Here is a 72,089-nt window from a genome sequence, read left to right as displayed (position 1 = left end):
TTTCAGAATGGAAAGAGCAGTTTTTTCTCCAGGCCAGTGGAGGAATTCCCTCTATCTGTGCAAAAGGAGATTTTTCAGCATTTGCAGACTGAACAGCATATCAATGAGTGGAGATGACTAGTGAGCTACAGATGCAGCATTGTAAGTTTGCCCTGCCCAGGAATCTGAACAACGGTCTAGAGCAGGGGTTGGCAACGTTCGGCACGCGGCTCGCCAGGGTAAGCACCCTAGCGGGCCGGGCCAGTTTTATTTACCTGCTGATGCGACAGGTTCGGCCGATCGCGGCCCCCACTGGCCGTGGTTCACCATCCTGGGCCAATGGGGGCAGCAAGAAGCGGCGCGGGTGAGCGATGTGCTGACTGCAGCTTCTCGCCGGCCCCATTGGCCCGGGACGGCGAACCGCGGACAGTGCGTGCCACGATCAGCCGAAACTGCCGCGTCAGCAGGTAAATAAAACTGGCCCGGCCCGGCCTGCCAGGGTGCTTACCCTGGCGAGCCGCGTGCCAAACGTTGCCGACCCCTGGTCTAGAGTTTCTCCTTCATGAAAAGTTTTAAAGCATCACCACTCAGAAGGGGAAAATTTGAGGGAACATTAACAAGATGCTGAACTAGGATGCAGAGGCTTGCTAGAAGTAGAACAGAGTGCCCCTCCCCCACCCCCCGCCATCACCTTCATCCCCTCCAGATTGGATAACGTGAATAGACAGGGGGCCAGGACACTGCTGTCCCTAAGAAGCTTTTCCATTCTATTACAGGCACTTATAATCCAGACTGCTGCAATGCTAACAGTGACCTAACTCTATACCAGCACACTGGGAGTAGAATATGATGAAAGATGCACTCATGCTTGCTAATCTTATAATTCTGGTTCATTTTTTCTATCAGTAAGAGTACAATTAGTAAAAATTACTTGTTTCTTTAAATCCCCCTCTACGCACACACCTATACCCACACCCATGGATCCATCTTGGATCCATGTATTGGTGGTGAAGGAATGGTAGGGCTTCTGTCCTCAACAGAACCCCCTGCATATAATATCCTTCATAACAAAAATTGTATTGGTTATAGCCTCAAAATCCCTCCCACTTATGCTGCAATTTCCAACATAATAATAAAGATGGCAGATGCCATTCACCAGGCTCTAAATTCTGCTGTGGTACTGCTTCCATTTCTGGATACTCCAAGTGCCCACCCCTAAACAGATATTTGGATCCCCTACCTGATCCAGCCATATGGCTTGGTGTGAGGCCAATTCCAGCACGATGCTCTATTCCAGCTCCTAGTCTTGCAACTCTGGCCCCTCTGCGTTCAGGCTGTCCACTGGAACTGTCCCCATCCCATCAGCCTCCTGTCTGAAAAATATATTGACCCAGCTCAAGAAATGGTCATGGAGAACTGTGGGCTTTGTTTTGGGGGTAGTGGAGAGTGCCCAGCTGAATTCTTCATAGTACAGTCATATAGTTGCCAGACTAGCCAGTCCCAACCTTTGCCTTGCAGTAGGCAGACTGGAGGTAGGACTGCACTGCATGGTATCTGATTTATCCCCAGCACCACGAGTCTTTTGAAGATCTTTTCATATAAGTGCAGGTTTATGGTGCTTCTTTCAAAATCAGCCCCTGCAGTTCTCACTAGAGGTTAATCAGAACCCTGGTGTGTTCCTCTGGCTAGCTGGCAGAATGCAGGGTGGATATTTTTTGTTTGGCTGAGCTGGGTTTAGCTGTGTTGAAAACGGAGCAGGCCATGTGCAATGAAGGGTTAAATGCTGACCAGCTGTACATAAATCAATAGGCAGTTTGCAGTGCATAGGAGGCCAGTGGGAAGTTAGTACATAGAAGGCAGGAAGATATAGGTTGTGGAAATTGTGGGATAGCAGTGACGGGCTATCCAAACACTCTCAGCTTTAGCTGAATCCTCGCTGCAAAATGGAAGGGCTGGAATGCATGCTGAAGAACCATGCACACTTTATCCTGAACTCTAGGTGAGCACACCAGTCCATTTTCCTCTTGGGCCTAGGCACACATTTTAGTACTTTATGTGTGGGTGATTGGGAAGGTTGGGCTAAAAACCCATGTCAGGACATACAGCAAACTTGCAGTGTAGACATAACCAAAGTTACTGATATTAAATAAACTCTGCTGTGTATTTTTTCATGTTAGTTTGCCTTTCATTGAGTAAATATTAAGTCATGTAGGTGGTAGGCTGGTTACTGAGCCAGAGCGTAACTGTGATGGGATTTTGCAGGTCAGCTGCTGTGTACAATACATCACTATACTGTACACCTAGTGAAATACAGAGGGAAGTGAAAAGTATTTCTACTCTTTGTGTGTGGTAGATTCTTATGTTTGTCAAAAAATGTGGCTCAAAAGGCAGATCTGAGTGTTGTAAAGGCTGTAAAACTTGCCCCCTTATACTGCTCTTTCTACTTTGGCAGATCTTCCTATAAAGATCTGGCTGCTAATGGGGTTTCCATCCATGCCTACCATGTTTTCCATATCATTGCATGTATCTCAGTGAAAGGCATATACCAATCTTGCTCTTTAGCTTTGACATGCCACCTAGGCTATGGCATTCCTCAATCAAAGCACAGAGTGACATGCCTTTCTCTCGCTGCCAGGCATGCTACGTGCTACATACCACAAACTGTTGCAGTCCCTCTCATATTTTATATAATCAATTTCCATGCAGTTCTCTTTTCTCACAGGCTATTAAATAAAATGAAGATTATTTTATATTTATATTTGCAATTATATAGAAAATAATTATGTTTTGATTTATAAGGATATTGGGTGGTCTTCTGCACTGTGGTGTAGCCACTTTGCACCACGTTTCCAGTGCCATCACCAGCCTTATGCTGGAACCTTGCTCACCAGGCTTCAAGTCATGCCCATTGTGTAAGAAAGTTGTTCTCCTCATGGTTGGACACAATATTAATCAGTTTTGTTCAAGGAAGACTCACATTCCCTCAAGAGCCAAGCAGTATAGATTTTGACTAGCAGTTCTACAGCAATATATTACATAAACAGGCAAGGGGGAGCAAGATCAGACCTCCTTTGTAAAGAGGCCATTTTACTGTGGGAATAGCATATTCTTCACCATATAAACTCAATTGATTTATATCTTCCAAGGGAATCAAACACCCTTGTTGAGCAATTAAGCAGAAGGAATTCAACTTCTCACAAATGGTCTCTAAAAGATGCTATACTAACAGGTATTCAGAACATGTGTCTTTCCAACAGAAAGCTCTCCCACTTCTCTAGACATAATGTCTCAGGATTCCAGGCCATGCTCCATCCAAACCCAGTACCTCTTCAGCATGGAGACTCTCTGGTTAATGTCAATAGATAGTGTTCTGTTGAAGTCCAGAGGATCAATTAAAGGTCACCTACCTACAATTCTGGCCTTTTAGCCTCCTGTTCAGGGTTCCTCAGTGTTTTTCCCCTTGGACGTCAAAAAGTTTCTCAAGGGGCTATTGCAGATGTTTCCACTGATAAGAGAAATACCACCTTTGTGGAATTTGAACTTAGGTCCTGGTTTTACAGTGTTGCAATGCCTAACTGATTTAGGAGACTAAATTTCATTTTCAAAAGGAGTGCCTAAATCCCATTGACTGTCATCACAAACAAAGTCCAAATCAAACTTGTGGAAAGGTCTATGCAGACAGTAAAGAACCTTATGAAAAAGACTTTTGACAGTTGTGGGTGATTTGTATAAGGTGTTACTGGTTTACCAAAGTATGCCCCTGGAGAATGGCTTTTCTCCTGCTCAGCTGTTAATGGGAAGAAGGATCATATCTAATTTATCAATTACTGGTAGCTGACACATTGGGTTTATGGAAATCTACTACATGGGTTGAGAATTTAATGTGTGTGTTGTTAGATAGTTGTTAGCTGTTTATATATATGTATGTATATACGAGTTAATTTGTATTTCTTTAAGAGGGAAGATGTAGAGCTATATTTGTAGAAGATTATAATTCAGAGACACTCCCTCATAAGGGACAGTATTATGAACATAGGAATGTGTCCTGGAGGCAGGGGTTGGGAACATTGTGTGCAGCAACTCACTACAGAAGCTCTCCAGTTTGTTTTATTAAAGTTTTATTCCTTTCTCATTCACTGGTTTGTTATTAATGAACCCCAAGATGGTTACAGATTCCACGACCTACCCTCCATCCCTGCAGCTCAGAAACTCTTCATGGGACTCTAGGCAATAAAGGAACTGAGCAGTGGGTAGTCACTCTGCTGTTTATGACTTTGGAAGGAAATGAGTGGGCCTGAAAGGCTCCTGTGCAACCTCTACTGGACTCTGCTGATAAAACTTCCAAATTCCTGTACGGGGGGTGTGAGTGGGATCCACATGCACAGAACTTCTTGAAGAACAGTTACTATAAGGTAAGCAACTGCTTTTTTCCCTGTGTCATGTCACCTGTATTTTGAATATTTTACTGAATTAAGACTTTTAACTAAAAATTGGGGTGCACATTTATTGACTTGTTAACTTGTTTTCATTTTATCATCAATATACTGACTATTCTGCAGTAATTATGCAAAGATGGGTTATAAGAAATGAAATATTCCATTTATTCAGCATACACTTTATCTGGCTGTGGTCAGCTGACACTGTTCTTGTTTGTTTTGTTTCTTTGTTTTGTTAACCTCACCGACATTCTTTAGACATAATCAGTAACAATGCTGCTGAAATTTGTTAAATTGCTCTATTTGATTACTTCGAGTATTTCCTCTCCTAGTTCCACTTTCCTGCTTCCTGTCCAATTTTGTCATCTTAGCAAATTTGCTCTTTCTAATGAAACAGATGTTTATCTGTTATCAACATCCATCTGTTACAATGCTATCACTCAGTATTGCTGCATAAATTGTTGGGCAAAAGTCAACATGGTTTCTGTAAAGGGAAATCATGTCTTACTAATCTATTAGAGTACTTTGAAGGGGTCAACAAACATGTGGACAAAGGGGATCATGTGGACATAGTGGACTTAGATTCCAGAAAGCCCTTGACAAGGTCCCTCACCAAAGGCTCTTGTGTAAATTAAGTTGTCATGGGATAAGAGGGAAGATCCTTTCATGGATTGAGAACTGGTTAAAAGACAGGGAACAAAGGGTAGGAATAAATGGTAAATTTTCAGAATAGAAAGGGGTAACTAGTGATGTTCCCCAAGGGTCATTCCTAGGACCAATCCTATTCAACTTATTCATAAATGATCTGGAGAAAGGGGTAAACAGTGAGGTAGCAAAGTTTGGAGACGATACTAAACTGCTCAAGATAGTTAAGACCAAAGCAGACTGTGAAGAACTTCAAAAAGATCTCCCAAAACTAAGTGATTGGGCAACAAAATGGCAAAAGAAATTTAATGTGGATAAATGTAAAGTAATGCACATTGGAAAAAGTAACCCTGACTATACATACAATATGACAGGGTCTAATTTAGCTACAACTAATCAGGGAAGAGATCTTGGAGTCATCGTGGAGAGTCCTCTGAAGACATCCACGCAGTGTGCAGCGACAGTCAAAAAAGCGAACAGGATGTTAGGAATAATTAAAAAAGGGATTAGAGAATAAGACGGAGAATATTTTATTGCCCTTATATAAATCCATGGTATGCCCACATCTGGAAGACTGCATATAGATGTGGTCTCCTCATCTCAAAAAAGATATACTGGCATTAGAAAAGGTTCAGAGAAGGGCAACTAAAATGATTAGGGGTTTGGAATGGGTCCCATATGAGGAGAAATTAAAGAGACTAAGACTTTTCAGCTTTGAAAAGAGGAGACTAATGAGGGATATGATAGAGGTATATAAAATCATGAGTGATGTGGAGAAAGTGGATAAGGAAAAGTTATTTACTTGTTCCCATAATATAAGAACTAGGGGCCACCAAATGAAATTAATGGGCAGCAGGTTTAAAACAAATAAAAGGAAGTTCTTCTTCACACAACGCACAGTCAACCTGTGGAACTCCTTGCCTGAGGAGGTTGTGAGGGCTAGGACTATAACAGGGTTTAAAAGAGAACTAGATAAATTCATGGAGGTTAAGTCCATAAATGGCTATTAGCCAGGATGGGTAAGGAATGGTGTCCCTAGCCTCTGTTTGTCAGAGGGTGGAGATGGATGGCAGGAGAGAGATCACTTGATCATTACCTGTTAGGTTCACTCCCTCTGGGGCACCTAGCATTGGCCACTGTCGGAGGACAGGATACTGGGGTGGATGGACCTTTGGTCTGACCCAGTATGGCCATTCTTATGTTCTTATGAATGCAGATATTCTCTTAGGGGACTGAGCATAACTTTCTGATTCAGGCACTGGCCCTAGACTCAGGAGATCTGAGGTGCTAGAACAATTTGTTTAGTGGGGGTGCTGAGAGCCATTGAACCAAACTGTAAACCCAGTATTTAATGGAAACCACTTCAAGCCAGGGGTGCAGCAGCACCCCACACACTCCTAGTTCCAGCACCTATGGGGAATGGTTCCCATTCTCACACAGACTTCCTGTGTAACCATGGGTAAATCATGGAGAGTGGGATTTTTGAAAGCACGTAAATCCCATTAGGCACTTCTGAAAATCCCACCCTTAAACTTTCTGGGATAGACTCCCAAAGACCTCAGGTGTGGCGATGCTCAGCATTGACATGCCTAACTTTTTAGTGCCAATAACAATATCACTGGGATTCACAAAACCGGAGTTAGGCACTTAGGCTCCCTATACAGTGAACTGGAAGAGATAGACATTGATGGTTGAGATGGGCTCAGATATTGCAATATAGTGTGGGGGGAAGAGGTTCATATATGCAAATACTTAGAAGTTCTTAAGTCACTGGACAGTGAACCAAACTGAGTTTGTTATGCTCTGATTTTCGCAATTTTATCTTTTCTGAGAACTGCCCTGTTGGATAGTGCATTGAATTAAACATTGGAGAGATTTAACATAATAAATAAATTGCTTCAGCACAGCTGTAAATTGTTAGGTATTTATCTTCTGCTTAAGCTTTCAAGTTTGGTCATTTCTTAAGTTACTCCAGCAGCTATTACTGATAGTTTAATTTCACGACTTGCAGCAAATGTTTGCCCCAAGAAAAAGTGGAGGTAGACATGTTAGGTCTTGGGTCAACAAATCAGCATTTACAAGTTTCTGGATTGAGAAGGTCTTTTACTGACAACATTTGAAGAAGGGATTTTAGGAATACAGCCAAAAACATTTTATGACTATTTGTCAGTCCAATTAAAGGTACTGAATCCTTTACTTTGCCCATGTAATTTCATGATGAAAGGGAAAGGCAACAGACTATTTAAAAAGAAGAGCCATGCAGTGTAAGACAACTTGCTGATTGTGACTGATTCCACTTAATATTTTTACTGATCCAACATTTGTCACTTAGCTGTGAACCTATTTTATTTGTGCAATAGAATCGGGTAAAGTTCACTGAAAAGTTAAAATCTCAAAGGTTTTCCTGTGGTTTGTAGGAATTCTTAATGGAATAGATTGCTCAAATCTTAATTAAAAAAAAATGTAATGAAAGAAAAATCAATAAAAGAGAATTTTTTCCTTGCAGTAAAAAAAAAAGTATCTTTTCTTCCATAAATGGCTTTAGTAAGTGTTCTTTTTCTGTATGAAGTAAATTATATGTACCTTTGAGCTTCTGCTAAGCAAGACTGCCAGAGCTGTCTGTTTATAATGATTAAAAAACTATGAGCTGCTCCAAATGGAATTTGATGATCTCATAAATGTTGCTGTCTCTCAGTACATGAGGAAGAAACTATTTCTGAGAGATTAATGTCTGTGCTAAGATTTACGAATTAAAATTGCAATGGGTCAATTTTATATGGAAGTGCTAAAAACAAAAGTGAGATTAAATTATGGCATGTAATAAAGGGTAAGATGATACGAGTGATTCCTCTTTGAAACCTCTGTTTTAGTGCTGAGTTTTCTAAATCATTGCCTAATTTTTTCTTAATCTTATTCTGCTAAAGGAACGCAGGGGAACTGAGATTCCTTAGAAGACACTCTGACAGTGAGTGGATCTTTCTAGTTCAATGGTGACAAGAGCTGAGGCTTCCTAATGTCCCTAAATCATGTGACATTTTCATAATAGGAATCACCAAAGCAATATGAATTCTCAGCAAACAACCAAACCCCAGTAATGTGAAATGTACTAAGTCATGGTAACAATTCATTTATATCAGAAAGGCACCTATCCCTTACTTTTCAGTAAAAGATTATATGAGGACCCCAAGATTTTTGTTGTGCATAATCTGAGTGAGATATTGGGATGAATTTATTCAGCCATACTATCTCATGTTAAAAATCTTTTACAGGCTGCAATCTGACCCTCAAACCTGGCTGAACAATGTTTTTATAGCCTCTTACTCATGGTCTCAGTCAAATATTTGGTGTGGGAAGCTTCTGAGGCCAGAGATGAAAGGGTCTGAGCAACTGTTCTGCTAGGGCTCATTTCTGATCCCCATGAAGAAGAGTGAGTAACTTGGACTATTAAACAGATCTTTGTGCTCTATAAGTTCAACATAACTTACATATGCTCCTTTGTTTGTTTTGGCAGATGTGTGCACAGATCTGAATATGAATAGGGGTTCCGTGTCTGTGCTACTGCCAAATACAATCATTATTAAACCCATACCTCTGAACATACATAGATTTTGAAGTAAGCATTTTTATATCTACCCTGTATCTTGCTCTGGCTGACAAATCCAGGATGAGCTTCTTGGCTCTTTTCTTCACTGGCTCTAGCACAGTCCTCAGACTAACAGTAATTAGCATTACATGAGAAAGATACCTCTCCCGAGTCTAAACAGCATATGTGTGAGAGGGAAATACACCCTTCCAATGTTGATTTCCTAGATGACAATATGCCTTGCCCTCTTGCATTGTAATTGTTATTGTACTTGTCCAAATTAGACTGCTGGCTCTTGGGTTAGGGACCTTGTCTTTCATGTGTCTGTAAAGTGGGGTGTTATTTATGATGATGATGTTAGGATATTTACATTATGAAGGAGAGAGAGAAAATATAGAAGTGATAGTCTGCTAATCAATCAATAACTTAGTGCTAATTCCTGGTTACCAGAACAAACTCTGAGTTAAGGGATTTATCCAGAGGAGCTATGTAAGAGCTGATAGGAATGGAATCCTCCTCCACTGTCTGGTTGTGGGCTGTGAAACATGAGCACACCCACTAGAGGCCATATGCATTATAGCAATCCCCAGACCCACTGATCATCACCAATAACAACAACACAGAAGTTCTGGCCAGTGGATGTGGATTCCCTCTGAGTAGCAGCTTCGCAGCTTGTCCCTTCACTCCCTATTCAGCAGAACCATGGCAGTTCTCATACTTTTTGGTCACTGTGCACCTACAAAAGATAGGGACGGAGCAGGATTTGGTCCGTAGAACTGAAAGTACATAGATTAAAATATATATTTGCATATAAACATCTATTTCCCACAATCCATTCTAATAAAGAGGTGCCATACCTAGGATGATCAGGCACGCTCACCATGACCAAAGTGAGTATTTTAAGAGAGATCAAAATAGATTGTGAGTTGGGACATTTATTAAGATTTGTGAAGGGAGATTTTTTTCATTAGTTTCAGCTTTTGCATATGTGTGCTTTGTACTCAGCCTTAGTATTTGGTGCTAATGAGTAGTAAAAAATATTGGTCTTTACTACATCATCTGAAGTCTTTTCCAAACTGTTCAGGTCCCCTGTAGTTTTCTGTCCCCAGATGAGTGAATATTCACCTTACACTGTACAATTCAAGGTCAGCATGAGACTTCAAGCTGTACCCTAGTAGAGAAGAGGTGCCAATCTGTTGGAATTTCAGAGCAGACACGTCCAGTGTTTATAAAAGCAAACAGCTTATGTCAGATTTTCATTCTTGGATTATGCTAAATCAGTCTGTGCCAAAGTGAAAATCTGAGCTATCTGCTTTTATACATTCTTGAATTGAGATTGGGATTTCGGAGTGCGTGTCATGTAACGGAATCCCAATGACAAAACTGTAACAGTCATCTAGTTAGATTAGGGGGTTGTCTGTGTTAAATTTCCATGTTGTTGTTTTTAAGGACCAAAATTGGCCTGTAATGTTTTTTGAACTGCTCCTATGATTGCTTGAACTTAAATCTGCTAAATGAAATACTTTAATTTAAACTTCAAATACCTAACCCAATGTTTTGTATTTGTCTTCCACTCCTCAATTTTTGCTACTACCTATAGTAGAAAGACAGAGCAGAGGAGAGTGTTTATAGCAAAAGGCTAGGAATGACCAAACAAGACTGGAACAATTCTCCTAACCTGTCTATCCCATCAGGAAATTGAGATAATAATAGTACCTACTTTTGTAATGCTCTTTGGAGAGGCAGTTTGGTCCAGTGGTACCGGGGTGGTAAACAGGAGACCTGGATTGTATTCCCAGCTATATCAATGAATATCTAATTTTGGGCAAGTCTTGTGCCTTTGTTTCTCCTCCCATTCTTTGTCAATCTTGTCTATTTAGAATGTGAAGTCTTTGAGGAAGGACTGTCTCTTAGTACGTGTGTGTCTAGCATAACAGGGTCTGGTTTTATTTGGAGCCTTTAGGTCAGGGGTGACCTTTTACAGTTAAAGTGCGGCTCTTTTACAGTTAAAGTGCGGTTCACGGAGGCCCCCCCCCTTCTCTACCAGATCGGGGAGGGGTAGTTCTGGGCTTCTGCCCTGTGTCAGGGTGGCCGACTAGTGCCTGCTGAGACGGGGGGAACAAAAGCAGCGGCTCTCCCTGCAGCTCTCAGCTGTTTGCCACTGCCTCTCCCCATTGCTGCAGGTCCCAGCTTGCTAGCTCCAGCAGCTGCTGTGCAAGGAAGAGGCCCAGCCAGCAAACCCTGGCAAAAATCGGGAGTGGGGAGGTGGTACATGACTCTGTGCTCCACCATGCGTTACCTCTGGTCTGTCCAGTGCGGGGGGGGGGGTGACTCAGGGCTTCAGCCCCACAGGATGCACCTGCTGGGACTTGGGGCCTCAGTAGGAGTGGGGCTGAAGCCCTGAACCCCAGCAGGCACACCCCAGCTCTCAAACTTCTGAAGATTGTCATATGCCGCTCGGAGGGCCAGTAAGTTTGCTGCTTTAGGTCCTACAGCAATACACAAAATAAATAATTCTGGAATGAAACATGCCATGTAAATATAAGATGTTGATATTTTGTTTTATAAAAATAAATAATTCTTTAATCAAATGTATTCTCATACAATAGGGCCCTTAGATGTGATCCATATTGTGTAGCTCATTGAGCTAAGATGAATTGATTTAAATCAAGGCAATTTAAATCAGCGATTTAAAATCAACTTTTCCATTTGTACTTCAGTTGTTTTCTAAAGAAAGGTGCCTTCTCATTGGTTGATATAGCTATTAAAACATGCGTCCAAATTTGAAAGGGAGCAAAATCATAGGCCAGCATCCTTCTCCACCACCTCCTCCTTGCCTTACCCAGAGGCATCAACCCCTCGCAGCAGCATTCTGCAGCCCAGAACCACAACCCTAATCCTGGCCTGGTGTCAAAGGGAGGCCCTGGGGGCCAAATCTGAGTGGCACTATGACTGCTTGCACCAGATTGCCACAGGAGTGGGGATCCGGGCCCATTCCCAAGGGGCAGGAGCTGCCACTATGGGGTGAATGTGGGTTCAGCTCACTCTTCTACCCCACTCCAGGGGCCTCCCCACTGCACTAGGTCCATGACCCATCTAGAACCTTCCCACAACCTGCGGATGGGTCATAACCCACTGATTGGAAAACACTGTTCTAGGTCACTTAGATGATCTTGAAAAATTTACCTGTTGTCTCTTTCTGTTCTCAGCTCTGTACCTTATTTCTTGCTACACCTTATGCTTGGGGCAGCTTCCTAATTATTGCATGTCATGGTCCCTGCCTCTCCCTTGACAAATGGGAAACTTCACCTGGGCTGTGAAGCATTCTGGCTGTAAAGACCATCCACCACTTTCTATTTTGTCCCCTTTTGTGTTAGTGTGTTTAGAATGGAAAATCTTTGAGGAAGGGTTCTGATCATTGAGTAGCATCATTCACCTGTTATAAAACATTGTGGACATGCTCTCCATTAGGCATCTTTTTTTGAAAAATATGCATAACTCTTACTAATTCTTAGACATACACATGTATTCGATGGAAAGTATACTTTGCCAAATATGTAACTATATGCAAAATAAAAATTGTTATATGCAGGGTTTGCAGTTATGTTCAATGGCTTTCAACACCCCTACAAATTGTTCCAGCACCACTGCCCCTCTGAGTCACCTGCAGGATGATGCAAGCTAACAAGTATGCTTGGAGTTTACATGCAGTTTGGTGCATGACTCCCTGCTTATTAACTTAGAATGAGCAAAACAAAACCTGCACTTGAGTGTGGATAAAAAACAATATTTTTGAAAAGATTAAGGGTGTTTGGTGTAATAAAATAAATATTATATGCTGTTTGTATTTAATTGAATTTCAGTTACTATCCTAATGCAACTTGACACTAACCATGAGCAAAAAGTAAATTGTCTAGTAAATAAGCAATATATCATTCCCCTTTTTCTAACATACTAAAATATACAATTAATAAGAATCTAAAAATATTAATCTATATAATTGCTCAAATAAATGTATATAATTATAGTGTGCCTTGCCAGGTAGCAAAAAGATGTACCATATCTAGTGTAAAGGCTCTACATAGTTGTAAATCAACATGTTGTAATGGTTCTATCCACCAATGTGAATGCATCTTTTTTTAGAAAATAACTGAAGTACAAATGGAAAAGCTGATTAAATTCCACGATTTCAATTGAGACTTTCTACTGATGATTTAAATCAATCCACCCTGGCTGATAGCAAGGGTTTTCTTACTGGGAGCTGTCAGATTTTGCAGTTTAATAAGAATGTCCTAAACAGTAAGTAGCATCTTTAAAAGATCCAGGAATTTGGAAATTCACCACCCTCTGCTGACTTTGTGCTGTCAGGCTCTTTGTGAAGCCAGTAGGAGTGCACCTGCTGAAATTGAGCTGTACATGTGGGAAATTGATGTGATGGGGAACAATGTGAATTTATGATGTATAGTTACATAACTAAAGTCAGTGAGCCAAACTATCCTTGACAGAACTCCAAACCCAAAGTTATACTGAACATAAGGTGGAAAAAGGTATTGCTGAATCCATGTCTCCTTGAGGTATTGTGCCAGTCTGACTCACTCCTACTGTTTGCCATGAAATCTGGCTCTCCAGGAGCCATCACCATACTCTATCTAGCTATTTGTCTTAGAATCGTAGAAGATTAGGGTTAGAAGAGACCTCAGGAGGTCATCTAGTCTAACCCCTGCTCAAAGCAGGACCAACCCCAATCTTCTGCTACTAGAATCCTGAGAGCAGCTGTCAAATATGTTAAAACAGGAGCCCTGGCACCCTAATTTTTGTGCTAGCAAGAAGAGTTGCTATTTGCAACAAAGAAAATAACAGAACACCACTAGCTGTCACCTTCAGCCCCCAACTAAAACCTCTCCAGCGCATCATCAGAGATCTACAACCTATCCTGAAAGATGATCCTTTACTCTCACAGATCTTGGGAGACAGACCTGTCCTCGCTTACAGACAACCCCCCAACCTAAAGCAAATACTCACCAGCAACCACACATCACTGAACAAAACCACTAACCCAGGAACCTATCCTTGTAACAAACCCCGATGCCAACTCTGTCCATATATCTATTCAAGTGACATCATCATAGGACCTAATCACATCAGCCATACCATCAGGGGCTCGTTCACCTGCACATCTACCAATGTGATCTATGCCATCATGTGCCAGCAATGCCCCTCTGCCATGTACATTGGCCAAACCGGACAGTCTCTACGCAAAAGAATTAATGGACACAAATCTGACATCAGGAATCAAAATACTCAAAAACCAGTGGGAGAACACTTTAACCTGTCTGGTCATTCAGTGACAGACCTGCGGGTGGCTATATTACAACAGAAAAACTTCAAAAACAGACTCCAAAGAGAGACTACAGAGCTAGAATTGATATGCAAACTAGACACAATCAACTCCGGTTTGAATAAGGACTGGGAATGGCTGAGCCATTACAAACATTGACTCTATCTCCCCTTGTAAGTACTCTCACACTTCTTATCACACTGTCTGTACTTGGCTAGCTTGATTATCACTTCAAAAGTTTTTTTTTTTTCTCTTAATTAATTGGCCTCTCAGAGTTGGTAAGACAACTCCCACCTGTTTATGCTCTCTGTATGTGTGTATATATATCTCCTCATTATATGTTCCATTCTATATGCATCCGAAGAAGTGGGCTGTAGTCCACGAAAGCTTATGCTCTAATAAATTTGTTAGTCTCTAAGGTGCCACAAGTACTCCTGTTCTTCTATTTGCTTATGTAACCCACAGACCTTCCAGGTGTGGTGTTCTGTCCCATCTAGTGGCAAGGAGCCCAGGGAGAGAGATTAATGAGTCTGCTTTACAGTCTTATCTAACAGGCAGCTGGCTTTGAGTTCATGGGGTAGAGGCTCATGCACTAAGCTCTAGAGGTCTTAGGTTCAATCCCAACCGTCAACAACCCAGGGTCTGTTAGCCTTACACTAACATGCAGCAGCTTCAAACAACTGCACCTTCAGAATAAGCTCAACCAACAGAATCAGCCAGCTGCAGTCAGATGATATCGTCAGCATAATATGATGAGTTCAGATGCGGTGCGTTGTTTCAGCCTGGTCAAAGACAATTTATTATTTTATTTTATTTACGAATGGAAACCTGTCAATTTACGCTTCCGAGAACATCAAATTAAAAACAAATTCTTTAATGATGAAAAATTTCCTCCATGTTTTCATTTTAGTGCAAAGGCTTTGAGGTGTCTGCACTCTCGTGCTGGTAATTCCCGGCTTTATGCACTCAGAAACAGGGGCAGAAGGAGGCACTAGGTCTGGTAAAATGTCTGTTTTCCCTCTCAAATTCCCTCCAGCATTTCCCCCCTCAAAGTCACTAGCAGGGACACATTTAGAACCCCCTTAACTAGTCCCATTCTGTGTCCGCATCCTTCTCACCAGCAGAAGTTGGTCCAAATAAAAGATATTTCCTCACTAACCTTGTCTTTCCATTCCTATTTGATGAATTTTTAAAGCCTCAAGTTGAAAATTGATTTTAAAAAATTACTCCATCCTTTAATAATTAGTGATGACCCATGTAATACTCAGTAATAATAAATAGCGTTTAGGAAGAGCCACGGGATAGAGAGCTAGAACAGGTCTAAGAACTAAGGACAGCACCTTAACGACACAACTCATCTAAAGAATGATGTGGGCTCTGTATTGCCGCAGATGCATTAACTCATTTTATTTGCGGTATGTGTTTAAATTGATTGGAATCACTGAAGTGCAAAGGAGAAGAGTTATTCTTTGAGTTTGAAATATAAGCCACAGCCCAACCCCACTGTCACCTATTTATACCTGTTTGCAATGCACGTCACATGTATTTGTTTTTAATCCTATTATGCAAACAGGCATTGTTGTGACCACCTTCTACTGCAAAGGAGAGATAAATGGTTAAATATAAGTTAGTCTCTCTTCCCACACACGGTGATGTGCAATGATTTGTGTAACGCCCCGAAGTAACAAGCTTAACAAGCCATGAAGATAAATCTTGTTCCCAGGCACTAACCAAGCCAGGGGTGCACGCTGAGCCGCCATTCATGCCCAGGGTTATCAGCCCACTCTTTGTGGGGCACATGGACAATTCCAAGTAAAAAAACGACCACACGAGTGTGCTCAGCAGGGTTCTTTGATGTCTCAGCACAGGGCAGCACGAAGAGTGTCTGGTTAATATGTGGATCGCTGCTGAGCATCAGTTGTACCTGCCGCCCGCTTCCCCAGACCCACCTCCCGAGAGGGAGACGGATCAAACCCCTCGTTCAATTAAAAATACAAACTAACGATCGCGTGGGGCTGCAGCCGGGAACTAGCTCTGCGGGGGCCGAGCCTGCCAGGTGCGAGCCAGACGCGCAGGGCAGCGGGGCAGAGCGAGCTGCCCCGGGCTGGCGAGCAGGGCCCTTGCTGCGCACAGACGCGCCCGGCTGTTCTGATTGCCCGGCTGCTGCCAGAGGGGAGTCCAGGGGATCGCTCTCTCCGCCCCCTGCGCTCCGGCCAGACACACCCGCCCCCTCTGTCCCTCTCCACCCCGACCGGGGGCACGGAGTTGGCGGGAGCCTATAAAAGCCCCTGGCGGAGCCGGCGCCACCGTCCTGCAGGAGCGGTCAGAGCAGCCCAGGCACAAAGTGCTGAGACCCCGCGCCGAGAGCATGGCCCAGCAATCCTGTCAGTGGGGCTATGACAGTGACAACGGTGAGTGAGGGGCAGGGCGACCCCGCTGCGCCCCGCAGATCCCCTGGGGCGGGAGCCTGCAGCGCTCGCGGCGAGCCCGGTCTCCGCTGTCACAGCATCTGTCCGGCACCGCTTGTCCGGCAGACGCTGCAAGGAGTGAGACTGGGCTGGGCTGGGTGGGGGCTGGCTCCTGGCTCCTGCATCTTCTGCTTCCATTGTAATAAATCTGGGCACAACTTTACAGCCAGATCAGCCCACGTTCCCAGTCCGATCTCCACCCTCACCCGGAACGTGGCTACTGGACAGCTCCGGGAGCGCTGCAACCCAGGCGGCCAACCCCAGCTACCCGGCTGTAAGGGGCAGTGCAGTCCGATGGCTAAGCACAATATTCATCTGTAAAAAAAGTTTCTTAAAAGGAGTCACGGCTAATGCTTCAAATGCCTCCGCCTGGAAACCAAAAGGAGGAAAAATATCCGCAGTGAATGGCACAGCTGTGAGGCGATGTATGAATAATGTGTAACATTGATTGTATTTGTATTAAACAGATGTCAACTTTATGCCTAAGTGGAAGAGATTTTCATGACATTGCTTTGCATTTCTTCCTAGGACCTGAGCACTGGCACAAATATTACCCTATTGCCAAAGGAGACAATCAGTCACCTATTGAAATCAATATCAAAGATGTCCATTATGAACCCTCTCTTCTGCCTTGGTTTGTCGGATATGATCCTGTCGGAGCTAGGGCCATAGTGAACAATGGGAGAACCTGCAAAGTTGTGTTTGATGACACTTTCGATAGATCAGGTTAGTCTGGGTTTTACCTGAAGAAATTTTACAAATGAATGTTTGCAAAATTCTTGGAAGACAACATGTGCTCTATATGCTAATATGTTATATGCACTGGCCCTATACATACCAACACAGATGGCCACATTGGGGGTGGTCCAATATCTGCATTTTTGTGGATCCAGTGCCCCCAATACTCAACACAGCTGCAGCAGGGAGGTTGTGATTGCTATAGCAGCCCCTAGGTATAGTCTCAGGTGAGGATGAGGGGAAAGAGAGGGGCTGCACAGCAGCCACAGAATGTTGCTCTTGGCTATAGGGTGGATTTTACTTCCCCAGCCACTCTGCACTCCACCTACATGGAGCCCAAATCCTCAGGCTTTCTGTGAGAGGTGTGAAATTCACCGGAAAGGCTTTGAGGTCCACAGCTGGAATGCCTATATAAATGCAAAATATCATTTTTGAAAAGTGTGATCATACTATTTTGACAAAGAAAAATAGCTAATGATAGACCCCAAATCCTGCTGTCTTTGCTCTGGCAAGAGTCCCATTGACATCAGTGAGTTTTTTTGCCTGAGTAAGGATTGCAAGATTAGGCCTGTAGTATTTCTGCTAAATCATAGAATCATAGAATATTAGGGTTGGAAGGGACCTCAAGAGGTCATCTAGTCCAACCCCCTGCTCAAAGCAGGACCAATTCCCAACTAAATCATCCCAGCCAGGGCTTTGCCAAGCCGGGCTTTAAAAACCTCCAAGGAAAGAGACTCCACCACCTCCCTAGGTAACGCATTCCAGTGCTTCACCGCCCTCCTAGTGAAATAGTGTTTACTAATATCCAACCTGGACCTTCCCCACTGCAACTTGAGACCATTGCTCCTTGTTCTGTCATCTGCCACCACTGAGAACAGCCGAGCTCCATCCTCTTTGGAACCCCCCTTCAGGTAGTTGAAGGCTGCTGTCAAATCCCCCCTCATTCTTCTCTTCTGGAGACTAAACAATCTCAGTTCCCTCAGCCTCTCCTCATAAGTCATGTGCTCCAGACCCCTAGTCATTTTTGTTGCCCTCCACTGGACTCTTTCCAATTTTTCCACATCCTTCTTGTAGTGTGGGGCTCAAAACTGGATACAGTATTCCAGATGAGGCCTCACCAATGTCGAATAAAGGGGAACAATCACGTTCCTCGATCTGCTGGCAATGCCCCTACTTATACAGCCCCAAATGCCGTTAGCCTTCTTGGCAACAAGAGCACACTGTTGACTCATATCCAGCTTCTCGTCCACTGTGACCCCTAGGTCCTTTTCTGCAGAACTGCTACCTAGCCATTTGGTCCCTAGTCTGTAGCAGTGCATGGGATTCTTCCGTCCTAAGTGCAGGACTCTGCACTTATCCTTGTTGAACCTCATCAGGTTTTTTTTTGGCCCAATCCTCTAATTTGTCTAGGTCCCTCTGTATCCAATCCCTACCCTCTAGTGTATCTACCACGCCTCCTAGTTTAGTGTCATCTGCAAACTTGCTGAGAGTGCAGTCCACACCATTCTCCAGATCATTAATAAAGATATTAAACAAAACCGGCCCCAGGACCGACCCTTGGGGCACTCCGCTTGAAACCAGCTGCCAACTAGACATGGAGCCATTGATCACTACCCGTTGAGCCCGACGATCTAGCCAGCTTTCTATCCACCTTACAGTCCATTCATCCAGCCCATACTTCTTTAACTTGGTGGCAAGAATACTGTGGGAGACCATATCAAAAGCTTTGCTAAAGTCAAGGAATAACACATCCACTGCTTTCCCCTCATCCACAGAGCCAGTTATCTCATCATAGAAGGCAATTAGGTTAGTCAGGCACGACTTGCCCTTGGTGAATCCATGCTGACTTTTCCTGATAACTTTCCTCTCCTCTAAGTGTTTCATAATTGATTCCTTGAGGACCTGCTCCATGATTTTTCCAGGGACTGAGGTGAGGCTGACTGGCCTGTAGTTCCCCGGATCCTCCTTCTTCCCTTTTTTAAAGATGGGCACTACATTAGCCTTTTTCCAGTCATCCGGGACCTCCCCCGATCACCATGAGTTTTCAAAAATAATGGCTAATGGCTCTGCAATCTCATCCGCCAACTCCTTTAGCACCCTCGGATGCAGCACATCTGGCCCCATGGACTTGTGCACGTCCAGTTTTTCTAAATAGTCCCGAACCACTTCTTTCTCCACAGAGGGCTGGTCACCTTCTCCCCATATTGTGCTGCCCAGTGCAGCAGTCTGGGAGCTGACCTTGTTCGTGAAGACAGAGGCAAAAAAAGCATTGAGTACATTAGCTTTTTCCACATCCTCGGTCACTAGGTTGCCTCCCTCTTTCAGTAAGGGGCCCTCACTTTCCTTGACTTTCTTCTTGTTGCTAACATATCTGAAGAAACCCTTCTTGTTACTCTTAACATCTCTTGCTAGCTGCAACTCCAAGTGTGATTTGGCATTCCTGATTTCACTCCTGCATGCCTGAGCAATATTTTGATACTCCTCCCTGGTCATTTGTCCAATCTTCCACTTCTTGTAAGCTTCTTTTTTGCGTTTAAGATCAGCTAGGATTTCACTGTTTAGCCAACCGCAATAAGGATTCTTTAAAATACAGCCAGCTCTCCTGGACTCCTTTGCCCTTCATGTTATTCTCCCAGGGGATCCTGCCCATCTGTTCCCTGAGGGAGTCAAAGTCTGCTTTTCTGAAGTCCAGGGTCCGTATTCTGCTGCTCTCCTTTCTTCCTTGTGTCAGGATCCTGAACTCGACCATCTCATGCTCACTGCCTCCCAGGTTCCCATCCACTTTTGCTTCCCCTACTAATTCTTCCCTGTTTGTGAGCAGCAGGTCAAGAAAAGCTCTGCCCCTAGTTGTTTCCTCCAGCACTTGCACCAGGAAATTGTCCCCTACACTTTCCAAAAACTTCCTGGATTGTCTGTGCACTGCTGTATTGCTCTCCCAGCAGATATCAGGGTGATTAAAGTCTCCCATGAGAACCAGGGCCTGTGATCTAGCAACTTCTGCTAGTTGCCAGAAGAAAACCTCGTCCACCTCATCCTCCTGGTCTGGTGGTCTATAGCAGACTCCAACCACGACATCACCCTTGTTGCTCACACTTCTCAACTTTATCCAGAGACTCTCAGGTTTTTCTGCAGTTTCATACCGGAGCTCTGAGCAGTCATACTCCTCTCTTACATACAACGCAACTCCCCCACCTTTTCTGCCCTCAATGAGTCCTCAAGTACAAAAGGAAAGGGCTGAGAAACTTCAGTTTAAAATGAACTCCTTAAAGCAAACATTAACACTCTAAAAGTATCATCATTCTTATAAACCTGTTTACCCACAAATTCTTTACAACCACATGCAAAGTGCTGCACATATCGTGGCTCTTCAGGCTTAGAGCAGCCATACATATTTAAGAGACATGCCAATATCTTTTAACAAGTGCCAGCAGCATTTAGCATCTCTGAACAAATGGAATTTCATACTGATACCGTTGGCTATACTTCATAGAAAAGTTGCTGTCAATAAGCTATGAAGTTGCTTCACTATTGAGTTAAAAAGGAAATCAAGAGAATAGTATTGCAGCTCTAATTCTTACAGCTCTAGAAATCAAAGCTTGCTTTCATCTTTGCAGAGCATTTTAGTGAATATTTCTGAATGCAGACTAGCAACAACAGCCATCATTTCTGTTCACAAAGTACCTTGCCATGTGAACACATCTCAAGAAGCTTTATAATAATAATGAAAATAATATATGGAGATATACCTATCTCCTAGAACTGGAAGGGACCTTGAAAGGTCATTGAGTCCAGCCCCCTGCCTTCACTAGCAGGACCAAGTACTGATTTTTGCCCCAGATCCCTAAGTGGTCCCCTTAAGAATTGAACTCCCCACCCTGGGTTTAGCAGAACAATGCTGAAATCACTAAACTATCCCTGCCCCTCTAAAAAGTGTTGTCAAAAGAGTTTGTTGTCAGAAAAGGCTGTTTTGTTGAAAGAAACCAATTTTTTTCATGAAATAGTATCTGACATATGAAATAATGTAAAAATAATATTAAAATGAAAAACTTCATAAATCAAAATTTTGTGTTGGAATTGTGTAGCTTTGTTTCAAATTTTAATGTTTTGAAATGACAAATTTTCAAAACTGATTTTTTTCTAAGACTACGTCCACACTACAAGCTAAGGATGTGATTCCCAGCTTGTGTACACATACTCACACTTGTGTATACATATTCACACTAGCTCTCATCGAGCTAGCACAAGTATAAATACCGGTGTAGCTGTGGTACCATGGGTAGCCGCAGAGTCAAGGCTTAGCCATGCCAAGTAAGTGCTCAGTGGTTTCAGGTGAGTTTGTATTTGTCATGGGTAGGCCGTGCCGCTGCTGCTGCTATCCATGTTACTGTGGCTTCATTGCCATTTATACTCATGCTTGCTCAATGAGAGTTAGAGTTAGCACAAGCATGTGTATGTGAGGAGGGGAATCACACCCCTAACTTGTAAAGATGTAGCCTTGATAACCATTTCATTCAATTTGGAAAGAAAACAACATTTCAAAAGGAAAACAAATGTTAAAATGTTGACATTTCCCGCAAATCTGATTTTTGGCCAGCTCCAATTTGGACCCTATGCAGCAGTCCTTATGCCTGAGTGTAAGGTCTGCAGGATTGTGCCATTTATTTGTAATATGTGAAATAACCAAGCTAAAAAAAGGGAAAACAAATGATTGTCCATTTATATTGTAGAGTGAAAGACCCGCTCTTTTGGCACAAAATATGACCTTATTTTTAAACTGCACTGTAAGCTTCAACTACTATTGCTGTATTGCTAGTAGTGACAATAATAATTAGTATGAGAGAATTTGCTAAAAGACTCAATGCTCTTAAATATTTAAGTGTGTATACATCGTAACTTTTTTATTATTACTTTGATGGGTTCATGAAAACAAATCTATAGTCAAAATGAATATAAAATGAATTATCCAATAAAATAAAAAACAGAAGCACACAACAGACTGGGAATAGTTATGGGATTTTGATTAGTTCTCTAGCAAAGACAAAAACAAATCTCCTTCATGGCAATCACTTAGCATTTCTTCCTAATGTGTTATTTTTTTCCTTTATTAGATTCATTTTAGTGGCATTTGCTTTGGAATTCTATCATTGATGAGCTACATCGGGGTCAGCAACCTTTGGCACACAGCTTGCCAGGGTAAGTACCCTGGCGGGCTGGGCCAGTTTGTTTACCTGCCACTTCCGCAGGTTCAGCCGATCGTGGCTCCCACTGGCTGCAGTTCGCTGCTGCAGGCCAATGGGGGCTGCGGGAAGCGGCGCGGGCCGAGGGATGTGCTGGCCGCCACGTCCCACAGCCCCCATTGGCCTGGGCCGGTGAACTGCAGCCAGTGCGAATGGCCGAACCTGCGGACGCGGCAGGTAAACAAACCGGCCCGGCCTGCCAGGGTGCTTACCCTGGCGAGCCGCATGCCGACCCCTGAGCTACACTATTAAAGAAATGTAGCTGCACTATACTAAAGGCCTCCATAATCACTGCTGATTATGCTCACCGAGACTGTCTCATTATTTCCTTGTGGTCCCATCTGTTTCTTGCATCCACCTGTTGTCTCTCATTGCATACTTAGATTGTAAACTCTTCAGGGCGGCTCAATATAGAGTCTAATGTAATCTGATCATGACTACAGCCCCTAGGGCAGGGATCGGCAACCTTTGGCATGCGGCCCATCAGGGAAAGCCCCTGGCGGGCCGGGACGGTTTGTTTACCTGCGGCGTCTGCAGGTTCGGCCGATCTCAGCTCCCACTGGCTGTGGTTCGCCACTTCAGGCCAATGGGGGCTGTGGGAAGCGGTAGCCAGCACATCCCTCAGCCCACGCCGCTTCCCGCAGCCCCCATTGGTCTGGAACGGTGAACCGCGTTCAGTGGGAGCTGCGATCGGCCGAATCTGTGAATGCTGCAGGTAAACAAACCGGCCAGCGGATTTCCTTGATGGGCCACGGGCCACAGGTTGCCGATTCCTGCCCTAGGGACTACTGTCAAGCAAATAAATAATAACCATAAATAATCGTAGGTAAATTATGAAATGCTTATACATAAATAATATATGACATTGATTCCACACTGCTGTCCCAAAGAGCAGAAAAGTTTGCTCTTGTCTAAATTTATTTCAGTCTGGGTGCTCTCATTAAGTGTTTGATTGTGAGAGAAAAAGTGACCAAAAGTGGTGGGTTTTTTTAGAAATCTATTTGCAAAATCTATGTCTGTTTGCTTCTACTATCATGTGTCCCTGAAGTGTTAAACTGTAAACCAGAGTCCCCAAATTGTGGAGCTCTGCAAATGGGAGTGCCTAAGGTATTGGGTGTGTTAGAGGGAGTTAGGACTGGTCCTGGTGGTCTAGGGCAGCTGGATCATGAGGTCCCACTTCTGTGAAGGGGGCAACAGACTGAGAAAATTGTACTCAGAAAATATGCTAGGGAGGCTGGAGCCGGAGTCAGTGTCTGAGGCCTGCTGAGGCCCAGGGAAGTGTAAAGGCACATAAATCCACTGTTGGGATCCAACCACAGCACCTTGCTGAGTGTCCAGCTTGGGGAGCTTGACCAGGGTAGGCGCCTTCTTCTAGCTCTGTCACTCCACCAGATACCTCTGGCATCTCCCCTGATGCTCCATGCACAAATTCTCTGGCCATCTGTACTTCCACCCCTCCTGCTACTGATTTTCTGATGGCTGCAGGACAGGAGGCTGGAGATGCAGTGTTCAGACACACTTTCCTGCAAGTCTCCCCCTTGTCTTCCTGCCAGCTCTTCCACTGCCTCATTACAGCCTTTCATAGAAATGTTTCTCTTTGGAACGTAGCTCATTCATAAAACCTTTACCAACAGAATTTTAATGTGAAGAATTGTATATGCTGGTATTTCATAAAGAATGTTATATTTATCAACTTTCAATGAACATATGTTCATTTTTTGGCTTCTGCAGTCATAGAAATAGTGAGGACAAATAACAGTAATAACTCTTTTTAGTTGGGAGAAATCTAACCTGAGCTTGGACTTGTGTTTTGGTCTAATCTTACAAAAAATTATGAGATTGAAGTTGCTTCCTTATTCCCAGTTCCTTATTCATGGTAGCAGCTCCTTGCCTTTTCATAAAGTTTTGAGTGTTAAAACGAAGCCATTTGTAATTTAGAGAGCTCCAAAAACCATTAAAGAATACCCTTTTAAGGTGCTGCTATCTCTTCTAGTCCCACAATTCACATTACAGGGAGTCAGCATTGTCTGGTCATTAGCCGGAAACTCTGCTAGCTGACTTTCCAACTCTGCCGCTGATTTGCTGTGCGAGTTTGGGTAAGTTACTTAGCCTCTGTCCCTCAGTTTCCCCATATGTAAAAGTGAAATGAAGATAGTAATGCTTGTCTACTTTTGAATGGCACTTTGAGATCCTTGGGTGAAAGACTTTATATAACTGCAAATTATTTATGATGATTTATTTAAGTATTACTAAAGTCAATAAGAGTTAGAAGAATTTGCACAGCTAAAACCTAGCATAAGGCTTTGCTTATGTACCCCAATGGATCGCACATATGCCAACTAAAGACAAACAACAAAGCTAAACCTTTTACTCTGTGCTTAGCACATCTTTTAACACTAAGCATTTCAGTATGTCTGATAGCTAGCATTAAATTGAGACCAGCAATGCTTAGGCATAACAGGATTTAAGAATTGTATTGATGTTAACTTTGATCTTCCATGCCCATGCTGTTGTTGGAGATCAAACCTTGAGTGCTGTTCAAACAAGGTCTTCTGGGGCTGCAGTAGTGGAGTGGGTTACATGTTTTCTGCCTCTATAGACACAGGTTGCATTAGATCACAAAAGACAATGAATTTGGGAGCTAATTTTAAAGCAGTCTCTACTCAAAAGAGGCCCTGAACTGAAAGAGCAGGATGTATTGTGTTGTAAGTCATCATTGATGTGTACTGTAAAACTGTGTGAGAAAACTGTACTTTTTTCCTTTGTATATTAAGTGTACTCATCCTTCAATAATATCAAATTTACATACAAATAAACCCAGTATTTCTTTTGGTGTTATCTTCCCTTTTTACCAGTTGCTTAGAGTGAAAATTCCATTTAAAAATGTGAATGATGTAACTATGTACTGAAGGCCTTTTGGAAACATGCTTAACTGACTTTATTAGCCATAATGAGGATGAGGGTACTGATAGCTTCTGCTCAGCAAATGTTTATTTATGTATGGGTTTTTTTCTAATGCATCGTTGATGTAATGAACTGTAACATTTCTTAACTATATTGTTCCCTTGTTTTATTGTAAAGCAACATTTTCTATCTTGGGGAATAATGCCTCATTATTTTCCCTTGTGGGTTACCACCTGGCTCTGTAGATATGGCCATAGCTAAGGGTTTTAAGACTTGTTTGCAAGGAAAAGAACTCCTCATGCCTATAAACAGGGCTGACCTTCTATGCCAAACTGATTTTTGTCACCTGGACTCAAACAGATGAGCCACATGGAAGAGTCTCTGCTCCCCTCAGCTGCATCCTCCTGTACAGCATTGACCTTCACTGGCTATGCCAGCCTCACTGAAAACTAAAAAACTGCACTGTTTGGATGCAAATGCAGTCTCTTGCTGGTCATAAAACAGCTCCATGATGGATAACCATGGGGCGCTGCAGGAAATGGAGAGTCCCCACTCCACCAGACTTCTGTCTCTACACACCCAGTAACAGGCCCCACATTGTGACAGAGGCTTCTTTTAAATAGGTGCTGGGATCACTACATTTCAGCAAGTGCTTTAGACTGTCCTCTCCTATTTATGGAACATGTAACATAGTGACAAGGGCCCCATCCAAGATCAGTGTACAAACACACATAGTAAGAATCAGTCACTGACCAAGAACCCTCTGGGAACCAAAATGTTGTGAGTACTTCCCTAACACCACTCTCTTGGGTTGTTTCACTACTGGAGAGGTGCATCCCAGTGGGTTAAGCCAAGTTACTTAAGCCCAACAACAGCAATCCTAAGGGAGTCACATCTGAATTCCCTACTGTGGCCACAATGTTTCTCCTTAAGAAATAAACTGTGGGAAATTCCCAGATCCCAAAGCCCACACATAAAGCCAAACACTCAGCTAAATGCCTAAAGAGGGTCAACACCATTTTGAAGGAGCCACCTCTCACCCACCAGAAATGCTGCATACACAAACGTCATTAGAGAGAGCCTCTGAGCTCCTCTAGGAGCCTCTTGTCTGCCCTTTTCTGCAATCCCATGCTTGGACACCATGAAAAGATGCTGAGAGGTATGACTGGGATTTCAGAGTAGGCTGTCCAGACACTCTCAATGTAGAGGAAGCTTTTGTCCACTTTTAGTTTTCCATAAAAGTGTTTCCAAATAGGATAGAAATAGCTGAGGGAGTAAGACATGATAAACATTATATGCATTGGAACACTGTGGGTTCCCAGGTGTCCTTACTGTGTATGTGAGGTTGCCTAGAGCTAGAACAGAAGAAGGGAATGTGGGACATTCTCTTTGAAGAGGCTACAGAAATGCCTAGCCTGCACACCAGACTCACTGCTGGGTTACCAATGCCAGGCTGGACTCAGTATTGCAGATATCATGGATAGGAAAAGTTTTGCTTAATCTATTTGGGATCCCTAATCCAAACAGTTCAGTCCTCCAGAGGCATAGTTATATTGATGAAGTTAAGGAAGAAAGAGGGCATCTCCAGTGCTGTGGCTTGTATAATTACCCTCAAGCCAAGAAGGAAGGAGAACAAGAGGCTGCAATATCCAGCCTGTAAGAGAATTTTCAACCTTCACTTGTGTGCTGCATCTCAAAGCAGACTACCTCACCAACTGGGCGATGCAGGTTCTGGAATATGTAAGCAGAGTTTTCTTACTGACTTACAAGACAAGACATTCAAACTATCCGAGTCTTTTATGTGCAGCACTCTATATTCGCTTGCTGAGATTCTTTTCCAATCCACAGCCAAAGCGGTCATCGGCAAAGGCAGGAATGCTTTAGGTTTTGTGTTCAGACTTGGAAAAGGTTCAATATTATCTTATCAGCCCTGTGATAGGAATCAGACAAGTACACCTTAGCACCAAACCAGTGCAAGGGGCCTCACTTTGTGAATCAATATAGACAGCTTTGTCACCCTAGACTGAGAGGAAAAGATAATAAAAAATCCATCAGGACCAAAAGTACTGCCAAAGGAAAACTCTAATGGATGGCTGAATAAACTCTATTTTCATGATGCCTATGTCCACTACAGGATATAATCCAATCTTACATGCAAATCCATGCAGCTCTTTATGAGTGCCCACACATTTCTCATGGTCAACCTTTAAATTCAAGGTTTAAAAAGGGGGGTTTCAATGAAAAACAGATTTACACTCAACCATTTTCTTCATTCCTATGCATCCAAACTATGGGGAAATTTTCAGGCATTCCTGGCAACTGTGTATCATTGAAAGGTAATTGTGTTTGTCCTATGGGATGCATTTTTATCCTGGGTACAGGATAAGTTATTCATCTTATCCTAAACACCTCTGCTCAATAAGCAGCATTCAAAAACAGCAAGCAAAATGTTAGACTGCAAAAAGAATGGGATGGAAAATAATACTGGAATTATTCTGTATACTGAATACTGGATTGTTCTATTCCTTAGAACTAGGAAACCAGGTCAGCATAGATGACCACTGTCCATAACATCTGGAAACTTAAACTGCTCAACATATTCCAGGGACAGACAATTTGGTGGTAAATAGACCCTTTGGGAGGAAGCATCCCCAGACCCTGAAACATTCCTCATCTATGGGAGACTCTAGTGATGGAATTTTGCCAACCAAATTTGCCAATAATTGAGATTCTGTAGGTTCCCAAGCAAAGCTGCAGGAAGGATGCATTCTCCATTCCTTGGACAGGACCACATCTTCTCCATCTATTGTAAAGACAGCAGCAAGATAATTCTGCAGTTAAGGATTTCTCATGGACAGATAGCTGTTGTCAAGGAATCTCACAGGATTTAAGGGGATGCTGTTATAGTTATGCTTTCAGGACTTTTGCTTTCAGGTTGGAAGAATGCAGCAGACACATCTTACAATAGGAATTTTGTTCTGTGGGAAAAATCAAACAGAATATAAAAACACCCTTTTGAGATTCTCTTTATCTATAAAATGTCAGAGGGGACCTCTACAGCCATTGTCAAATTATGTATTTGTGTCCTTACCTCTCTTTTTTCTGAGGTAACAGAGGAATTGGACATGCAAATCTCCCTAACCTAATCAATACAATTCATAAAATAAATATTTTGGGGATGTGACTGTTTTATGCAATCCCTTAGCATCTACTGCTAATCTATTCATGGAATATCAGAAACTCACCTGCAAAACTGGCGTATCTCCTAGTGTTGTGTTAGTCCATCAGAGTATTAAAATTGGATTTACTGAAAATGAAGGAACCATGGAAGAAAAAAATACCCCAAAGCATGTGAATTTCTTTTGTCTAGGAGAACTACAACCCAAATAGCTTGTCCTCTTGTTCTGCTTCCTCTGATCCTGGATGGTAGAACTCAAAAATCTGCATCCCCACCTGCTTAAAGAAATACATTGAAAAGTCTATGGGTAGAAGGGATGGAGTAGACATCTTCTTTGTTACAGCTGCAGGACCCTGAAAGCCAGTTTGATCCAATACAGTCAGAGCCAGGATAAAACCACAAGAAAACTACAGACTTCACTGAGTCTCCTTTTGGGCCCACTCACACACAGGGAGCATCAGCAGCAGGAAGGTTGTGACATCTCTACAGTATTGTCCACAGCTCACTGGTTTAATGACAGCACCTTTATAAAACATTACTGGAGACCTTCATATGTGGACAAGTTCAGCTTGGCATCTGTGAATCTCAAGTCCTAGAAAATAATATTTTCCACAAGTGAAAATAATGTGCCATTATTCCATGATGTATACAAACAGATTGCCTTTGATTTTAACAATAGGTAATTCTGTGTAAGCGGTATAATGACACATTACGTTCCCTTCATCCCTAAGTACAATTTCAAGGGAGATATGTATGTTTCTTACCCAAACCCTGTTCCCATGTATCATCCCATGTTTTTTTAAAGTGGAAGTGAGCTTCCATCCTTTCATTTCTTGCAGCACAGGAACAGAACCGTTTCAAAGAATTTGGTTCCAGGCCACAAGCTGAAACAAAATAAAGGTCCCTCTTACTAATTTTTAAGCCATGCAGAAGTCTCCACTGTAGACTTGGTCTTTGGATTCTTTATGTTTAGTCCTTGTGATCTGGACTCCCAAATTTTTGTGAAATGTGTATTTGATAGATTTCATCTACCAGATTAAAGGTTACCTTCAGACTTTTTCATTATACTCTAATAAAGTGTATTACACAAAACAAAACAAGAGAAACTCTTTCCTACCATTGGACATGTTTCTAAAAGATAGTCTCCATGAATTTTTTTACAGTGTTATACTGTAGGGTCACACTAGATGATCACAGTGGTCCCTTCTGGCCTTGGAATTAAGCCCTATTTATAGAAGAGAAAAGTGCTTTTTTTTTTTTTTTTGGCATAATGTCTTACAGCTTCACCTGGTGCCAGACTTAAAATGACTGGTGATAGTCCACAAGTGAAAATACTGTGTCATTATTTCCCCTCAAACAGGATTACTTGCTTTTACAAGTCTGTTTTAATGGACAATTGATGGCCTTGACAGCTGCTACTGATCCTGCTGACAAACTGCCTACATATAGTATTACATTTCTGAGAGAACACATGAAAGGCTTCCTTTAGATGCTTTAGTTCTAGGACATTTCAGAAAGGAGCTGAGCATGGACTTATTCCCTGTCTTTTCAGATCCAGGGATGTAATTGTCCTTACCCAATGTATATGGACCCAATCCTGTGAGGTGCTGGACCCCTTGTAGTATAGTGGGCAGGGCCGGCTCTAGGCACCAGCATTCCAAGCATGTGCTTGAGGCAGCACTTTTCAAGGGGCAGCACTCCATTTTTTTTTTTTTTTTTTGCTGTTGTTTTTTTGCTTCGGCAGCGGCACTCCAACCCCTTATTTATTTATTTATCTTTTGCTTGGGGAAGCAAAAAACCTGGAGCCGGCACTGATAGTGGGCCATCCTTAGCATGCTTCATCCCCAAACTGCAGTACATGCTGCTGTTAGAGGAAGGGGACCTGTTTGGTAACTGGCATCACATTCTGTGATTTGACCCTGATTCAGGCAGTTTCTACAGCTATGTAATTAAATAAGGCTAGGTACCCTAGTTATAGGAAGATATAGGCCCAATTCTGCAAGGTGCTGAGTTCCCTCAACTCCCACTGAAATAATTTGAATTTGCAGGAGGTGCTCAAAACTTTCAAGTTTTGGACTCCTCTCTGGTAAATATATGAACCTCTCTTGTGAAGCAAAGTTTCCTGAAAAAGTTCTGAGCCAAATATTGATGTGGGTTATCAATTGCAGTGCTGAGAAGTGGACCACTCCCAGGTATCTACAGACTGCGTCAACTTCACTTTCATTGGGGTTCTTCTAATGACCATGGCTCTGAGCACATTGTGGATGGAATGAAATATGCGGGAGAGGTAGGACCCATTTTTTATATACTAGCATATGGTGCAAACTGAAATTTGGAATTATTGTGCAGCTGGGCAACATGAACTGTTTTCACTTTCTAGTATTTATTTGTATTTATCGGTTTGTGTATGAAACCTGTTATTTTAATGAATATTCAAAAATGTGAACTACGGTGAATCATTTCTGTCAACAAACACAACTTTTCACAACTAAAATACAAACCCCTGTCCCTTGGAAAAATTGTAATTTTTTGTAAATATGCCCCAGCCTGATATTCACCATTTCCAGTAAGATTTTTTGCTGTTTTTGTGGCAACGTGTTTTGTTTTTCTCAAACTTGTGAAAATATCATGTTTTGCTAGTTTTACTTGTTTATTATCATTAATACATCTTGATATTGTCCTAACTATTTGCAAAATTATAGTCCCATAATATATTTTCACAGATGAGGGAAACAGCTTGTTAAAGGGACATTTAAATTATCTGAGGTCCAAAATTGGATGTACCTTAAAACGGATGCAGTGTGGTGGAGAATATCCTCCACATTCTAAATATCTGTGCTTTTAAATCTCTCAGTCTATTGACAAGAATTGTTTTAAACAAATATTTGCTGCTATTTTGGTGTAAAAGCACCAAACTACTATGTGCTGAACTCACTGAAGTTAATGGGTGAATTTGTCCTGGTATGTACCCACTCTGGGCCTAAATTCTCCCTAATACTCAAATACCAATTAATTAATAACAAATTCCAGTTTCTATCCACATCCCACATGGGAGTTCAAGGCCCAAACTACCATGGAAATACCATGGTTTCTCTATATGAGAAGCCATGCTGCAGCCTCTTCATGTTCCCACTCTGAAACCCGCGCACATGCCATAGTGCCGAGTTTTATGGTAGTTCTGAACTGCTTGCCCTAAGGAGAAATGATGACAGACCAGATGCATAGCATAGATTCACTGCCCCAAAACTTGTGGTAGGGGTCATGGATGATTTTTTTCTATCCTCTCTATGCCTACTAGCATCAGCCATGGTCAAACTGCATGGCTCTCCTTGTTCCTAGTAGCAGGCTGAATGGGAGGACTTCTGCTTGGTTCCATCAAGCAAAGGGCTTTTACTTTGCTTTTACTTTTCAGGACTAAGCTTTGACCTCTAGGTCTTTGTATAGAGGAGAATGAATTTATGGAGTGAATTGTGCTTTACTAGCGTGTAATTGGAGGCCTTAGGCTATGCTGCTTTTATCCTTCATAATAACATGTTGCACCGACAGACAAGTAAATTAAGTAGGGCTGTCAAGCGATTAAAAAATTAATCTCGATTAATCATGTGATTAAAAATTAATCACAATTAATCACGCTGTTAAACAATAGTAGAATACTATTTATATAAATATTCTGAATGTTTTCCACATTTTCAAAGATATTGATTTCAATTACAACACAGAATATAAAGTGTACAGTGCTCAGTTTATATTATTTTTCTACAAATATTTGCACTGTAAAAATAAAAGAAATTGTATTTTCAATTCACTTAATACAAGTACTGTAATACAAGCTGTTTATCATGAAAATTGAACTTACAAATGTAGAATTATATACAAAAATAACTTCATTCAAAATAAAACAATGTAAAACTTTACAATGTAAAACTTTAGAGCCTACAAGTCCACTCAGTCCTACTTCTTGTTCAGCCAATCGCTCAGACAAACAAGTTTGTTTACATTTGCAGGAGATAATGCTGCCCGCTTCTTGTTTACAATATTACCTGAAAGTTCTCATGGCACTGTTGTAGCCAGCGTCCCAAAATATTTACATGTCCGATGAGCTAAAGATTCGTATGTCCCTTCATGCTTCAACCACCATTCCAGAGGACATGCTTCCATGCTGATGATGCTCATTAAAAAAATAATGCGTTAATTAAATTTGTGACTGAATTCCTTGAGGGAGAATTGTATGTCTCCTACTCTGTGTTTTACCCGCATTCTGTCATATATTGCATGTTGTAGCAGTCTCAGATGATGACTCAACATGCTGTTCGTTTTAAGAATACTTTCACTGCAGATTTGACAAAATGCAAAGAAGGTACCAATGTGAGATTTCTAAAGATAGCTATATCACTGGACCCAAGATTTAAGAATCAGAAGTGCCTTCCAAAATCTGATCGGGACAGGGTGTGGAGCAGCTTTCAGAAGTCTTAAAAAAGCAACACTCCAATGGAGAAACTACAGAACCCGAACCACCAAAAAAGAAAATCAACCTTCTGCTGGTGACATCTGACTCAGATGATGAAAATGAACATACGTTGGTCTGCAATGCTTTGGATCATTATCAAGCAGAATCCATCATCAGCATGGATGCATGTCCTCTGGAATGGTGGTTGAAGCACGAAGGGACATATGAATCTTGGGACGCTGGCTACAACAGTGCCATGAGAACTTTCAGGTAACATTGTAAACAAGGAGCGGGCAGCATTATCTCATGCAAATGTACACAAACTTGTTTGTCTGAGCGATTGGCTGAACAAGAAGTAGGACTGAGTGGACTTGTAGGCTCTAAAGTTTTAAATTGTTTTGGTTTTGAGTGTAGTTATGTAACAAAAAAAATCTACATTTGTAAGTTGCACTTTCACGATAAAGAGATTGCACTACAGTACTTATATGTGGTGAATTGAAAAATACTATTTCTTTTGTTTATCATTTTACAGTGCAAATATTTGTAAATAAAATAATATAAAATGAGCACTGTACTCCTCGTATTCTGTGTTGTAATTGAAATCAATATATTTTAAAATGTAGTAAAATATTTAATAAATTTCAATTGGTATTCTATTGTTTAACAGTGCAATTAAAGCTGTGATTAATCGTGATTCATTTTTTAAATTGCGATTAATTTTTTTTAGTTAATTGCGTGAGTTAACTGCAATTAATCAACAGCCCTAAAATTAAGCAATCTACTATATTCCACTTTCAGGGACAGTGATTCAGTGATTCATAGATTCCAAGGTCAGAAAGGACCGTTGTGATCATTTAGTCTGACCTCCCATATAACAGAAGTCATAGAATTTCCAAAAAATAATGCCTGTGTGAACTAGAGCAGAGCTTTCAGAAAAAAATCCAATCTTAATTTTAAAATTGCCAGTGACAGAGAATCCCTTGGTAAATTGAGTGTTTTGTTGGTGTGCTTTTTGTTAATATAAGGGTCACCTTGCTAAATTTAATCAAATTATTGGATTGCAATGATACCATATTTGTTTTCTATAAAAGGGTAAAGCTGGGTGAATTTTTTTTTTTTTTGGATGAATAATTTCATTTGACCAAAAATGAAGTTTCAGTTGACCTAAAATTATTCATAAATTTAACACAAATACTTTTGGTCAGTCACAGAATAACAAGAAGAAAATGGGTGGGGAGGAGGTTGTGCTGCTGCTGCTGCTGCTGCTGCTGGGGGTTTACTCCCCTTTATAACCTTTAGCTCAGCGGTTAGGGCACTTTCTTGGGTTGAGGAAGACCTGGGTTCAAATCCCTGCTCTGGAAAGGACCTAAAACAGACCTTCTCAATTCACCTAAAATTCACATTTGGTTTGAATCAAACCAATTTTTAAAAAATATTTGTTGGAACTGCTACTGAACTGCAAAATCAGTTATTTGTCCAGCTCTCATGAAAATATGTGTTCACATACCACAGTGCTATTAGAAGCTATATAAGTCCTCTGGAAGGATAAATAAATGTTGAAATTTTTCCTGAAAACATAGTATTGCAGAAAATAGAAGTGGAAAAGGGTCATCTTGTCCATTCCCTACCAGTGCCAGGTTGGGAGTAGAGTGGCCAACTACAGAATAATAATTTATAAAGCACACATGAATTAGGATTCTTCTTTTAGAATTTCATTAACCTGAAAATTCAGTTGAGGATTAACACATCAATGGATAACTCATATATTGTACATGTGCAATTACATGCATGGGTAAGCATCTCCTCTATTACATGATCTGATTAATTTTAAGCAAGTTTTCCAATATTTTGTGAGTCTCCCTATTCTAATTTTTACACTTTATTTAAAACCAAAATAGTTGACAAGCGATTGCTACAAAAGCACAAGCACACGGAAGAGCTGTAGAAGGTATAGGACATATTTATACATATTTTCTTTTTATGCAGTGATACATTTGGGGCCCAATCCTGCATTCCCTGTTCACCCCATTGAAAGAGGTTTGGGTGCACAGCGAATGCAAGATTGGGCTCTTGGTGGCTTGCTATTGCAGAATAGTATTTATTAATGTTTAATTTTATTTGGTTGCAGCTTCATTTGGTACATTGGTATTCAAAATACAGTAATTACGCTGAAGCTTTGAGAAATTATGATGGTGTGGCTATTTTGGGCATTTTTCTGCAAGTAAGTAGAAGTGCTCATTCTTTCTTTGTACTATTGCATACATTTGTTCTTTGCAGGAGAAAGGTTCCTGCTCTACTTTCCAGTATTGTATCACATTAGATGACATGTTCAGAATGGTGCTTAAGGGTCCCATTATTCCCATCCTGTACCTGTTGCTACATCCACATGTCCCTGGGATTATGTTCTGATGTGAATAGAGGGACTGAGGAAGACGCCATAACCACAGGGTGCACTCCTCCTGCTCGGGGGGGTGCAGCGTCAATAGCAGGTGGCTGTCCAATAGCAATCAGCGGTGCACTGTATTACTCACCGACTGATTTCCATGTCCGGGATCTCTCCAAAAGATTGTGCTTTAATCGTCCCCTGAGAAAAACATGCCCAAAATTAGCATGTATCACTTGCACCAGTTTTACCCTGGTGGGTGTATAGTTTTAGTTTCAAGTGGTTGGTTTTAGCCACTCATTTCTCATCAATGTTAATTAGAGATAGACCCAAGCTCAAACTCTATATTGAGATCCTGGTCAAAATCTTCTCAGTCTTCAAATCCAAGGTTTTGGTTCAGCCATTGCAGAAATGGGATCCAGCCAGGAAGTTTAGATTTGGTCCAGATTCAAACTTCCTCCTACTTGTGGAATTTGTTCCAAGATTTGGTTTGGGCCCATTTCTAATATTAGTAGACCAAAATCTGAGGTCCTTTCTGAGTTCTTTAGCTCTATTCAGGCAAAACTCAGTGTGTCCAGTAGAAGTTGTGTAGTGAAAGACCCTCAGATGTTGAAATTCTGTAGTCATTTTTTTTTTATATTGGGATTTCTGTTTCCATTATGAGAATGAGGAATGAGAGCATTGGCTAGTAGCAGATGTAATACGAGCCGGTGCTGTGTGAGCTTCTCCACACATCTCTGAAAATATATGCTGAGCCTTTCTAGTATATTAGAGTGCTGAGACCGATTTGAATATTTACCAGTCAAATTATGTGCTGGTCAGGTGAGACGAGACCTATTTCTGAAGTTTTCTCTGATGCCAAACTTCAGTGGGTGTTTGGTTTATTTGGGACTCACAATGCCACCCAAGAGAATAAGGACAAATTTGCATTACTGGTGACATGACCCATGTTTTAAGCCATTCTTTCAGTGATGAGAAGTTACATTAGTTTTAGATTGTGCTACCTGGGACCTTCCCATAAACTGTTATCCTCTTCTGATATATAGAGAGTCATATTATAGTATTTCTTTGCTCTTCTCTTCTCTTCTTTACATGAGATCAGATCCTTTGCAGAGATATCAGCTTTCTGCTCAGATTTTCCCTGGATACTCAGCTTAGCATATAGTTGTATTTTTAATAAAGTCAGGCTACTGCATACGGGCTAAAGCATGCATTTGGTAGGAAAATTACTATCAAATGGTACATATGCATGCTAAAGAAACTATACATTTTCTATTTGTTATAAGTAAAAATTGTGTGAGCTGTGAAACTAATTTGCTGCTAATCCTCAGAAATTCTTCTTTTGTATCAAGTTTATATTCAATACTGTGAGCCCACCAGGCCTCCACTTAAGTCAATGGTAGTCATACTAGTCACTTCAACTGGAGCATGATTGAGCCTTGTATGTTGTTTTAGCAAATACTACTATAATGAAAAATCAAGGAATTACGTGATTCTTATATTATTCAGGGTGTTTTCCCCTCTATCAGGTGTAATGTTTTGTTATTGTTCAATACAAGATGATCTGAGAATGATGCTAATTAAACTGACTGATGGGACGGGTCAAGTTCAGTTTTTCATGCAGTCGTGACCTATGATGATGAAGGGAAAAAAGGCAGCTGGCATAACTACTGTTCAACTCTTGCTTCCTGCATTACAGGTAGGAAAAACTCCCAAACCAGAGATGAAGAGAATCCTTGAAGAAATAAATGGTATTAAAACAAAGGTAACAGAACAGTTTTTATTATATTAGGTTAACTGAGTAGCTGCAGTAGGGAAATTCAGAAGGCCAGATTCACTAGTCTGCTCTGGCTGCTTTGCACTGTTCCAACAACACATAGCAGCCAGAGCATTCTGGCTTGGAATATTTTTTTTTCTTTAAGGAGAAATGTAATTCCTCCTCTCACTTCTCTAAGGTTCCCATTGACTTCAAGGGGCTTTGGATCAGTTGCCAGGCAGCTCTCGTTGATAATTAGCACCACTATCATTGCACACTCTATCCTAAACTGTTTTTCAAATTCATTAATGATCTAAGGGCCTTATCCCATACTTGTCCCATTATATAGGCAGAACTCCCACAGAAGGGAGCTCAGTTTGCATAAGAATTATAGTATCAGGTCTATGTTTAACACTGGAAGTAAATGCAACCACTGGGTGTTTCCTAAAAATATTAGTCTGTGACCAACATTGGTGGGGTCCATTCTAATTCTACTAAAATAAAATTCACTCTTCACAATACAACTGACATTGATTATGTCGCTCACCTTTTAAAGAGTTTGCTTAGGTGCTGAGTACTGTGTACCCAATCCAGCAAATCACTTAAACCTGTGGTTAACTTTAAGCACATAAGTAGTGCCATTGATTTTCAGGGTTGAGTCCTGAATCTCTCCACCGGCTCCCCACTCTCCATCACTTCAGCTGTAAACTTCTTTGCCTTATCTTCAGTCCCTAAATAACTCCATCTCTCCCTACTTAACCAACTGTGAATCATGTATTACTCTGTCCCTTGCCCTCTTTGCTCTGCCCATAATGTCAGACCCACCATTTCTCTCTTTCTCCCATAAGCATCTTGATGCCTTTTTCATGCCACTAACTACATGTGGAACAGCCTCACCACTGTAACCAAAGGTTCCTGAATACGTGAAGAGATCAAACACTGTCAGATACTATGTTAAAAAGACAACAGTGATACCAGCCCCATTACATGGCAACTGAGACTGACAGATTTTACACCATGTTTTAGTAACAATGGAAACCTAGATGTTCAGTTTTGGATAGTGGAATCCGGTCACGATGCATATATATCACAGAAATCCAAAACTGGACTGTAGCTATTCTGAAAAAGAAACAGTTCAAGAAAAGCAGAGAAAGATAAGAGCATGAGCTAAGGAATTAAAATAAATGCACAGCATCTTGAATTTTATTTGTTATACCTTTTTTTCCTTGGGCAAAGTATAAATCTGAACAAGGCTACATATTTATATAATGATAGGATGGGTTAGTGAAAATATGTCCTGGACATAATATTTCATGCACAGTCACAATTCATAGATTCTAGGACTGGAAGGGACCTCGAGAGGTCATCGAGTCCAGTCCCCTGCCCGCATGGCAGGACCAAATACTGCCTAGACCATCCCTAGTAGACATTTATCTAACCTACCCTTAAATATCTCCAGAGACGGAGATTCCACAACCTCCCTAGGCAATTTGTTCCAGTGTTTAACCACCCTGACAGTTAGGAACTTTTTCCTAATGTCCAATCTAGACCTCCCTTGCTGCAGTTTAAACCCATTGTTTCTGGTTCTATCCTTAGAGGCTAAGGTGAACAAGTTCTCTCCCTCCTCCTTATGACACCCTTTTATATACCTGAAAACTGCTATCATGTCCCCTCTCAGTCTTCTCTTTTCCAAACTAAACAAACCCAATTCTTTCAGCCTTCCTTCATAGGTCATGTTCTCAAGACCTTTAATCATTCTTGTTGCTCTTCTTTGGACCCTTTCCAGTTTCTCCACATCTTTTTTAAAATGCGGCGCCCAGAACTGGACACAATACTCCAGCTGAGGCCTAACCAGAGCAGAGTAGAGCGGAAGAATGACTTCTCGTGTCTTGCTCACAACACACCTGTTAATGCATCCCAGAATCATGTTTGCTTTTTTTGCAACAGCATCACACTGTTGACTCATATTTAGCTTGTGGTCCACTATAACCCCTAGATCCCTTTCTGCCGTACTCCTTCCTAGACAGTCTTTTCCCATTCTGTATGTGTGAAATTGATTTTTCCTTCCTAAGTGGAGCACTTTGCATTTGTCTTTGTTAAACTTCATCCTGTTTAACTCAGACCATTTCTCCAATTTGTCCAGATCATTTTGAATTATGACCCTGTCCTCCAAAGTAGTTGCAATCCCTCCCAGTTTGGTATCATCCGCAAACTTAATAAGCGTACTTTCTATGCCAATATCTAAGTCGTTGATGAAGATATTGAACAGAGCCGGTCCCAAAACAGACCCCTGCGGTACCCCACTCGTTACGCCTTTCCAGCAGGATTGGGAACCATTAATAACAACTCTCTGAGTACGATTATCCAGCCAGTTATGCACCCACCTTATAGTAGCCCCATCTAATTTGTATTTGCCTAGTTTATCGATAAGAATATCATGCGAGACCGTATCAAATGCCTTACTAAAGTCTAGGTATACCACATCCACCGCTTCACCCTTATCCACAAGGCTCGTTATCCTATCAAAGAAAGCTATCAGATTGGTTTGACATGATTTGTTCTTCACAAATCCATGCTGGCTATTCCCTATCACCTTACCACCTTCCAAGTGTTGGCAGATGATTTCCTTAATTACTTGCTCCATTATCTTCCCTGGCACAGAAGTTAAACTAACTGGTCTGTAGTTACCTGGGTTGTTTTTAGTTCCCTTTTTATAGATGGGCACTATATTTGCCCTTTTCCAGTCTTCTGGAATCTCTCCCGTCTCCCATGACTTTCCAAAGATAGTAGCTAGAGGCTCAGATACCTCCTCTATTAGCTCCTTGAGTATTCTAGGATGCATTTCATCAGGCCCGGGTGACTTGCAGGCATCTAACTTTTCTAAGTGATTTTTAACTTGTTCTTTTTTTATTTTATCCGCTAAACCTACCCCCTTCCCATTAGCATTCACTATGTTAGGCATTCCTTCAGACTTCTCGGTGAAGACCGAAACAAAGAAGTCATTAAGCATCTCTGCCATTTCCAAGTTTCCTGTTACTGTTTCTCCCTCTTCACTAAGCAGTGGGCCTACCCTGTCTTTGGTCTTCCTCTTGCTTCTAATGTATTGATAAAAAGTCTTCTTGTTTCCTTTTATTCCCGTAGCTAGTTTGAGCTCATTTTGTGCCTTTGCCTTTCTAATCTTGCCCCTGCATTCCTGTGTTGTTTGCCTATATTCATCCTTTGTAATCTGTCCTAGTTTCCATTTTTTATATGACTCCTTTTTATTTTTTAGATCGTGCAAGATCTCGTGGTTAAGCCAAGGTGGTCTTTTGCCACATTTTCTATCTTTCCTAACCAGCGGAATAGCTTGCTTTTGGGCCCTTAATAGTGTCCCTTTGAAAAACTGCCAACTCTCCTCAGTTGTTTTTCCCCTCAGTCTTGATTCCCATGGGACCTTACCTATCAGCTCTCTGAGCTTCCCAAAATCTGCCTTCCTGAAATCCATTGTCTCTATTTTGCTGTTCTCCCTTCTACCCTTCTTTAGAATTGCAAAGTCTATGATTTCATGATCACTTTCACCCAGGCTGCCTTCTACTTTCACATTCTCAACGAGTTCCTCCCTATTTGTTAAAATCAAGTCTAGAACAGCTTCCCCCCTAGTAGCTTTTTCAACCTTCTGAAATAAAAAGTTGTCTCCAATGCAGTCCAAGAATTTGTTGGATAGTCTGTTCCCCGCTGTGTTATTTTCCCAACATATATCCGGATAGTTGAAGTCCCCCATCACCACCAAGTCTTGGGCTTTGGATGATTTTGTTAGTTGCTTGAAAAAAGCCTCATCCACCTCTTCCACCTGGTTAGGTGGCCTGTAGTAGACGCCTAGCATGACATCTCCCTTGTTTTTTGCCCCTTTAAGCCTAACCCAGAGACTCTCAACACTTCCGTCTCCTATGTCCATCTCTACCTCTGTCCAAGTGTGTACATTTTTAATATATAAGGCAACACCTCCTCCCTTTTTCCCCTGTCTATCCTTCCTGAGCAAGCTGTACCCATCCACACCAACATTCCAATCATGTGTATTATCCCACCAAGTTTCAGTGATGCCAACAATGTCATAGTTGTATTTATTTATTAGCACTTCCAGTTCTTCCTGCTTATTCCCCATACTTCTCGCATTTGTATATAGGCATCTAAAATACTGGTTTGATCTTTCCTCCCAGTTTTTTCCTGACTCTCCTTTCTCTCTGCCAATATAGCCCACACTCCCTCTTGTTTCCGACTCATTTCCCCGGTCTCCATGTTCCCCACTTACCTGTGGGCTTTGCTCACCTGTCCCCGTCGAACCTAGTTTAAAGCCCTCCTCACTAGGTTAGCCAGTCTGTGTCCGAATAGGGTCTTCCCTCTCCTCGAAAGGTGAACGCCATCTCTGCCTAGCAGTCCTTCCTCGAATAGCATCCCGTGGTCTAGGAAGCCAAAGCCCTCCTGGCGACACCATCTTCGCAGCCAGGCATTCACCTCCATGATGCATCTGTCTCTGCCCGGGCCCCTACCTTTAACAGGAAGAATTGAAGAGAATACCACCTGTGCTCCAAACTCCTTCACCCGTGCTCCCAGAGCCCTGTAGTCACTCTTGATCCGCTCAGTGTCACACCGCGCAGTATCATTTGTGCCCACATGGATGAGTAGCATGGGGTAGTAGTCAGAGGGCCGGATAATCCTCGACAATGCCTCCGTAACGTCTCGGATACGGGCCCCCGGCAGGCAGCATACCTCTCGAGATGAAATGTCAGGGCGACAGATGGGCGCCTCCGTCCCCCTCAGCAGAGAGTCTCCGACCACCACTACCCTACGTTTCCTATTCGCAGTGGTGGCAGCAGACTCTCCAGCCTTAGGGGTACGAGGCTTCTCCTCCTTTACTGTAGGGAGTGATTCCTTCTTTCCTGTATCAAGAAGAGCATAACGGTTACCTATAACCACGGCAGGAGGGTTCGGAGCAAGGGTGGAGCACTGCCTGCTGCCAGAAGTAACCAGCTGCCAGCGTCCACCCTGAGCCATCTCCTCCTCCACCAGTGGTGTATCAGCAGTCCTGTGTACTGGGACAGCTACCTCAGCTGTCTCCACATGGACACTGTCGAGGAATTGCTCGTGGATACGGATGCTCCTCAACCTAGCCACCTCCTCCTGTAGCTCTCTCACCTGCTGCCTGAGAGATTCCACCAGCAGGCACCTTTCACATTGGATGGTCCCCCCAGCCTGGATATCCGTAAGTGGAAATTGCAAGTTACAGTCTTTGCAAAACCACACCAGGATCTGGGTAGAGGCATCCATGCTTAGGCACTCTGTCTGGCTACAGGCACAGGTGGAGGAGACAGTAGCAGTGCTGGCACAGGTGTTGCGGGTCTTCCTAACCATCGTAAGCCTCCCTCTGTCAAACTCCCGTCTGCAGCCCCCTGTCAGCTGAAAGGGTTGTTTAAGCAAACAGTTAGAATGTAGTTGCTTTATAGGTATTAAGGGGAATCAAGAGAAAACAGATGGAACCGGCAAGGGACCCTCGCCCCCTTCCTGCTCCCCTTCCAAACTCCCTTGCGAAACTCCCTGTTAGCAGCCCCTGGTCGCTTGTGCGCTGCTTTATAAAGCCCTGGCCTGTATGAATGCCCCGCCCACTGATTAAGGCTCAGCCACTTACCAGAGGCTTCTAGCTTTCAAACCTTCCTTTGAAGCTCACAGCTTCCAACTGCCAGCCACAGCACACGGTCCTTCAAACAACCAAAACAAACAAACAGACTGACAAACACAAGCTCAGCACACAGCAAGTAACCCTCAAACACAAACAAACACACACTACAGACAGTCACTTACCCCAAAAGGTTGCTGTATTGCTCCTCCTTCACCTGGAGAACTCCCTTGCGAAACTCCCTGTTAGCAGCCCCTGTTCGCAATTCTTAGGTAACAGTACATTATGGTGACAAGAGTTTCTGAGAAGTTACAATACTTAATTACATCAGTGGACACTTTGATAAAGTGCATCTTATTTTATTTCTTTGGGAAATCTCAGCCTTGGACTAGTGATGATTTCTAGAAAAGTAAGTTACAGGGCAAATGTTTGAAAGGAGGAGGTCAACTTCTTACATGATATTGGATATTTCATTAATTCTTCCATGGAAACTTGACTCTCTTTTTAAGCAAGCTCGGTGTCGCCATTAGTGTTATTAAAGATATTTCTGTTTTATTTATTTAAGGGAAAAGAGGCTCCTTTTTCAAACTTTGATCCATCAATTCTTTTTCCTAAATCTTGGGACTATTGGACCTACCATGGCTCCCTCACTGAACCTCCTTGTGATGAGTGTGTTACCTGGATTCTTTTGAGGGAACCTATCATTGTCAGCCCAGATCAGGTAAACTTCAGTGGACATTAACCTTTGTCATGGTTCTCTCACAGTTTCAGCTTATTTATTTATATGCCATATTCCAGCATTACTCTTTCAATAAGAAAAACTCCCCTTGGAGTCAATGGGAAATTGCATGAGTAAAGACTGAGTTAAAATAGAGTAAAAACTGAACTTCATGATTGGGCCCTTCTGTTAGTAACCTCCTCAGTTGGCTTCAGTAGAAGCATCATTGGGACCCCTAAAAGAGCTGCACGGGATTCCAGACTTCTATGGGTATGTCTACACTTCAGCGGGGAGCGAGTCTCCCAGCTCTGAGAGACAGACTTGTGCTAACGGGGCTCACGCCAGCGTGCTAACAATAGCTGTGCAGATACTGTGGCACTGGAGGAGCCTCAGGCTTGGACCCAAGGGTTAGGGTGGGTCTGAGCTTGGGTGGTTGGCTCAAGCCTCCGCCAGTGCCACACAGCTATGAGTCTACCTATCCAGGCTGGGAGGCACACTCTGGGCTGCGGTGTAGACATATCCTATGAGACTATCCACCCACCCCAGTTCCTTGTCCGTCTCTCCACATTTGGAAAATTGTTGGTTCCAGCTCCTAACTTCCTAGACTATGTTGCTGGGAAGGGTCAGCTTCACAAATCAGTGAGATTGTAACAGACTGGAGGAGAATAGGAGGGGTCACGGGGAAGCAGGAGGTGATCAGAGAGACACTTTTGAATGAAAAGAGACTGAAACAATACACTTTTGTCATGGAATGCAGTGATTGAGGCTAATAATAAATAGTCAACTATCTCATTCATTACACATTACATGTGCTCATCTAATTAAAAACTGTTTGTAATGCATCCTCAGTTTTGGCATTTCCAAATTTCTGAGGGATTCATTTTGCAGCCACAATGTTCTTTCAATATAGTCTTTTTATTTAATATTTCAAAAGTTTCCTTCCTAAAATCCATAAGAAGCACATTTTAACAGGTGAAATAATTTTTTTAAATGGTACCCATAAAATAACTTGCCCCACATTCTAAGTGGCAGCATGTAACAAAGAAATTAATGCAAATTTTGTAATTCTTTTAAATACATTTCTGGAAATGTTCATGGCCAAATTTGAATAAACAAAAGCAACAACTTCAAGGAACCTCCATTTCTCCAATCTGAAGGCCTCATGTTAAACATGACAGTCTCATAGCAGAAATAAATATTTTTTGTAAATTTCCACACACCTCAGTACACTCATAAGGGTGCTTAAACTATTGAAATTGGTAAAAATGACCCCAATGACCCCTTTGGTGATCTCAGATGTAAAGGTCAGTTTTATAATCTAGGATTGTTCCTGTGCTAGCAGTCCACAATGAATGAGTCCTAAATTTCAAGACTCCTTATTTTTCCTTGTTTGTACCAAAATATAAAGCTATTAGATATTTGGAAGCTTCTCCTTGCATGCAAAATGCAAATTGGCTCTGGTCAGCTTTCCTGACTTAACAACATGTTTGCTTAGTGCCTCATTACCAACTCAGCTGTTTACATCACAGGGGATCATGTACAGGTTTATTTGAAACTCCAGTGTAGGTGTAGCTATTAGTGAACAGCTCTGTGTTGCATCAACAATAAAAATGTCAACTTCCTCTCCTCCCCAACTTTAATGGGTTGATCTTAGTGTGACATTCTTTTAGAATGCAACAGCTATGTGCTGAATCATTCATCCAACTTCATCTGATGTGTTTCTGATCACTGCTATATTCAGACAACGCTCTTCTTTCTAAATACGGTCAGTAACAAGTTTTGGGAATTAATTGTTCTCCAAGCAGCCATCAGGACCTGTGTGTAATCTGCAGGGAAGCACCTTGATCTGCTCATCAGAAGACATTGATCATTTCTACAAAGTGGATAATTAGTACTTGTAGATGGTGCTTTGTCATTCTGCTTTACAGACAGAATTATTATTAGTGATGTTATTTGTATTGCAACAGTGCCAAAGAACCACAGTCAAGGACCAGGGCCCCACTGTGCTTGGCACTGTATAAACACACAACAAAACAACAGTTCCTGCCCCAAAGAGTTGCAGTGTAAGGCTATGTCTACATTGCCAGCACTATAGCAGCATAACTATGGCCCAGGACTGATGCCTGCAATAACCCCAAAGTGGAAAGGCAGCCTAAAGTGATGGGAGGGGTTTTCCCGTCACTGTAGGAACTCCACCTTCCCAAGCAGCAGTAGTTAGGTCAATGCATTGCATCGGCACCTGGCATTAAGTCAGCATCCTTGAGCACTGTAGCTATGTCTACGTACATTTTAAATATAGACCAGGTTTAAGTAATCTTCACCTGAGAGAGGTTCACAGGCTCAGGCCCTTAAAGATCTCTAATCCTAGAAGCCTGCTAACATTGCAGACTTGCTGCCAATAATTGTTTTAAGTCCTAATCCCTCTGCCACAGAGACAAAGATGGTGTTCCTGTATGGCTGAGATACCGAGGGCAAATTTTCCAGTGTGCAATATGTGCACCTGGAAAGATATGCTCATCCCATATGCGTTAAGCCATGCAAACAGGTAGATATGTGCATCGTTACCCAATCCACATACTATTACTATATTATTTCTATAACACCCTTGGCATGCCTGGCACTTTTCAGCAAATGTATATACTAGCCCCCATAGGTGCACCCCAATGTGGCGTATATGGGTCCAGCAGGAGTGGGTTGCATGGAAATAGGAATCACTGGGTGCAAAAACAGGAAAGAACATTATCAAGTCTTGAGAAGTACCTGGAAAATGTTACCTTTGGCATCACACAAAGAGAAGTTAACCCTGGATTTTTAATTTTTTCACCAAAAAAGAAACAAACTGAAGGCCCAGCTCCTAATCCATCTGAAGCATTGCAGGAGGCAGCATCCTGCTATCTTAATATTGTTGACACTAATACTGAGTCTTCCTACTGGTCCATAGCAGAATACAGTCTTGTGCCTCAGCTCACTACTGAAGCAAAGGATTTGTTGGAAAATCCAGCCCCAAGGGCTTCTCACAAAGGACTAAATCCTGACACCTCCCCCGCAACCTCTGAGGACTCTGTTGCTAGGACCAAATGGTACAGTTCTTGTGCTGAAAGGGAGGGGAGAGGATTTGGGGCCCCTGCATAGGTGGTCCACACCCCTTGCATGTCACAGAACTCTGCAAACCAGTGCTCCCTGCACCTCATCACATTGAGCCTGGGGGCAAGACTGAGCTGGAGAAAGCAGGGATGGAACCAGTGGATCTCTGACTCTGTGGATCTATTTACTGTATCTCTCTGTTCGGCTATCTACTGTAAATATTTATGTAATGACACTGTAGTATCTAGGCAATGGGTCCCCTGGCTATTCTAATCCTCCAAGGGTAGCATGCTGGCCATGAAGGTTACTGCAGCCAATGTAGCTCTGTGGTCTTCTAGGAAGAATTTCTTCAAACCCTGCCCCTGTGGCAGCTCCAGTTTATAGCCCAGTCACTCCGACGATGTTCTGGTTAAAGCACTGGGATCAAAGGTCAGAATTCTCAAGTCTGATTTGAAACTGAGCTTTTCATTTTGGTGCAATTACTCATGGTGTATTTACCTTTTATACTTAACTGACCAGATTTCTCATGGAACAGAAAACACATCCCTCTGCTCTCTAAAATAGAATTCTTCTTCAAGTGATTGCTCATGTCGATTCCAAGTAGGTGTGTGCGTGCCATGTGCACAATTGTCAGAAGGTTTTCCCCCTACCGGGTCCTGCCTGAAGCTGTGTCTAAGGGAGACCCACAAGAGACCTCGATGAAGTGCCTTGGAGAGGCACACCAGTCGGACAAGTGTAAAATCTGCAGCGGCTTCAAGCCCAGAACAAAAAAGGAACAGGACTTTTGGCTAAAACTCCTCCTGATGGAATCAGCCCTTCACCCCCAGCTGACCCAGGTGGCGTCCGACCCCAAGCCCGACACTTCATTGTGCATCGCACCGGCCTTGGTGCATGAGGCTTTGGCGCCAAGAAAAGACTCAGCTAAAGACTCTCAGCACCATCATTCCCTAGTGCCAAAGACCGCCCCTAATGCAAGCACTAGGCACCTTCCATTCGCTGGTGCCACACAAGAAAAAGAGAGCAGAGAGGGGGCATTCCCCCACTGAAGTAGGGGAGTGAGCAGGCACCAGTGGGGTGCATCCCGCGTCGTGACACCCAGCCTCGGCCCAGCCTATACCGGCACCGTTGACTCCAGTCCTGGTGACTCTCCGGTGCAGGAGGTAACATAGACCTCGCATCCACGCTGGATACATTTGAAGCAGCCAGGGACCTGATTGTGATGACAGCACAGTCCCCTCACTCGTGTCACTTATCTGGCTAAGTGAAAGAGATTCTCTATTTGGTCTCTACAGAAGGGCACTCCTCCGTTACAGTCATCGGTTCCCTTCATCCTAGACTATCGACTTCGCCTGCAACAGCAAGGTCTGGTGGTGTCATCAATCAAGGTGCACCTAGCTGCTATTTCAGCTTTCCATCCTGGCTCAGCTGGGCAGTCAGTATTTGCTAACCCCATCGTTGGCCACTTCCTCCAGGGGCTAGACAGACTGTACCCTCAGGTACTGCAGCCAATTCCTCCATGGGATCTTAACCTGGTGCTCTCAAGGCTGATGGACCCCTCCTTTCGAGCCCCTAGCAACGTGCTCACTACTTTACCTTTCTTGGAATGTGGCATTTGTAATGGCTATAACATCAGCCAGGAGGGTGTCGGAGCTCAAAGCCCCAACATCCGAGCCCCCTTACATTGTGTTTTATAAAGATAAGGTGCAGTTGCCGCTGCACCCAGCATTCCTCCCGAAGGTAGTTTCGCAATTTCACACAAATCAGGACATCTTTCTTCCAATGTTCTTCCCTAAGCTGCATGCTAATGATAGGGAACGCATGCTCCATTCCCTGGATGTCAGATGGGTGTTAGCTTTTTACATTGTGCGGACAAAGCCGTTTAGAAAGTCGACACAGCTCTTCGTCCCCATTGCTGAGTGAATGAAAGGTCTTCCAGTTTCCCAATCTCTTTCCAGGATCTCTTCATGGATCATGGCCTGTATCAAGGCGTGCTACGACCTACCAAAGATACCAGCCCCAGTGCTAACAGCATACTCCACAAGAGCGCAAGCTTCATCTGCAGCATTCCTGACGCAGGTCCCTATTCAGGACATCTACAGGGCGGCGATGTGGTCATCTATTCACACCTTTACATCACACTACGCCATTACACAGCAGGCTAGAGAAGATGCCGTGTTTAGCAGAGTGGCCCTGCAGTCTGTGACTCTGTGAACTCCGACCCCTCCTCCAGGGGGCTGCTTGGGAGTCACCTATTTGGAATCGACATGAGCAATCACTTGAAGAAGAAAAAACGGTTACCCAGATTTTGTATCTGTTGTTCTTCGAGACGTGTTGCTCATGTCCATTCCAAGACCCACCCACCTTCTCCTCTGTCAGAGTATCCAGCAAGAAGGAACTGAAGAGGTGGTGGGTCGGCAGGGACCTATATACATGGCCATGAAGACGCAATTCCAGCGGGCTCCACAGCCAATCCGATGGGTACTGCTAGGGGAAAAAACCTTCCGACTGTGCATGTGACATGCACACACCTACTTGGAATGGACAGGAGCAACACATCTCGAAGAACAACAGTTAGGAAAGGTAGGTAATCAGTTTTTACATTCCTTCACTAGAAGTTCTAGCAACAAAACCATGCTAAACCACTCTTACTTCCTCTCCAGCCAAATAAGTGGTTTTTATATTCTGATTGATCCTGGGGCTGGAAAACAAGGCTTAGGTTGTGAGGCTTAAGGAGCTGAAATTATTCAGCTTATTGAAGCTGTAAGCATGGTGGACCAGTGTTCTGAGATGGTACAGGGAGTACTTTTTCTAGATGTCTGGCTGGTGTGCCTAGCTCACATGCCCAGGGTCATATGAACACCACATTTGTGACTGGGAAATTTCCCCCAAATCAGATTGGCAGGGACTTTGGGAAATGGGGGGCAAAGTTTGCCTTCTTTTGCAGCATGCAATATGATTTTCCTGATGGGATCATCTGTGCATATCTCACCTAATCAACTCCCTGCCATTGCAGCAGCATTGGTGACATCTTGATCTCTTCTGTTGTCTGCTTGTGGCACACAGTTTAGTCTCTAGAAGACTGAAATGCTTTTGTCTAACTAGAGTCTTTGGGCTTTTATAGTAGGATCTGGATAAAATTTAATAGCCTGTATATATACAGGAAGTCAGACAAGATGTTCTAGTGTTTCCTTCTGGCCTTAAGCTCTATGAAACTGTGAATACAATATACAGTGAGCCTTCTAGTTCATGATGGATTTGTTATTGAGTTTCAGATTCATAATACAGTTGATGCACTTGTCATTGGCCTTTGAAGATATAAAGTAACTATTCTGAAGACCAGGTGTCATCATGGCTCATGTCACTCTATATACTCTTTCCCTTGCCTCCTTGATCATGGAAAGTAATGTCACAGCAAATAAATGTTATTGAAGTTCCACAGTGCAAGGGGCAGGCAAGGGCTGCTACCACTTGCACATAACCAAGCTCCTCAGGTTGAGGGTTTGTGGGGACAGGTCATGAGTAGGCCAGAGAAGAAGCCAGGCAGAGTTGTAGATCTGTGTAACAGTGGATTCTCCTCTGTAAGGATCTCCAGAGTCTATTCCAGTCATTAGGCTGCAATAGACTCCATGCAGTGGCTCCTGTGAGTTTGTAGGAAGATTCCTCCCCAGCCCCCAGTGCTTGACCCAGCCACAGTAGTTGGTCTAGACATTAGAACCTGGATTTGCCCCAAGTGAATTCCATATTGACATTGTTATTTTGCTTCTTTGCAGATGGCAAAGCTCCGTAGCCTTTCCATCAATGCTGAGACAGAACCTGTTCGCCCCATGGTGGATAACTGGCGCCCTCCTCAGCCTCGGCATTTCAGGATGGTGAGAGCCTCGTTCCAATAACATCTATGCTGAATCTGGGTGAATATGCATGAGGAAATGCCTACATCCCAAAGCCTAGTTAGCTTTGTGCCCTCTACTGCTCTTTCTGTGGATGCAGATCTGCATTTCACAGTCCAAAACTCCGCATGGTGAAATGTGATGGGTCCCCAACTCTAATTTTGAGATGTCAAAAATTACTTGAGGCAAATTCTAATTTTAACATGAAAATATGGAATCTGTGTTTGGATCTCAATAATAACTGTGTTAGCTTTAACAGTAGCATTTATATGGCTATTTCTAAGAAAGAAAAATGGAATAGTTAGTAATGGCTAAAAAAGGCATTTCTCCATTAACCTTATGGTCTTCAGTGTTTGCCTTTTTCCAGACCGAAGAGGTTTCCAATTAACAGAAACAATGAGTCATTTGAATTTAAAATGGACACGTGTCAAATTCTGCTGTCAATTGTACTAGCATAATCCAATAGGGAATACCAGGTGTAATGGAGGGCAGAGTTTTCTCCTTTGTATTCATATAGAAATATGGAAAGTACAAAGACTCATTAAATTTCCAATGATAATTAAGCAAGTTAAGATTTTAATGAACTGAGAAGTTAATATTGTAAAATTTCATTTTGAAAACTGAAATCAAGGTGTCAAATCAAATTAAGAGTATTAAATTGTGGGGGGGGGGGAAGAGTTCCTACTTTAATTATTGTAACAACTGACTTATTCTTGTTAGAAGGTCAACATTAATTTTAATGTTAAAGCAACTGAAATGAAATGAATTTCAAAAAATCCCAGGATTTTCTTTAATTTCCTGCAATTGTAGGTCTTATCAGTGGATGAAAGTGAATAGATTCTGTCAAAAACCCTTTAGCATCCTGAGTTATTTAGTCCCCATTTTTTCTACTATACCATTGTCCTTACATGTCTGAAGGCCAAATTCTGCCCTCATAAACCTATGCAATTGATACTGATGTCAATGAGATTTGTGTGCAAGTATCTCTGTTGGACTTATGGTAGCAAGAGCAATAAAAGAGTATTGTATGACTGCACTTGAAGCAATAGCATTTCTGCTTTAAGAGAACTAACACTAATAAAAACTTTTTTGTAAAAAATGGTGTTTGTGGTTTTATTTCTAATTTTGGGTGACAGCAAAAAGCAACAGACAAAAATACTCTGTATAAATTAGGGATAGATAAGACTGTAGTACCTAACCCTGGCTGTTTGTACTGCAACATACTGGCATGTTTTGTGTGTATGTGTGACTCCAAGGAAATAGCATCTTTAAAATATGGTACTTCATCACAGCATTTGCTAATTGACACTTTCCCCCATTATGATGTCACTTGTGTGTCTCTGCTTCAAGAAATTCCTCATTCCTAATAGCATTTATTTCTTGTTTGATCATGTACTATCCTTGATCCTACCAAAACCCATATATTCAGAAGTATTCTGCCTGAACTTTTCTGAACTGATCTGGCTCATTTCTAATGATGCCATTTCACCCTAAATTGCACATGAACTCTAGTTTCCTACAACAAAATGCATGACAGAACTAGATGAGCTGTTGGGTGACTCTGAATTTTCCTTTTAACCTCAGCTTCACCTCCACACTTTACAGCACACAAGCCTGACTTTTTAAGACTGGAATGGGTGAGGGATAGCTCAGTGGTTTGTGCATTGTCCTACTAAACCCAGTGTTATGAGTTCACCCCTTAAGGAGGCGATTTAGGAATCTAGAGCAAAAACCTGTCTGGGATTGGGCCTACTTTGAGTAGGGGGTTGGACTAGATGACTTCCTGAGGTCCCTTCCAACCTTAATATTCTATGAGTTCCTATTGCAGTGAAGTGGTGGCCATTGAATATGGTGCTTGGATTGGCATGGAGCAAGGATGTGGTACCTCTATCAGCCCTGAGGAAAGGCAGTTTGATTTTTTACAGAGGGGGAATTAGCTCAAATGGTAGAGTGCTTGCTTAGCATGTGAGAGGTAGTGGATCAATGCCTGCATTCTCCACTAAAATTTGGGGGGGGAGGGATAGCTCAGTGAAAAAAACAAAAATAATATATGGAGATATACCTATCTCATAGAACTGGAAGGGACCTTAAAAAGGTCATCAAGTCCAATCCCCTACCTTCACTAGCAGGACCAAGTACTGATTTTGCCTCAGATGGTCCCTTCAAGGATTGAACTCCCAACCCTGGGTTTAACAGGCCAATGCTCAAACCACTGAGCTATCGCTCTCCCCCCAAGAACATTGGTACTAGAAGTGGGGTTTGAACCCATGCACATCCATGGGATCTTAAGTCCAACACCTTAACCACTTGGCCATTCTGGTAAGTATAAACTATATGGAGATATTACTATCTCATGGAACTGGAAGAGACCCTGAAAGGCCATCAAGTCCAGCACCCTGCCTTCACTAGCAGGACCAAGTACTGATTTTGCTTTAGAGCCCTAAGTGGCCCCTATCAAGGATAGAGCTTGCAACCCTGGGTTTAGTAAGCCAATACTTAAACCACTGAGCTATCCCTCCCTACTAAAGTATTAGCCCACTAAACACAGGGTTGTGAGTTCAATCCTTGAGGGGGCCATCTAGGGGTCCAGGGCAAAAAAAAAAGTTGAGGATTGGCCCTGCTTTGAGCAGGGGGTTGGACTAGATGACCTCCTAAGGTCCCATCCAACCCTAATATTCTATGATTAATAGCTTCTTTCCCTGAAAACATAGAATGATAGTCAGTCAGTCAAAACAAGTCCTGTTGAGGTAAAAAAAAAAATCAGGTAATAAATTATAAGGAGGCAATAGTAAAGTCACATAACTGATTCTTGTGAGCCTGGAGAAAAGCCAGTTGGGCCAGTTCCAAGTAAGTCTCCAATAGGTGTGGAACTTCCCTCATTAGTGCTAATGCAAAATTCATTTTTCTGTCCTGACACCCTGCATCTGGAGAGGTAATAGATTAATGCAGGATATTTTGTCACATTATTAGCCCAGAATACATCTGTGTATGTGAACAATTCAATATAAAAGCAATCATTTAACAATGTTAGGGTGGGACACAAGCCAAGAAAATATTTTAAGAATAACATGAGTCTGTTCTTACTTCATTCAAGATATTGGGAAAAAAGCCCAGTTCTTTAACTCTGAATTTCCTAGTAGCTTGTACAACAACCTTAATAGTATATTTTAAATGTGTTATTACATTTGATACATATCATTCTTTTCTTTCAAGAAGTAATGCTTACGAAGGTTATAAAATGTGTACTATGCATACAGAGTAGGCATGTTTCCAAGTGTAATGTCCGAGGACCAGATCACTTCTTTCCTTATTAAAGTCAGTAAAAGAGAGAATCTTCCTTGTTATTTACCATGAGTTTGAGTGCAGTGTCTGTTCCTCACATCATCAGCTTGATTACAAGGCTGCACCGGTGGCAGAACAGACAGAGATGAGCCCTCTAATACCATTGTAGTCATGGACCTGGTCCCAAACATGAATCATTTGCCATCACAAATCAAGTCTCTCTGTGCATTTTTGTGGTACTACCAACTCAAAAACCATGCGCCAGACCCCCAAAAATCACAAGAATTGTTTTAAAAGATTATATTGGGGGAAGGGTTGGCTTGTTTTGAACTCCCTCTGCCCATCTCCAGTGAGCGTCAGCAGCAATTTGTGTTGCCCACTCTCCCAAATTTTTTGGGTAAGGTGACTTTGCTGCTCTCTGGTTCAAAGCCTCCCCCCCCCCAGTTCAGCTTGTCCCTGAACCCCCATCAGTTCATCCCATTCCAGCAAGGCCCCCTCAGTTCAGCCTGTCACCTACCCCTCCAGGTCAGCCCATTCCCCACCTCCCTCAAAAGGTGGCTCCTATCTCCAGTCAAAACTGGCAACTTGTCCCATGCATCAAAAAGTGAGGCTTCAAATCTACAAATGCCCTTCCACCAAACCTTGTTTGGCTTTCTCTTGAAATATGTGTTAACTACTGATGTTAAATAATCTGTTCCACCTTGTATTTAGCTGTGACACTCTCAGTACGTTTCCCAGACCTGAAGACGAGCTCTGTGTAAGCTGGAAAGCTTGTCTCTCTCGCCAGCAAAAGTTGATCCAATAAAAGATATTACCTCACACACCTTGTTTCTCTAATATCCTGGGACCAATGCAGCTACAACAACACTGGATTCTATACATGTACATGTGAGAATTGTTTGACTTAGTACAAGTTTTAAAAGAGCACCCTTTTCGGTGTTGTTCAGCTGTGCAGTTTAATACGATATGCAAAACACGTATGTAACAGAATCAAATAGGATAGAGCCCAAAGTCTGATGGCTGGTGCCAAAGTGGTTGCACAGGGGGAGAGAGAGAGATTATGAAATTGTGTCCCCAACCGTGTTGTTTTCCCATATTGGCCTATAGATGGCAGCAAAAGTACAAGAACAGGAACTGATGAGCTGCACTTGCCTTCACTGAAGTCAATAGGCAAACTCTCATTGATGTAAGTGATGCAGGATCAATCACTACATTATTCAGGCAGCAGAGAGAACCCTGTATATGAGATAAAATTATAATATAATTCTCTCTGTGCCCCTTGTTTAACAGCAGTGGTGTTTTATTTCAGGCTGGCATTGGGTTTCCATCTCACAAAGGCAGGATAGACATCCACAAAAGGGAAGTGAGGACCTGACTTTAGAAGATCAAATAGTTAACTTGACATTGACAATAGTATTTTCTTTCCATACTCTGCATAGTAGCACATGTCGGTTACTATAATGCATTTTAATTTTATATACAGTTATTCTTAGCAATGATGCTTTCAAATAGGAAATGTGGACGTTTCATGTAGAAATATATTGTATATTCTACAGTTAGTTTGGTGTTTTTATTATATTACCCAAACAGCACCATCCTGTAAGATGTGCATGATGCCTAACAAAACTCATAGCTCCTGAGTTTGATATCAGTTACCCCAGTGTAAATCAGGAGTGAATCCACTGACCTCAGAAGGTGAAATGGGACTTTTGTCACTGACCTCATTACGTGGGGCCACAATGTCACCCAGAAGCCATAAAATTTGTGTAAGTGAAATTGGAATCAGCTCCATAGTTTAGAGAAATTAAAATCTAAATTACATTGGCAGAACTGAGCAATGAAATGCTGTGAGATGAGGGATGTGGGGCAGCAGGAGATTTAAATTTGACGTCTCAACCCTGGTCAACAGAGAGTTAACCCATAACTGTATGAGGCCAGTATATTTTATGTGGCAAAGGCTGAAAAGCCCAATAAAAATAACCATTCAGAAGTCTATAGAAGGGCTGTGCACAGCCAGCTATGCTGAGCTTACACAGCTTGGTGGATATATGGTGCACAGTACATTTTGCGTATTTTGATGCTTTAAAAAATGCAAAGGAATCAGGTCCACCTGTGTCAAATTCATCTGTATTCCTCTAAAGCTGCATAGGCCCAAATGTGGCCTAAGGAATCAAGATGAAGCCTGAAATGGTGTAGGAATCACTTCTTTAAGACACATAATATTTACTATAACCTCGGGGTCCTGACTCATTTATCAGCCCTCAGTAATAAAAGTGAATCAAAACCCAATTTGCACGTAATGGATTAACCTAAACTTGGTTTAAACTGAAGGAAGTCCCTGCTAACGAGATGAGAAGTGCATTCACCCCACATTGCTCATTGGGAACCTCTTCACTAATATTCACAATGATCAGAGAGCTTGTCCTCATGTTACCTCAGTGCAGCCAGTGGGAAAATGTTCCATTGCTCGTTTCATTCAATGGTGTCTCTCAGGCAGAAAGAATATGAGTGAAGGTTATATTGCAGCCTAAGGTTATTTGAGTGGCTGTTGTTTTCATGTCATGAGAAAAAAATTGCTGCATGGCTATAAAACTTCAGGGTAGGGGCTATGTACCTATTCTCCTTCATTGTATATCTTTGTATAATGTGATTTATTTGATCAGTTTTGCAGCCCAACTCTCTCTTACCCTCCCCTCATACATACATGCTTTCTGCTTCACTATGATAGGTTGACCTTCCTCTATCATTGATTTTTCCTGTCCTTGTCTAAGCAGGAGCCAAACTCTTCACTGATTTACACCAGTCACTTCTTTGGGTCAGCTTCTGATTAGATCATTGTAAATCCAGGGTGACCCAGTTTAATCCAGAGCAACACAATTGATTTGATTGTGCTCTCACTAGTAGTGGATTAATCCATGGATTCAGACCCTGACCGGGGAAGAGGCACATGGATCATGATAATTAGGGCCAAGGATAAATGTTGGGGTCAATGTTCATCAGAGAGGGGAGCAGATGGTAGCATTGTCAGAGCAATGAGTCAGGAGCGCCAGGAGCATTTTAAGAAGGGGGATGAGGTTCTTTGGTTAGCTGGGGAGACAATTGACTGGATTGGATCCAAGGCCCATCCACCACAGCTCTCACTTACACTGGTATTACACCAGAGTATTTCCATTGGGTTTGAGTCCATCTTCCTTACACTAGTTTTACACCAGTATAATTCCACTTATTTTTTGTCAGTTATTCCTGATTTACACCGACATAAAGGAGAAAAGAATAAGGTTCAGTATTTAAAAACTATAATTTTAACGGGTTTGTTTGCCTGACTGGGGATGTCTAAACTTGAGCATAATGAAATTGAAAGCATGATTGGCTCTTGGGAAGAGTGAATTTATTTGCTTTTCCTGCCTTATAAAAGAGCAGCTCACTTTAAAGGAGAGAGTTTAGAAGCCAGCAGGTGTTTGTGCCTCATTTCTCCCATTTTAAAAATCCCTTCCCAGCTTCAAAAATGCTTCTAGTAACAAGGATGTAAAACATCTGGGAAGTTATGATGAGAAGCAAAGTCAAGAGTATTAAAAGAAAAAAGCACAAGCTGATGTTAATCAGGTATTTATCAAATCCTAGGAGAGAGCAGCTGAGAAATCTTCAATACAAAAAGTTTGTGATTAGAAGGAGAATATTGAGACAAAGGGACTGTAGGGATTATTCACTCCTTGGGGTGGAGGGATTTCTTAAGGGGGGAAGACAATAATTGGCTTCAGGGAGAATTCAGAGAAGTGACTTGATTCCTGCAGGAAGAGCTATGTCTGCTAGATTGTAGCATGAAGAGAGAACACAGGGCAGGAAATCCAGAAAGCCTGGGCTGATAAACTGATGGACCTGGAAATGACAATGGGACCTAGGCAGAAACCAACAGGCTGCAGGAAAGTCTTTGTTACTTTGAGGAAACTTGACTTCAAAAAGACTTGATTTAGGATAACTAAAGCATAGGAGCAGGAGACCTAGAGACAAAGACATGATTTGGGAGAGCATGTGATTGGGAACTGTGAGAGAACTTGAAGCTAGTTTGTGGTTAGTAGGATAAATCCTCAAAAGTGCTGGTCACTCAGAAATGAACAGGATTATAGTTTGGAGCTAGAAATAAGTAAATAGTAAAATCTAATGTGTGAATGTTAATCATCTGTACCTATTTTGTTAATGATTATATCTATCTAATTGACCTAACTGAGTCCAAAGGAATAGAAATGCCACGCTCCCCCCCCCCATACAAATAGTAATATAAAAGAAGTGTTGACAGATAGATACTCTGTCAATATGGTGATGTTCCAACCTCAGATGTTAAATCTGTCTCTGCTATTAGAAGTATTATAACCAATGTTTTGTTTGTTACAGAGCCAAATCCTGCACACACAATAAAGTTTATTTATAAAAGGATTAACGGTAGAGGATACTTTGTCTTCTTGTGTTTGTCTTTCATTAAGGACTGTTGAACCCTCCTTAATTAGGTTAGTGAAATCATGTTCTACTTGTGCAATATAAACTCTTCTTCATGAATGATGGAGCTTAGATAAAAGACAATTTAGTATTTATGTAAGATTGATGCTTGTGAGGTAATGCACCCCTCTGTTCACACCCTACACACCATTGTAATAATCTTTGTACAAAATATGCCTTGTGAGGTATCATTTGAAAACTAATAATTCACTGATCAGTAATATCCTGATGAAATGTGTGTAGCAGCATTATATGAAGTTACAAATTCCCTTTGAATGATGTTGATAGCACACGTTCAAATCCATGTAGCCCTGATTAGGCAGGATTGGTCAAACAGGTCCTAAACAAAGCAATGTGTGTTTACCTCGATTTACATATAAATTGTAAACAGGGTCCTCAGATAGCAAAGGGGGAGGACAGGTGACAAGGAAAATCTACATTTCAGCAAACAGAGGTGAGAAGAAACCTTGCATCCTCTTTCACCCCCAGATACCATGTCACCTTATTTACTTCTTGAATGAACTTTAGCTAATCGTGACCCTTGGTAAAATGCATTTCAAAGGGTAACTGAACAATAAAAGTGAGGGGCAAAAACATCCCTGGTTATCTTCCCCTATACATCTCTCTCTTTTCCACCTAAGAAGACAAAAGAAAGCCTATGGACTTTGAGAACAGATCCTGACCTAAAACTTGGTCAGCAATGATATGAGAACCTGTGGTAAATGACTTCACCTTGAACCAAGTCCAGTTTGTTAAGTTTAGAAAGCTTTTTATCTTTATTTCTTTTGTAACCATTTCTGACTTTAGTGCCTTATACTTGTACTCACTTAAAACCTATCTCCTTGTAGTTAAATAAACTTGTTTTATTCTTTAATTAAAACTAACCCAGTGTTGTGAATTGTTTGGGTAACTCCATTTAAAGTAGCAGCCTGCTGTATATTGATCCCCTTAGAGGGGCAACAGACCTGATATATCTGGGCTGCCCAGGAGATGGCTGGACAGTGTAGAACACACACTTGGGGGGGGGGGGCTGGAAATCCAGGACTGGGAGTGTGTTGGGCTCACCCTGCAAGTAGCAACCAAGGCTGGTGGAGGCCAGAATGTGGCAAGTGTTTGGTGACAGGTGGCTGGGGTCAGAGCTGCAGGACCGGGACTGTAACTATACACAGATACTCTGGGTGTGACCTGCATGCTGTCTGGCTGCTTGTGAGGAGCCCAGGTTAGGAGCTACAGCAGCAAAGCATTGTGAGACTCTCCAGCTTGCTCGGCATATGGTAACACAGCCACTCACTGGTCTGGACTGCACCCCGGGATGTCATAATGCTATCACAGAAATAGTAGCATGCTGTATTTAGAACAGGTCTAGCACATAGGCAGTGATGAGGCAAGTGTCCCTGGAGTCTGCTGTCTCAGTCTTGACCAGGTATAAAGCTGAGGTGGTAATTTAGGCTCCATGCACAGTTCAGTGATTGGCTCTCCTGCTAGCTAAGATGCCAGTTGTGCTTAGGTGGACATGTGATCACCAAGAACTGGACTAAGATCAACTCATCAAATGATAATATATTTCAGTCACTACTCGTCTGAGCTGGATTTTTAACCAGTGCCCTAGAGGGGATAGGGAAAAATATCTCATTACTGGGCTAACTGATCTCACTGCTTTAGCTCCTGCCAAGACACGGCCATAGCCCTGGGGTAGAAAGGGGATTAAATAAGATGCTACCTGGTGTTGTCTTAAAAGAGGAGACAGATGATACTTTAATAGAAGCTTTTGCTAAGGTAAGCAGAGAAGACCATTTTTCAAAGAGTTTGTTAGTAAAAGGCACAACAAAATAGTTAAAGTGACATGGTAATCTAACAGAAAGTTCAAAGTTTTAGTCTTGAATCTCATTTTAGATTTAGATCTACAACTTTACAGTTAGTTTTACATCTAAATTTAAAATGTATACAGCACTATTCAGGTCTTGGAATGAGGCAGTCTCAATGAATCTCAACATGTAGATTCATTATTATTTATTTTTATTTGTTAAACACTGGTAATGTGTTCATTGTTGAACCAAAGTGAACATAATCTCTAGCCAGAGTAGTTTGGGATTTAAATAGTAACCTAGAAAGAAGTAGTTCTGAAGTAAGTTTTGGAATTGCACAGTGAGCCCTGGATGACATACAACTTATTCCCAAGAATATTGTCAGTTACATTTCCTTGTTACTGTTATTGTTATTATTATTGTTAATAATTATTATTATTAATAATGATGCTTATTATGGTAGTGCCTAAGGGTCAACTATCAATGTGTGCTAGTTATGGTACAAACATAGGATAGCAGACAGTCTCTACCCTGAAGAGTTTACAGTCTTAACAGACAAAACAGACCCAGGGTGGGGGAAAGGGTAGAACATATAAGCAGCATGAACGAAGTGCTGGTGGCAAACATAATGTTAGTGCTGTGATAGTTTATTTATTGTATTTATTTATTGTTGGGTTGGTTGGTCTAGTTAGGCGGGGGTAAGCTAAATGGAAAGAGAAGGGAGACAGGACGGGGGAAAGAAGGTAACAGAGAGAGGTATAGAAGGAAGCTGAGATGAAAAGACTGTAGTGAACCCACCTTTTTAAGTAGCATATTAATATTATAGTGACTCAGTCTGCACAGAGGACTGCAGCTATCTGACATTCTGAATTCAATATGAGTTCAATTCACATAAGCAGTGCAGGACTCAAGATTGGCTGTGGGAAGCAGTTTGTATCCTGAACAGTCCATTATAGAAAAAAGAACGTAAAGAACAAAGTAATTTTCTGAATGCTCTGATCCAGAATGGGTGGCAGCTCCACATGATTTAGTTGCATTTGTTATCTAGCATTGCAAACAATTTGGTGCACAATGTACAGCTATTGGTACATTTTGCAGGACTTTTTGCAATGATCTGTGTTCTCAGATCAGTTACATATATAAATCCTGAGATAATAGTAATCCTTTCAGAATCTTTAAGAGGATTGACGGCTATTAATACTTACTAAATAGCAACTCTTTGAGCTCCACATGTGAGAAATGTCGTAGAACACCATATAATAGATGAAAATAATAGTTGTGTCTGAACAAAAAATCTGGATCAAAAAAGCTCTGGATGATATTGGGGGAATGCCAAAATCTGGCATCTAGATACTACAGTGATGGGTATATTAGAAGTATGCAGATTAGATCAGGTTATCTTTAGATTCAGACTTAGATTTAGATTAAATTCAATTAGATCAAATCAGATCAACCCAGCCCTAGTGCTATCTATCTATGAAGTGCTAAATCCTCAACCCCACTCTGTTCATATTGCATAGGATACTGTTTTCCAAAGAGTGGGGCATGCCCCCCTGAAGTGAGGATCACAGATGGATTTCTCACTTGTTCTTTAGAGTTCAAGCTTTCATTTTTTAAAAGTTAGTCTCTATCTGTTATTGTTGTGAAGAAAACCTTGAAAACATAGTACAAATGTAACAAATGCTGTGTGATGTCTGCCTGAGTTTGCAGAGAGCCTGAAACAATAGCAAACTATCCCATTCATTTAAATGTGTGATATTGACTTAGGTGCCAATGATGCTATTTTAATAATGTTGATGGCTAGTTGTTTCACTATTCATGAAAGCATATGAGCAAGTAGAAAGTATATTATGAAGATCTGCAGCAGTTTTCTGCAGTGGAAGAGGATGTGAAGGACTGAGGTAGAGAGGAGTGGAATGGGGCAGTAGGCCTTTAATATCATATGATAAGACTGTAAAGGAGGCAGCACTTGATTGGTTTAATTTTCCTTAAAGGGGATTCAGCTTTCAGAAGTATAGGAGAAACTGGCATAGGGAAAAGGCAGAAAGCTGACATAGATAGCTCTAAACCTTGTCTCCTGTTACCCCACCAGCAGCCTCCCAGTGTAGAGGACATTCTGGAGATATATTAAGGCACAAATGGGAGTTACTGGAGCAACTTGTGCTCCAGAAATCCTGGGCTGACAGAATGCCCCCTAGGGAGCCATTGCAGATGTCATAGGTTAGAGCAACCCCGAGACTGCTCTAATTTATGTCAAGACTTGAACAAGAAATCAGCTGCCCCCAGGGTTAGGGAATCACAAATGTGGCATAAATCACCTTTGTCTCCATCCATCAGGGTCTGCACTGAGAAGTATTAGGCCAGATCTAAAGATCTGGTCCTATAGTTTTCTTAGACTCTAGATAGTGAGGAAAACGTTTGTGGGCTGGATAGCAGTTGTGGAGCTAAACTATTTGAAAATATTTGTGTTCTGAGACTTAAAGGGGCATCACCAATTTAGGTTTAAAACTTTGGCTATGTAAATATAAATTGTTAACCAAATCAAACATCAGTAGACAAGCTTCCTTTTAAAAATATCAGTAGACTGAATTTATTTTTTAAACAACACTTCCATGCTGTGCCACCCAAATACTGAAACTGAAACATCCTACTCGGCAGGAGACTGAGAAAGTGACACTGATGAGCCTATTTTCATTGTCCGTGCTTAATGCAGCACAAAAAGGGAAACCAACAGTGTAAAATGGAAAATTAAATTCACTTGGCAAATTAAAAAGTGATAGGCAGGGAGTGGGTAAGGGGGGGGGGGAATCTAAACAAAAATAGGAAATTAACCTGACGTGCTTAACTCCACCATTCAGGCACACTGATTATTGTTGCCTTCCAGCCCCTTATATGTACTGTATTCTCTTTGAGGCAGGCACCTTGTATTCTTTTCTGTGTCTAATGTACCTAATGCAATGTTGACACTAGGCAAATAATAATGATACTATGTTTCCTAGGAATGAGAGCCAGCAAACAGCAAAAATAGGAGAGAGAGAGAGTGACAGAGACAGATTAGTCCCTAAAGAGTGACTGAAGATCACTTTATTATCTGTTGTTACGGCCTGTGCCTATATTATTTTTCTTGAAAAGCTGAGGTGGCTAGTCCAATAATTCAGCCTCTTAAAGGATTTGCTGGGAATGAGGAAGTTGTCATGCAGTAGCAATCCAACAGCAAATATAAGAAAACAGACCTCACAATTCCTATAATAATTATATTACTAGGCAGGAGGCTAAACAGACTGATCAATAGGGTTTCTGTGAGAAGGCTGCTTAGATTACTTGCCTGGGGGAACATGAAATGCAGAACAGATTGCATTAGCTGGAGACTGCAATTCTTTTGCCAAGCTATGTAGGGATGTGAGTAGAGCTTTATGAAATGTTTGTAAAAATCACCTGAGTTTGGGACTCCTTACAGATTCAAAACCCAGCCCAGGTTTAGTAAAAAGTTCATAAACCTTTCACGTGAACCTGGACTAATTTATAGATAGGCCTGATGTGATGCTGTATGATTGAATATGACCATTTACCACTGTTACACAATTACCACTGTTACACAATTGCAACAATTCTTATACAAAGTATATCCTGTATGGTAGCAATAGAAAAGTTATGAATTGCTAAGTATGATTATTCTGTTTATATGCATGTATTATCTTTGTATCTGAAGTTATGAATATTGGCTGTGTTCTCGTATCTTACACACGTGTTGTAATCCTGAGTAACCCCTCAATAGAATTTACATTAGGGCCAGAGAGCTATGTATTGATGGCCTATTAAGGACATTCAGATCACAATGGACCATTGAAGAAATTCATCCCGCCCAGTAAGCCTTTCCTGTGGACACCTCAGAAAGAATATGGGCATAGACTGCCTCTGTGAGTCAGCAAACCATGTAAGGACATGTGATATGCTCATGGGACCCCGGACGCCATCTTGGGCCACTAATTTTCCATGCACCTGGCCTGTGGGCTTTGTCTGAGACAGTAACATTCCATGCACATGACAGAGGCTATAAAAAGGCACCTGAGACATCTCTGATTTTTCTTCATTTCCTGCTTCATTTCTCTGAAGTAGATTTCTAACAAGGAAGCTTTGAACAAGGACTGATGGCCCCCAATCTCTTTGGGTAATTCCAGAGAGACTTTTGCAGGCTAGCAGTTTATTCCATCACTGCTTCAAACCTAATATAAGGACTTTACAATCACTTGTATATCCATGATCTATTAACCATTTATAAATCTCTTCTTCTTTTCTTTTATTAGTAAACCTTTAGTTTTTAGTTACTAAAGGATTGGTATCAGCATGATTATTGGGTAAGATCTAAGTTATATATTGACCTGGCTAAATGGCAGGTCCCTTGGGATTAGACGGACCCTATAACTGATGAAACTGGATTTCAGTAACCGCTCATCAGAAAGTCCAGTGTCAGGGTGGAGAACCAAGGGTTGGAATGCCTTTTTGACTTCTTGTTAACCAGTGTGGTGATACAGTTCACTTTTGTTACTGGCTTGGTATAATCTAATGATAGAATAATCACCAGTTTGGGGTGAGTCTTCCCTATTTCTCAGCAGTCTGTCTTGAATTTGGCATCCTCAGCTGTCACCTGCTGAGGCCTGGTGACACCGAGTTGTAAAGCTTGGACCCACATCTGTTTCCAATGTTCCCCAAAGTTTATGGTTCAGATCAGGCATTGTGGTCTGAATGAAAATGATATGTTAAGTGTAGTTTCCAATGGGTTTGATGCAAAGCCAAATGAAACTTGGCCATTTGGACTGAATTTTGCCTTGAGATTTTGAACTCACAACTCAGAGTGAAACCTAGGTGGGAAACAAACAGTGAGTTAAAGATTTATAGCCTCATGATATGACACTATCAAGGTTTTCACACCCAGTCATTAGTGCTCCTAAGAGTGAAATTCACCCCCTCCACTGCATGAGGTTTTATGCATGGAACACCACAGGAGTAGTTGGGAATAGAAATCAACTCCTAACCTATGGGCAAGTCCTGGAACTGCAATGGCACTATGGAACCATGAGACTATGTCAGCCTGTGTTCATTGCAAGCCCCTCTGAACCTGGAGGCTCTGTTCTGCTTTCTAGAACTTATGCTTCTGGTCTTGACTTACTCCAACAGCCTCTTCTATGCCAGTCTATTCAAAGCTGTTACAGACTCCATCTACATGATGGCAAATAAGGGGTGTAGATCCCCCCATGCACCTCTCCATCTGCACTCCCTCCCCTTACCACCTCATCTCTTGAATTAAATATCTCATATACTGTTGGCCGTATATATTGAATTTCACCCTCAATGCCTATATTTTAAGCATTCAGGAAGCAAAGCAGAGTTCACCACTATTCTTCTTATTAGCAATGTCTGATCATATTGAATTTTGTAATTCATGGACATGTGCCTCAAGGTGCATTTTATAAACTGGAAGGATAAACAACCTTACTGCTTTGATACTTCCAGTCTGTTTAGCAAAACTTAATCTTAGCTAGCTAGTGGCAAAACAAGTTTGACTGGTGTTAGTTGTAAATGGTGCTAAGGAAAAGAATAAATGTTGTTTTACTGAAGTGCAGGTGATGTAGTTAATTTACTCCAAGCACAGCAGATGGCATGAATAAACTGTTCTTTGAACTCGATGGGGATATTCACCTGCAGACATTTACTCATGTGGAGGAAACATTTGCTTGATTAGGGTTAATAATAAGGAATATGCTCTCACTTCTCAAGCTGTCTTTTCTAGACTTTCATTCTGCTGTTCTGTACGGTAGCATTCAGATTAGCTCTCCCCATTTTCCCTATTTTTTTTTTATTCTGAACACTTTAAAAAAAATGTATTGGTCTCTTTTTTGGCTATTGTGTTTCTTGCATGATGTTGGTTGCATGAATTGATTCTACCATGTTATGTTTTTAAGGATAAGATTCAAACCTTCTTTGGATTTTTGTGCAGGTATGTCTTGCAATCATTTTTACCTGTGCTGTTATCATTCCAGAGCTCTTAAATTAAGCAGGATGGGTGGGGTCCATAGTTGGATTGCAAACCTCAAAGGAACATTTAGGCACTGCTTGAAATGTTATTGGTTGGTGAAGACAGTGGTGCTCTATCTTCAGGACCAGTGCTGAACCAGTGTCCTAGGAAGGGACAGTTTTCAGCTGGAATGTAACTCCTAGGTCCAGATCATTTATGGCATTAAAGATCTTATGATGTTCCTTATAAGAGTATGGGTGTTAACCCCATTTTCCTAATCAAATTTCAACTCAGATATTTACATTCTATCTACCTAAATTCCCCCTGCAATTTTAGCTAGGAAAAGAAACAGGGTTATTATTATTGGTTGCATTCAGTAAATAATGTCCAGGTGATGTCGTTAATTTATTTTTAATGTAAGAGATGACTTAAATAATACTTTGCTTCATTTTTGTCCTAAAAATATCCCAGAGACAGCCAAAACACAGCCAGGATAGAGATGATCCTTACTTATTCCTTTCCCACCTCACTTAGTTTGTCAATGCTTGTAAGTACTCTAGCACTGCACGTTATTAGTAATACTAAAAGGTTTTGTTGTTGTCCTTTTTACAGTCTGGGTCTCCAGCCTGCTCCCACTGAAACCAATGGCAAAAATTCTCTTGACTTTGATAAGAGTAGGAGCAAACACTAAATGCAGAGGGAAAAACACTGGATGTTATCAGATTGGCTTGGGTGGATATACACTCAGAACCAGCCTGACTCAAATGCAGTCATTATGAATACACCCACTAAATGAAAGAATATCTAATTGAACTCCCCAAGTTCCTTCAAAGCTTTGTTTTTAAACTTCTGGATCCTTCTGTCACATCTGGGCATGAAATATGAGGAAATACTCCTTTGGAGTTGGAGACAGACAGTAAGCAAATAGCTAGACTTTTTAAAAAGCCTGGGTTGTCAGCTTTCTGTTCAGTGGAGAATTTCCCTGACATAGGTTGTATGCCACTCTACCTGCTCCCCTACACCACAGGATAAAGGAGAGGCTTGGGGCATGGTTAATGGCAGGAGTAAGTATAGCCAGAATGGATCAATCCTGCTGGTATAGTTTAGAACAGCCATTAGGCAGCTCTAACTTGCTCCAGGGTTGGTCCCAGGATCAGAGGAGCAGTAAGGTGACACAGAGCACAGCTGGCCTGGATTATATTGCAAATCAGGTTTCTGCATGCTGGGTCAGATCCACAAGTCTGCCTGGGGATCTGGTCCACAATTCAGAAGCTTGATTTGCACCATTATATGAATTATAGTGTCTTCATTTGTTGTTACCTTTGTTCACCTGGGTTTGTGTTTATGTTTGTCTCATGTAAGGCACTGTTTTTACTCCCAGTGAAGTCAGTGGGAATTTTGAAATTGACTACAATGGGAGTTGGATGGGGTCCTAGTTTGAAAGTACTTCTGTAAACCGCCATGCACAATTATGATACTACTGAAGTAGTCAACATTTATAATAAAGCGAAAACAACTGGACACTTGTGAAACTACAGATATGTAAAGTAAAAGTCATCCCATGCAGAGGACCTGCAACATAGCCTATGCTGCCTGTAAATCTTCAAAATAGGGCTTAAATGAGAAGTAAGGGATGCAGAAGCCTTGTTCTGGCTCTTGGCACAGGAGTGAATTTCACCTGCTGTGGGAGACCAGTTTGCTCCTACTGTAACCATGTGAGGTTGATGAGGCTTTATCTGTATTTGTATTGATGCAATCAAACTCAGCAACACTTACTGGCAAAATCCTTAGGCCCAATATAATCCAAAGAAATGGAGAGAAAAACATGCATAGACAAACACATCTAGTTACATAACTTACCTATAACCTTCATTACAATAGCTGGGGGCTGCCCTACTAAAAAGAACAAATGTATGTTATAATTTTTGTACACTTTTGCCAGCAATGACAAAAATGGAGAAATCTGCTCACACTGATGCTATTTTAATTCCAAAGTTTATTGCACTTTCTATTGGAACCATTAAGGTAGGAGCTGTGAGTAATCACATAGCTACATTCCTTTACTATCTAATCTACTGACTTATATTGCCTCACAGTATTTGAGAACCTACTGCACATTCTACAGATGTAAGTAGGCCTTATGCATGGGTATCTCTCTACTGACTTCAATAGAATTACTGATGAGTGAAATTCACTGGACTCCTCCTGACGGTTCAAATGACAGACTGGACCTCTACATAGAGTGCTTCCGCAGACGTACACAGGCTGAAATTGTGGACAAACAACATCACTTGTCCCATAACCTCAGCTGTACAGAACGCAATGCCATCCACAGCCTCAGAAACAACTCTGACATTATCATCAAAGGGGCTGACAAAGGAGGTGCTGTAGTCATAATGAACAGGTCGGATTATGAACAGGAGGCTGCCAGGCAACTCTCCAAGACCACATTCTACAGGCCACTATCCTCTGATCCCACTGAGGAGTACCAAAAGAAATGACACCATCTGCTCAAGAAATTCCCAGCTACAGTACGGGAACAAATCTACATGGACACACCCCCAGAACCCCGACCAGGGGTATTCTATCTGCTACCCAAGATCCATAAACCCGGAAACCCTGGACGCCCCATCATCTCAGGCATTGGCACTCTTACAGCAGGATTATCTGGCTATTTGGACTCTCTCCTCAGACCCTACGCTACCAGCACTCCCAGCTATCTTCGAGACACCACCGACTTCCTGAGGAAACTACAATGTATTGGTGTTCTTCCTGAAAACATCATCCTGGCCACCATGGATGTAGAAGCACTTTACACCAATATTCCACATGAGGATGGACTACAAGCTGTCAGGAACAGTATCCCTGATCAGGCCACAGCACCCCTGGTGGCTGAGCTTTGTGACTTTGTCCTCACCCACAACCACTTCAGATTTGGGGACAACTTATACCTTCAAGTCAGTGGCACTGCTATGGGTACCCGCATGGCCCCACAGTATGCCAACATTTTTATGGCTGACTTAGAACAACGTTTCCTCAGCTCTCGTCCCCTAGTGCCCCTCCTCTACTTGCACTACACTGATGACATCTTCATCATATGGACCCACGGAAAGGAGGCCCTTGAAGAATTCCACCTGGACTTCAACAATTTCCACCCCACCATCAACCTCAGCCTGGACCAGTCCACACAAGAGATCCACTTCCTGGACACTACAGTGCAAATAAGTGATGGTCACATAAACACCACCCTATACCGGAAACCTACTGACCGCTATACGTACCTACATGCCTCCAGCTTCCATCCAAGACACATCACATGATCCATTGTCTACAGCCAAGTCCTAAGATACAACCGAATTTGCTCCAACCCCTCAGACAGAGACAAACACCTACAAGATCTTTATCAAGCATTCGTAAAACTACAATACGCACCTGGGGAAGTGAGGAAACAGATTGACAGAGCAAGACGGGTACCCAGAAATCACCTACTACAGGACAGGCCCAACAAGGACAATACAGAACACCACTGGCCATCACATACAGCCCCCAGCTAAAACCTCTCCAGCGCATTATCCACAATCTACACCTATCCTGGAAAATGATCCCTCACTCTCACAGACCTTGGGAGGCAGGCCAGTCCTTGCTTACAGACAACCCCTCAACCTGAAGCAAATACTCACCAGCAACTACACACCACACCACAGAAACACCAACCCAGGAACCAATCCCTGTAGCAAACCTTGTTGCCTACTCTGTCCCCATATCTACTCCGGCGACACCATCAGAGGACCCAACCACATCAGCCACACCATCAAGGGCTCATTCACCTGCACATCCACTAATGTTATATATGTCATCATGTGCCAGCAATGCCCCTCTGCCATGTACATTGGCCAAACCGGACAGTCCCACTGCAAAAGAATAAATGGACACAAATCGGACATCAGGAATGGTAACATACGTACCACTTCAATCTCCCTGGTCATTCTATTACAGATTTAAAAGTCACTATCATTGAACAAAAAAACTTCAGAAACAGACTTCAAGAGAAACAGCAGAACTAAAATTCATTTGCAAATTTAACACCATTAATCTGGTCTTGAATAGGGACTAGGAGTGCTGGCTCATTCCCTTCTCTCCATGTGTCAGTATGTAATGCCTGCATCTGTAACTTTCACTCTATGCATCTGAAGAAGTGAGGTTTTTACCCACTAAAGCTTATGCCCAAATAAATCTGTTAGTCTTTAAGGTGCCACCAGACTCCTTGTTGTTTTTGTAGATACAGACTAACCTGGCTACCCCCTGATACTGGACCCACATAGAGCCTAAGAATTCAAGCTTGATGAGGCTGGAGTACAGATCAATTGGGGATATAGAATCCACACCCATGTCCCTCAAAGGCAGAGCCAGTGGGCTATTCATGATCTGGAGTAGACACTGCACGAGGGGGGCACAATCATGCAAGATGATGTAGAGCACTCTGATGCTTTACTTTGTAAGGAATGTAGATCCTGTGTGTGTGTGCACATACGTGATATAAGATAGCAATAACCATCTGATAAATTGCAGAACCAGATGATAAAGGAAATAATAAATCCTAGTCCCCTAGTACTGCTACTGACTGACTCATTTCATTTGCCCTGGTAGGAGTGCCAAGCAGATCCTTGAGGAAGCCTGCCTGCCATGCCCAACATTATAGTGCCTGAGCTGGTACTTGCTCTGGATGTGGAACTCCCTTTGAAATCAATGGTTTCAGAGTAACAGCCGTGTTAGTCTTTATCCGCAAAAAGAAGAACAGGAGTACCTGTGGCACCTTAGAGACTAACAAATTTATTAGAGCATAAGCTTTCGTGGACTACAGCATCCGAAGAAGTGGGCTGTAATCCACGAAAGCTCATGCTCTAATAAATTTGTTAGTCTCTAAGGTGCCACAAGTACTCCTGTTCTTCTTTTTGAAATCAATGGAAGCTTTCATGTGAAAAGATGGCAGGATCAGGCTCCAGTTCTTTTTTTCCAACTCTGAGTAGCAAAAGAAGTCATATGAAATATCTAGACATCCTAGTCCTGCCTTGTACAGCAAGACCACAACATAAAGCGAATGCCTTTCTGTTATTTTTTGAATGGCCTGTGCATGCGTGCACATGGCTGTGAGTGTCTGTATATGTGGTGTCTGTGTCTAAATATGTATGTTTGTGTGAGAGAGTGTCAATATTCATGGAGAGAAAAAATACTAGATCCCAAAAAGTGATTACTAAAAAAAAGGGGGCTGTAATGAACAAGTGTGGGATTTCCCAGTGGATTTCTGCCCTGCAAATTTCCAATTGTATTGCACATAACATACATTACAGCCACTTCCAAATTACCACTATGAGTATTGCTTTGCTTTCCCATTTCTGCTTTGGGGGTCTCTACTTCTACTTAAATGGAATCAGACAAGCATGAAAGAACATGCATACTTTGTTAGTCAGAAATAATCTTTCAAGTATTTTCTGATAATCCTCCAAGAAGCCTAAGAAATGTCTTTATTTCTTCCAAGCAATTTTGTAGCTGGTTCATTTTCCTGTTAGTAACAGTAAATACATTATATGCACACACTCTTCCCCTTTTACACAGAAAGACTTCATGGGACACATTTTATTAGGTTCAATATAAATCATATAATTTCTGTGTTGTTGTTATTCCACAGTGGAATAATGTAATGTTGCTACAACTGAGTAACTCAGGGGTTCTTAGACAAACCCTGCTTCACCTCCAGCATTTATAATAATGCTAAATATAAAAAAGTGTTTTTAATTTATAAGGGGGTTACATTGAGAGGCTTGCTGTGTGAAAGGGGTCACCAATACAAATGTTTGAGAACCACTGGAGTAACTAACGGATTTGGCCCCCTATTGCTAAATCAGATTAAGAACAAAACTAATACTCTTCATTGCATATTGGTTTATAACTTGTTTGATGATGAAAATGGGATAGCAGAGCCCTTCTGATGCAAAACTGACCAAACCAACAGGACATTAAAAATGTTCCTATTGTGTCCTGTCTTGCAAACTCATATGAAAATAGTTAC

General features: G+C 41.9%; 1 protein-coding gene and 1 non-coding gene across 2 annotated transcripts; one reads left to right on the top strand and one right to left on the bottom strand.

The window, feature by feature from the left end:
- Positions 1-16,075: 16,075 nt before the first annotated feature.
- On the top strand, positions 16,076-51,502 carry LOC128832135 (carbonic anhydrase 3-like). Its single transcript, XM_054019211.1, has 7 exons — positions 16,076-16,392; positions 16,978-17,175; positions 30,675-30,793; positions 35,082-35,174; positions 37,036-37,101; positions 43,308-43,463; positions 50,315-51,502. Exons 1-7 carry the CDS (start codon positions 16,350-16,352, stop codon positions 50,432-50,434), a joined length of 795 nt encoding a protein of 264 aa, XP_053875186.1. The 5' UTR covers positions 16,076-16,349; the 3' UTR covers positions 50,435-51,502.
- Positions 51,503-52,675: 1,173 nt separating this feature from the next.
- On the bottom strand, positions 52,676-52,752 carry TRNAL-UAA (transfer RNA leucine (anticodon UAA)). Its single transcript has one exon. It is a non-coding gene; the product is annotated as a tRNA-Leu (tRNA).
- Between the last annotated feature and the right edge of the window lie 19,337 nt (positions 52,753-72,089).

Source organism: Malaclemys terrapin, chromosome 2 (assembly GCF_027887155.1).
Source record: "Malaclemys terrapin pileata isolate rMalTer1 chromosome 2, rMalTer1.hap1, whole genome shotgun sequence".
Classification (NCBI taxonomy): domain Eukaryota; kingdom Metazoa; phylum Chordata; order Testudines; family Emydidae; genus Malaclemys; species Malaclemys terrapin.
Note: the sequence above shows the minus strand (reverse complement) of the source record. Positions and strands in the feature narration are given on the sequence as shown.

What these genes read in the sequence shown, in the direction of transcription:
- LOC128832135 (XM_054019211.1), top strand. Translation starts at nt 16,350, where the DNA reads ATGGCCCAGCAATCCTGTCAGTGGGGCTATGACAGTGACAACG. An exon ending in TTTTGGGCATTTTTCTGCAA is followed by an intron (nt 35,175 to 37,035) that starts GTAAGTAGAAGT and finishes CCTGCATTACAG; the next exon opens with GTAGGAAAAACTCCCAAACC. An exon ending in TCATTGTCAGCCCAGATCAG is followed by an intron (nt 43,464 to 50,314) that starts GTAAACTTCAGT and finishes GCTTCTTTGCAG; the next exon opens with ATGGCAAAGCTCCGTAGCCT.